At 38.2% G+C, this 60,948-nt stretch overlaps 1 protein-coding gene across 1 annotated transcript; it reads right to left on the bottom strand.

Annotated features, from left to right (window-relative positions):
• Window positions 1–4,799: 4,799 nt before the first annotated feature.
• On the bottom strand, window positions 4,800–50,635 carry LOC136854685 (intraflagellar transport protein 81 homolog). Its single transcript, XM_067131281.1, has 15 exons — window positions 50,508–50,635; window positions 46,993–47,134; window positions 43,683–43,816; window positions 37,870–38,050; window positions 35,416–35,571; window positions 33,342–33,537; window positions 23,425–23,588; window positions 15,819–15,902; window positions 15,515–15,634; window positions 15,166–15,372; window positions 14,808–14,997; window positions 9,661–9,785; window positions 8,928–9,076; window positions 7,532–7,660; window positions 4,800–6,520 (listed from the first exon to the last, which is right to left on the bottom strand). Exons 2-15 carry the CDS (start codon window positions 47,098–47,100, stop codon window positions 6,427–6,429), a joined length of 2,037 nt encoding a protein of 678 aa, XP_066987382.1. The 5' UTR covers window positions 47,101–47,134; window positions 50,508–50,635; the 3' UTR covers window positions 4,800–6,426.
• Between the last annotated feature and the right edge of the window lie 10,313 nt (window positions 50,636–60,948).

Below are 60,948 nucleotides of genomic sequence, written 5' to 3'. Positions count from 1 at the left end.
CCACAAGGAAGGGTTTTCATTGCTCGCTAATTGTCCACGACGCGTTGACAACAGGAACAGACTGGTGAGCAAACACAGGAAGCAGTCACGTCTTGGAAAAGAGATATTTCTTTTCAATATACTTCATCATTATTGCATCTACCCATGACATCCAATCATCCCTGGAGAGGACTTGGTGTTCAGGAGACTGTGCCAGTCTGGAGGTAGGGCTATCTCCTACTTGGCTCACCAGACAGTAAACCTGTGGGCAAACCTGGTGCTGAAGAGGAGGGATGCTGTCCTGAATTGGATCAACAGGTCTGTAGGTCCTGAGTTGACATTGACCCTCAGGAATGGACTATTGCTTGGTTCTGCCTCTCTCTTCCCCAGAGAGCTGGTAGACACTGCAGTGGGCAAGAGATGTGCTGAAGACAACGACCGCCTTGTCCCGGACCTGGTTCATCTAGGCCCAGGTCTCTTGCTGCAGCAGCTTTCTGCAGAAGGGGTCTCCCTCTCGCAGCAAGAGGCAGTGAACCTGGAGGTCACCGCTATGGCAGCTCTCCAGGCAGTCTCCTGGCTGGATCTGTTGTCATTCACAGTATCCAAGGTTGCTGCCTCCTTAAGTCCAATCATCCCTGGAGAGGACTTGGTGCCAGTCTGGAGGTAGGGCTATCTCCTAACTGGCCCACTAAACAGCCAACCTGTGGGCAAACCTGGTGCTGAAGAGGAGGGACGCTGTCTTGAATCTGATCTCCAGGTCTGTAGGTCCTGAGATGACAGTGACCCTGTTGCTTGGTTCTGTCTCTCTCTTCCCCAGAGAGTTGGTAGACGGTGCAGTGGACAAGAGATGTGCAGAAGACAACGACTGCCTTGTCCACCAGGCAGTGGCCAAGACCTCCGGGTCTTCAAGTGGCGCTGTGGACCGACCCTCGGGTCAGGCTAGTACTTCCAAGGCCCCTAAGAAGACCCAGGCTTCGAAGGGCACTCTCAGGAACACCCAGCCTTCTTCTACCTCTGCCAAGAAGGTTATGCAACCACGCCCCTTTCAATCCTCTTTCCAGTTGGGAAAAGGGGGCAAAGGTAAGAATTCCATCTCCTTACCTACGTTTGAAGCTCGCCAAAGGATCTTGCACTCAGGGAAGAGGTGCAAACAATGCTGAAGAAGAGCTGTAGAAGTTGTGTCAGATTGGTCCCCAGGTTTTTACAGCCGCATCTCTCTAGTAGAGAAAGCCTCTGGGGGTTGGAGACTGGTCATAGACCTCTCTCCCTTGAACCACTTTGTTCGCCAGACTCAGTTCACAATGGAAACGGCACACTCAGTGCTTGCTTCCATCAGGGAGAACGACTTCATGCTGATGGCGGACCTGAAGGATGCGTATTTACAAATATCCATCCATCTGTCCTCTCTCAAGTACGTATGCTTTATCCTCGGGGAAGCAGTATTCCAGTTCAGGGTATTCTGCTTCAGACTCTCGACTGCTCCCCAGGTATTCACGCAAGTATTCACCCTTGTGTCAGCTTGGGCCCATTCACACCAGATATGTCTTTTGAGGTATCTCGATGACTGGCTTGTCCTGGCGAACTCCCGCTCGCTGTTGCTCTAAGGACAGATATCAACTTCTCGAGTTTTGCTACAGCCTAGGGATTGTAATAAATCTCGAGAAGTCCAATCACATCCCCAAGCAGAGGATAAAGTACCTGGGCATGCTGATAGACACAGTAGCAGCAAGTCTTTCCCTCGGACTCTTGTATCAGCAGGTTTCGGAAGGCAGTGCAGCTGTTCCTGCCTCGATGGGAGCAGCCAGCTCGGCAGTGTCTCGTCGTCCTCAGTCATTTGTCGTCCTTGGAGAATCTGGTCCCTCATGGGTGCTTTCACCTTTGTTCTCTCCAGTGGAGAATGAATGAGTTCTGGTCCCAGGCTCGAGATCTTCAGTCCTTTCTCATTCCTCTATCAGAAGAAGTAAGACAGGACTTGGATTGGTGGATGGACGACAGGAACCTTGCAATAGGAGTATCCCTGCGTACTCCACTGCCCAACATGCTTCTCTTCTCGGATGCATCGACCGAGGGATGGGCCGCACACCTGGGGGAGTTGCTGACTTCGGGAGTGTGGAACCGAGACAACACACACCTTCACATCAACATCCTGGAACTCAAGACAGCATTCCTGGCCCTCCAAGAGTTTCAGGATCGAGTGATGGGACACTCAGTGGTGTTGATGAGTGACAACACCACAGCAGTGGCATATGTCAATAAGCAGGGAGGGTCTGGTATACCTCCTGCTGCATCAGTTGACAATGCAGGTGCATGAGTGGGCAGTAGCTCACTTGATAGAGCTGTCAGCCAGATACATTCCAGGCAAGAGGAATGTAGTGGCAGACAAGCTCAGCTGCCAGAATCAAGTGATAGGGACAGAATGGTCCCTTCACTCAGACACTACGGAGAGGTTGTTCAAGCTGCGGGGGCTTCCAGCCATCGACTTCGCCAACCGGCACAAAAGAAAACTGCAAGTCTTCAATTCCATCATGCTAGACCCCTGGGCTGCTGCAGAGGACACATACCAACAACCTTGGGACAACCTTGATGTCTGTGCCTTCCCTCTGTTTTGTCTGATTTGCAAGGTGATCACCAGGGTGTTGATCGCCTCCGAATCTCAGGATGATTCCGGTGGCTCCCAAATGGCCACAGGCCGTTTGGTATCCCAACCTGCTAGCTCTGCTATCTGAGACACCAAGAGAGATTACCCCCTGGCACAACCTTCTGTGTCAACCACACGAAGAGCGGTACCATCAGGCGGTGCAGTCCCTGTGTCTTCATGGCTGGAGACTATCCAGCATCTCTTACGAGTGAGAGGCTTTTCTTGCTGCGCAGAAACAGAGATGTCTGGATACCTCAGGCAGTCCTTTGCAGTGGTATACCAAGGGAAATGGGCCATCTTCTGTGGTTGGTGTCATAGATGGGGTCTCTCTATGGTCAGAGCCGCTATTCAGCAGGTCATGGACTTCCTCGTCTTCCTTCGCCAGGAGGAGCTCCTCTCTGTTTCAGCTGCAAAAGGCTATAAGGCTGCACTTGGTCTGGTCTTGCACATGAAAGGAGTACACATCTCCTCCTCTCTGGAGATTTCGCTACTGATGAGAAGCTTCGAAAGGTCTTGCCCTCCCAGGCACCTCAGGCCCCCTGCATGGAATGTGATTCTCGTTTTGAGGAGCCTTACTTGTGCACCGTATGAGCCTTTACAAGAGTTGTCAGACAGGGATCTGACCCTCAAGATCGTCTTCCTGCTTGCCCTGGCATCAGCGAAGAGAGTAGGTGAACTTCATGGACTTTCCTTTAATGCTAAACACTCGAGGGGACGGGGATCAGTTATGCTTGACTTCATCCCAGATTTCGTAGCAAAAACTCAGAACCCATTGGTCTCTGACTTCAGGTTCGAGTCCTTCACAATCCCCTCCTTAGAGAACTTTGTTGATAATGATCCAGACAAGATGCTACTTTGTCCTGTTAGAGTGCTGCAGTGCTATCTTAAGAGGACTTGACATCACCGACCTGAGTGTCAACAACTCTTTGTTAGTACTGGCTTGGCCAAGAAAGAAGTGTCCAAGAACACGATTTCTTTCTGGCTTCGTGAGATGATAAGGAGAGCATACGCTACAGTTGGAGATGACAACACCGGTACATTCTGCCGGAGAGCTCACGAAGTCAGGGGCATTAGTCCATCCCTCGCATTCCGGAAGAGTCTGTCAGTTCCTCAGGTACTGAAGACAGGGGTGTGGTCATGACAGACAAGTCCTTGGACACTTTTTCACTGGGACCCACGTTGGCTGCTCAAATAAGTTGTGTAGTTTATCCAGCTCCTCTAAGAGGACAGGTAGCATCTCGCCTAAGGTGTACGGTTATGGAAGTGAGAGTGATTGCATGAGTGACTGGCCTCTCTTCCTCCTCCTTTCTTGCCATCCTTCGATCTCTTCCTTCGGGCAGAGAGCAGGGTTTACGCCATCACATGCTGGAACTGGCAGCTGATGCAGGTAAGTTTGCAAATCGAGCTTCCGTTCTGTTTTCTACCTTAGATATATAGAAGCAATCACACGCCTTCCTCTAACAAGGGGAGGAAGGAGACCCTGACATAAGTCAAACCCAATGCTTATGCTGCACAGTAATTGCCTTACTGATTCACCCTAGCCCGCTATTGTATGAGATTACGATTCTCTCACTCATTCAAAAAGGCCTAGAAGTCTGACAATTGACCTTGCAGTTGTAACACTTCATGCAATATGTCAGGGGTATGGTACTCTTCCTTGCTCTATCGACCAGGAAGAGAAACCCAGGTGTGGCGAACTACAGTCATTTCAGAGACTCACTCAGATTCCTCCCACCAATAAGTGAGTCTGGCTTATTTAAAGGACCAAGGGTTTGTATATTGTGTAGGAACAAATGACAATTTTTAAAGTAATTTGTATTTTTCCTAACTATACAAAACCTGAGGTCCTTTACAGTTTTATGCCCACCTCATGCCACCCCTAAATCTGATACCTGGGCCGAAAGGCAAATTGGAATGTTTACATCTGGGCAGGAGGGCTCCCGCCTACTGGACGATAGTTAACTGCCTAACCACCTTCTTTGAAAATTTAACGGCTGTTCCAGCTTCGCTGAAAGTAATTCCTTATGTAAAGGACCTCAGGTTTGTATAGTTAGGAAAATTACAAATTACTTTAAAAATTTGTCATTTTAAATTAACTGACCTTAAAGTTTGCCTGGTTTCATGGTTTTTTAATGTACTGTATATTTAGCCCTGCCTATAAGGGTTAATAATAACAACTTCACATTTTAAAGATATAGATTTTTTTTTATAAACAATTTTTTTTAACAATAAGTTTCATATATAACAGCACATTAATTTCCATACTTTGCCTTCTTTAGAGCCTCACTAATTAGCTCAACATTTTACTGTACCATACTTAAAAGACTGTTCGGTGGGTGAAAATATTGGCTTTGTTCAATGGAGCAACTTTTATCTGTGATCTAAATACCATTTCACTTAACAGTGTTTAAAACTGAAATTAAACACTTGGAATCACTTTGTAGTGTGGCAGTGAGGTATCTATAAATAACCAATCTATAAATTACTGATAAAGTGGCCTTAACTGGAATGATTTGCAGTCCAGATAAACCTGTGAAACAAGGCAATGAGATTCTCTCAGTGGCTCAAAGTTATATGCCAAACACTTCAAGAGATACAACTTTCACCATTTCTCAGCAGTGAGCCTTCAAGTTATTGTTAGCCAATATTCTCTATCTCACTTTGTGAGGAAAAGACTGATTGACTGATTATGGGTGCTAAAACTGGCATCACAACATCTTGGTTATTGATGCCGAGAGAGGAAAACAAAAAAGCAAATTTTTACCAAAATGGTTAGCTATTGCTGAGTGTTCTCAAATGGCCTGCAAAAAAAGTACTGATCTTTCTTCATCAATAAAATCAAGATCCAGGAGAACTAAAAATGGGACCTCACTTCAGTATCAAACATATTAATGAGGAGTTCACACAGTCCATTAAAGCGAGGTTCCTGAAGGCAGATTTGATCATTAAGAAAGTATTCTTTACTGGCTTTGCAGCAAGTTGTAAGACACTGTAAACAAGCTGTATGATAGGCAAGCTGTGTGACACAGAGTGCATTCTTCCAACTTCCACTAAGTGTTTACTTACAGCTCTACACTGGAATGTTGAAGTGAGAGCTCTGTCAAATGGGATGGTAGAGATTGCCGTAGTGAGGGAAGACTTCCCTGCCTTCGAACACACCTTTCTGCTGGTTACTGATTGTTATTCAGGAGGCCTTACCTCTATGTAGCAATCAACTATGGACTTATGACTTTAAAGGTTACTATTTTCAAACTTATTCTTACTTTCCCTTGAGACAGCTATTATTTTTTTCAATAACTGTGTGAATTCACAATTTATTATGGGAAAGATGCAGAATGATATTTAGCACTTCAACTTACCAGACACTTAGGGTCTGGCCTTCTGACAAATAACAAAGCCTGATAATTAACAAAGATCCTATAATATACCATACAACTGGTACATTAATTCAAGTCACTAAAATTACATCGTGTCTACAAAATACTTTAACAGCCTACCAGAAAATCATCATAACAATGTAGCCGATAAGTATAGAAGTCTGATAAGTTGAGGTGTTAAAGTTTGATTAAGTCGAGGTGTCACTAGTGCAAAATGAAATTATTAATAGTTTTTAACAATAAGTGGTAAGGAATTTTTGTGTGCAGATTTTCCAAGATCGATACACTTGAAATATGGAAAATTACATAATCATAGTACAATATCTCTGCCACTCAGTTATTTAACATATATTTGATAAATGATGTAAGTAATTGTCATGACTGGCAAAATTTCAGTACAGTAGTTGAAAACCTTCCAGAGCCCTCAAGTTTTTAGCTTAAGACCAGGGCCTCTCCACCATTGTTTCTTGTGATTAGTCCTCCACTCCTTGCAGCTTCCAAACACTTTTTCTTTACCTGAAGAAGTCTGAAATTTGAGAAAAAAAACCAGTTTAAGAAATGTTACTGCTCAGTGTAAGGGTTCTAAAATTTCTACCAGGGAAACATTTAAAAGGCCTAACTCAACTTAAAAATCCAAAATGGCCCAGTAATTTTAAAACATAGCCAAAGGAACCAAAAAATAAAAGAAAAGTTTTTAATCCATCACATGTATGCAATATCATTGTATTTATTTAAAGTGCACACAACAAAGATACAATGAAATTTTTATAGTTTTTATACTCTAAATGAAATTCTCAAGCATGAACCAATCAAACCAAGTAATTTGGAAAGTAAAATTTAGGACTGGTTTCATAGTAAAAATATAACTGTAATGGGCATTTTTAATGTACGTACACCATATACTAAAGCTGTAAAAATTCAGTAACCTGGAAAGAACAAATCACCTAGACACCAAGGTTCTGATAAGGAAAGGGATATTACTATCTTCCACAGAGTTTTCTTTAAGTATAATCTGTTTGACTCTCATCAGCATAACAGCTTCAAGTCACTCACTCACTGGATAGCAGAGAGTAGTTAACTTCTTAAATTTTATACTTAATACACTACACATGCATTCAGTACTACCTTCTGTGAACAACAGTCTCTTGTGATATTTGTAAAAAGTCCAATAAGTAGATGTGTTCAAGGAATAGCCAGTGGAAAAAATTTGAGCTCTTGATTACACTGCTCCTCTTTTTCATGTATCCTCATCACTGGCTTTTTCTGTATCAGTTTCATGTTAAAATGTATTAACAGCTTTAAAAATCCAATTTTGATACATTTTCTACTTGTAAAAAATCAACATTATCTTTCCTAACCACATTATCCTAGACAAATGCATGCACCACATATTATCAATTACACATTTAATCATCACAAGATTTCACACAATAAATCTATGTCCAACCTGCAAAACCAAAACTACACATGAAAACTTTGTTAGTTAAGACTTTTTTCATTGCAATTACTCAGTGTACTCACTGATGTTGATACTCACTTGACAACATCCTGCCACATAGCCAACTGATTGGTAGAAGATTGCACGTGGTCCTTGACAGCTTTCTGCTCATCTCTCAGAGTACGACTTTGCTTCTCTTGCTCGTTGATGTTAGCCATCAAATGTTCTCTGTTAACATATATTCAAGAAGCAGTTCTGCTAGTTTTTGCAGTGATGCAACATTTACAAATCAGAATTTTACATGGTTGTTTCAGATCAAAATAGAAGCCAGCATATTATTTCAAGTTGTTGAGATGATTTTAGTAATTTTACATCAACTATAACTATCTATCATCCTTTTATTATTCTAAAAGGAATAAACAAAAAATAAGCAGTTCTGCTAGTTTTTCCAGAGATGCAGTTAAATTGCAACATTTACAAATCAGAATTTTATATGGTTGCTTCAGATTAAAAGTGAATGTTTGCATATAATTTAAAGTTGCTGAGATAATCTTAATAACTGACATCAACTATACTATCTACCCTCCTTTTATTATCCTAAAAGAAATAAACAAAAAATAGTTTTATCCATTCTCCTCAAGCTCTGGTTTGAAGTGCTAACTCCTTTATACTGTAATGTGCTCACATTAAATATTAAGAAAGGATAACAACATAGCAGAGTACCATACAGTATTACATTTTTCACTGTAATACAACTCCATTCAAAGAAAGCAAAGTTTACACCAAACTTGACTTAAGGCATTGGTTTGTATATGAGTAAAAATAAAAGATTTCATATACGCCTATTGAACGGCTTTCAACAACTGAGTACATATCTAGATGGGAAAACAATGTACAGTATTGAGTATTTACCTGATCAGAGAGAGGTTACCATATCTAAATTAGTCATTTTGTCAACCCTATTGAGGCTGTGAGACTTCTCAAAGAGTTTAGGTCACACAAAAGGCTTTTCTAGCTTGGTCTGCTGAACTATAAACCTGGATGATGACTGGTCATCTAAAAGGATAAATATAAAATGCAGAAACTGTAGACCAGACACCTGTCTTGGAAGAACAAAAAAAAAAAAACAAGAAGAAGAGGTGACAGGTAAGTAAGAACTTAGCCCCCTTTCCTATGAGTGGTTATCAAGGATTGAAAAAAAATGTTTTAACATGCAGTATTATGGAAGACTTCTTTGCAGATGCCGGGGAAAGTAAACTAGTTAATTCAACTTGCTGCATGTTTTTAACTTGTTCATTGGTATAAAGGTTTGCGTCTTGCAGTTTACTTGGATGTTGTGTGTTTGTGTCTCCCCTTCACCAATGAAAATTCCAAATTAAAACCTTTTGCAGTCAATATTAAATTATGGTATTTATATGTATTCCATAATTACTGATAAAATGTCCCCTTAGAATTTCACTGCTGGAATGTTTTCCAATTTCTGTGCTGTACTTACCTTAATGACTTCTTTCTGTCTTGAGGATCATTTGAGAGGTAGAGTTTGATTTCCTCACTAGCCTGATTTTGTTTGAAGGTCAAGATTTCCTTCTCAATGGTACTTACGTGATATTTTGTTTCAGATCTTCTGATTTCATCTTTCAGACCCTGTAAATTCAAATTACCATATTAACTCATTAATAGCTTTATGAGCATATTTCATGTTTGATACCTTCATGAAATTTTCTTGGATGTTCTAAATCATGAAAATTAATATTAATTTAGAACTCCTCCTGATACTTAAACTATTTAAGCACACCAGAACACATCTAAATCCTCGCAGTTCTAAGAATTCTTAAATTTTTCTGACAATTGATGCAACTTCTGACAAAGAAAATTGTAAAGTTGCAAAAAAAAAAAAAAGAATTTTAATAGTTAAAAAACTATCAGCCTGAAAATATTTGAAATTTTGGTATGATCATCATGTTATACTCATATATATGAGATACAAAATGACTGTGAATATCAAATGAAATTTTACAACATGGTGTTCTATCCCTTTACAAATAGGAAATAGGAATATTTAAAGATAATGAACATTTAAATTACACCTCAACTTAAATAGAGGAGGAGAAATTCTGAGTTACTTGGTAAATAAGTTGCCAGTAAGAAATTTTTCATGTTTCCCCTAACCAAATTTCCTGTAAAGTATGAACAACCAACTTTCATTATACATACAAATAAAAACTTACCTTCACTTCCTGTTCTAATTTACCCAAGTTAGTTTCAAGACCAGCAGCAACAGAATCATATGTATGTTTCTTGTCATTGTAATCGACAGTCAGGTCCTGAACTTTCTGCCGCAAAGGTCGTAACTCTGAAATTAAAATAATTATGCTACTATTTAAAAAAAAACAAGTTGCTTGTTAGGATACTAATTTCTACCCTGTTACAGTCAAGCACTGTGTTATCTCCAAGACTGGACCAATCCAGATTTTGGGAAGAAAAATACATTTATGATTTTAGGCAGGTACATATTGATGCTCATGTTCAGTTACTACTTACTCATCTGCTTCACCTAATTTGCTTTTCTCTCAATAGATTATGCCATAAATGTACAGCATATCAGAGGAGACAGGAGTAGGGTATCAATGTATGGCAATGGTTTGTACAGTATTGCATGAAATTTAAAGTTCAACTTAAGAAGGTGACCTACTTGTCATGTATCTAGAATCTGATATAATTTGTCATGTAAGCTACCAATCTAAGGTACTGTACTGATTTAAATTCCACCTGCAGAGATATTGGTCAGTTCCCAAAGACAATAGATTAGTAATGTGAAGATATGAGAACCACATGGAATGCTAAGTTGCTTCTCTGAAATGAGTTATAGGACCAATAATGAAGTACTCATGAGCAACAACATTGACAGGGGCAGGCAAAATTACAATGACAACAACATTCCAAGCACTTAGCTGAACTGACCAGTTTGTTGTATTAAAAAAATGCTGATATGGCAAGTTTTTGCAATAAATTTCAGTACTGTTAACTTCTGTTGTTCAAATGCCAGTCTAAAGAATTTAATTGAAATAAGTTCTCAAAAAACAACAACCATGTGAATATGCAAGAAATAATGTTTATATGGGCAATTTTCAAAGTCGTGCTCTCTTACGTTCTTGATAGTGGATATTAAAAGCCTCAGATTTTCTCTATTGTTGATTAAAAACCACATACTGTACTGTAAACCAATTACAAAGAGAGTGGCTGTGGTGAAAGATTCCTTGGGAACACCACCAGCCAAAACATCCAGCCCACTTTGCCTTAGTTCAACACGCATAATGGACTTTGGAAAGGTGAGGTGACTAAAGGCTTTCAATAAAAATAAAGTACTGAGGTTGGACTAGACAACTTCCCAATGTGCAGATGCTGGGCAGTATATGTTGATTTCAGGTATAAGAAAATCCTTAGCCATAACAGAAACTTTGAGAATTCTTGTTTATGTGACCATAATAGAAATTAAAACTGAAGTGGATACCCCTAAACACCCATCTGTAGCAACACATATTGCGCATGAATAAGGAATTCATCAGCAGATGACAAGAGGCCTGCATTCCACCTCAGAGCAATGAGGGTTAATCTTAAGTTCTCAAATGTTATCACCTTGTCCATTATAGGATTCACAGATTGTATGAAGAGTGAAAATTTTGGACCACTGCAGAGGTGCATCATGGCATTTACTCTATAGGTTACTGGGTCTTGATATGGGCGGAATTGCTGAGAAATTTCTTGATAGGTGTTGCAAACTGGTCTGGTCTGTACATGTGATGAGTGCTACAGGTACAGAAAACCCTGTAAATCTCAACAAAGAGTATTGTGACACTATGGGTTAAAACATGCTACAGTATGAGTGGAATGGATCCAAACTTCTCCATCTTTCATGTTACCCGATATGATGGACACCCAGTGAACTATGACTTGATCTTAAAAGACTTTCAGTCCAAAGAAGAGAGCCTGTAACTCTAGCTGATCAAAGTGCGGAACCTACTTGCCTACTGTTCATGAGGCTTAGGGGAAGAGATGACTCCTAATATGTTTACCAGGTATTAGAGTACAGAATGAAGCTGAGGATTAAAGTATGGAAAGGAGCCCACTTCAATGGAGATTATTGTGATACTCAGGGAATTTGTCTCGTCTTCATGGTTTACTGAAATTGTCAACTTGCATTTCAGAATGATATGAAGAGACCATAAGCAGTATTAATCATGGGAACCTAGTTTCTTAAATATCATCATTATCTTTTTAGTTTTATTTTTACCTTAAAAGATTAAGTGTGAAATGTGTTCTCTCTTTTTTTTTCCATCTTATCAACTTCCAGCCTTAATTTCTTTCTGGTCTTTGTCTTTCTGGATCGTCCTATGGAACTTAATACCTTTTCAGTACATGCTGCACATACCAGTAAGTACCAAGGCATCAGAAATGTTTTACTGTACTTCTTTCCAGGACTGCCGTTCTATCACAAAAAGGTACTCTTGAAGCATCAAAGACAAGAGGCTCAAGATGAAGATGAAGATGAAAGGAAAGGGGAGAAAGGACAACTGAAAATAACTTGGAGGACTGCATCTCAGACATATGAGATTGTGCTCCAGTTTGTTGAGAGATGTTCTTACTTCAACAGCTTGGACATCATGCAAGACCATGTCATGTACAGACCTTAAAAGATAAGAAAATTGCATCCTTTCAAAAAACTAAGATTAATGGGTATGTAGGAGAGCATCTACAAGAACCTCTACCTCCTCATCTGTCATTCCTTCCCCACTGCCTGCAACAGCCCTTATTCCTATTTCATGGACTATACAGGCTGGTACCAATTCTGACCCTGAGCAAGAGACTGAGGTTGATAACACTAAGCTCTTAAGAGACTGATAACCCATGCTGTTATACGCTGAGGACCTTTGAAGGTTGTTGCTTCAGAAGACTTGGAGGCTGCTGATCCAGAGCCCAAAGAACCTTAAGTGAGACCCTTAACTGCTCCAGATCTCTCACTGCAGTAGTCTTAGTCTCCCAGCAACTTTGTGTATATGTATAATGCAGTCAAAGCTACTGATAGGTTCAAATGTGTTTTCTTTCATTTTGGAAAGTTATAGGAGCGTATAACATTATATTGTAATAATACTGATACACAGTGTAGTTGAATTTGTTCGAGCTCATGGCAATAATGTTTTAGGAATACTGTCTCTGATGACCACCCTGTACATTCAGAGACTCCTTCGGAAGAAACATTTCTGAAGAAAGTCAATGTACTTACCTTCTGGATGTCATGCAACTTAGGAAAGGAGGGAAGGTCTACCTTTTTAATACGGGACACGAAAATAATTCTCATCCCATGTAGAAAGAGTGGTTTGTTTGTGCTAGGGCATACGAAAATCGGACCATCTGGGATGTTTGCCACGACTTCTAGGTAAACCTTGAGTGCTTGAACCAGGCAGCATAATGTTTTGCCTTAAAAACTGAGTTCCCTTATCAATTACTTTGCCAAAGCCTGTTATTATGTAAATAAATTTAATAATCACGTGAGAAAGGCAACTGTTACAAGAGTTTCCTTAAAGTGACGCCACTATCAGCAGAGGAACATCTGATAAAAGTAGATCCGCAAAAGAAAAATCATATAACTTGATGAAAGCTCCCTGATATTAAGGATAAATGGGGAACATTATCACAAAAAACCACTTATTTCGATAATTAGGTGCTATGGGGAATATTATCACAAAAACCACTTATCTCAATAATGAAGTACTGTACTACAAATAACAAAATGGCTTTACTAAATGCCAAGTTTGGAAACTGGGCATGGTTGGGAATAGATAACACGGCTACCTCTCGTAAATGAGAAGTTAGACTACTGCCAATCAAAAGTTGTAAGTAGCCTCACATATCTACTAAGTTAAAGGTCATTTACCAATGATTTTCCAGAACAAAATTGTCTAATATTATTACTTCAATATAATTAAATATCGCTTGTCAGCCGGGAAAAAAGAGAAAATGGCACAGTACCATAGACTAGCAAACTAAACCCAACTTCTCACCTTGTGGGAAACGCACTGGCTCCAAACTTTTAACAAAATAAAGCTACCAGCTAAAAATCTTGAAATCTAAAACCCTTCACTTGCTTCTAAGTTTAGTTCTTCCATTGTGACGGAAAGAGATTCAGGAACAAAATGAAGCCAGCAAAATGTGTAGCGTGTTCAGCCTAGAGAGACCAAAAAAGTAATGAGGAAAATGGCAGGCGTAGAAAGTGCTGTTGCCACATCAGTGTGTAAAGGATAAGAAATGAACCTAGGTAGTTGGTGTAGACAAAAAGACAGAGCCCTCTTGTCTTGAGTCCTTACAATCTATCATTGTGCCAACATGCACTATTCTGGCCAAGTCCAACTAGAAGAGAATTCTTTGAAACTGGTTGGTCTGTCTTATGGAGCCCTGGGGGACCATGAGAGTACAGTAACTCCTTTGAGGACTCACAGCGGCTATGCTACCAAAAAGATGTACTACTGTATATAGCAAGAGGCTGGAAGGTTAGAGATGATGTATTTTGCTGCCTAAGACAAATACAAGTCATAAGGGGAATATTAGCATGCTAACAGGAAGATCATCTCCACACAAAATTAGAATCAGGAAGTCTTTTGAAAAGGACATTAGAGTTTGCTAAACTCAATAATAATGATCAGTCTTCTTTTTTCCATAGAGGAAATGATGTAAGTAACATCTTTTAGTCGACAGGGGTGATGTGTGTTGGAGGTTGATGGGGTAAGAAAATCATCTTCATGAGAGACAGTACTGTTCTGATTCTCATATTGAGTAGGAGAGGTTTTACCCTGTCCTTACACCATTGAATGTCATTCCACTTTACTGAAATGCTCTTTGGATACATTGCGCCATCAAACCAACTGGTAGTAACACTGGGTGCAGCTTTCAGTTATGTAATCACCTCTGTGACTTCCTCCATGTGTGTTAGGTTTTCTGTGAGATGAATGAAATCATGGATCCCTGAGAGGCTTATATCCCAACTAAATGACACTTTATCCATTGTGAGGTTCAGTCTTTACAAACCAGGAATATCAAAACCTTCCTTCTTTACATCCTGGGTGTTCTAGCATATGAAGTCTAGTAGGGGAAGGCTTTGCAATTTTGTGTAAACAAGCTCCTTTTCAAGATTAATGCAAATACAGTACCTTAAAAAATACTGTACTGTATTGCAATGAGCATGCTTACTTTAAATGTAAGATAATAGTTCTTCCATACACATTAAAAAGTCTGAGAAGCAAAAAGGAAACATAAAAAGCAAAAGGGAAACATAAAAAGAAAATACAGTCAAGAATACACAACAAAGCCCAAATGTCCTGACCTTTGATTATAGGTGCAAGGCGTGCTTTTCTTTCAGCAATTTTGTGATTTAGCTCCATGACCATTCCTGACATTTCCTCTAAAGTCTGACCCTTTCGCTCATCAACTTCAGCTTTCATCGATGATACTTTTTCCATATTTTCCTTAGTTTCTCTATAACCAGACACTCCCATTTCTGATTCCAATGCATTCTGGAAATAAATTACTGTTAATCTTCAATTTCAGTAAAATTTATCTAATAAATAATCACAGTTTTTGCTGCATTACTCCATTTCAATAAATCTGATAAAACTTTTAACTGATGGTGTTCACATATAACATATTTTAGCTGGTTTTACAAAATTCATTATTCAACTAACTAGCTGCTCTAACATATGAGCATCCTTTGACTTTAGTATTTCTTCTGTTCGACTTAATATTCCAAACTCGGCACGAAGTTCACTCAATTCTGCTCGTTTCATTTTGTAGACTGAACTTTTCCCTCGGAGTTTATTAACATAACGTTTAAACTCTTCGCCACGAAGTATTTGCTCACCAGTAAATTGCTTCAGCTGCTCTTGTTTATCCTATAATATCAAATGTGTCCAATTAGTCAATCTTTAATACAACATGAAAAAGAATAAAAGAGATTATTTTACCACTTATGGCATAATTCATAATAACATGAATCAAACAATTCTTTACAAAAAGCTATTGGAAATTATTTACTTTTATGTCCTCTTGTAAATTTGATAACTCATTTCGCAACTCATTGAGACGCTCAGCAGTCTGTTCTTTCTTTCGGCTGATGATGGCTGCATTTTGTCGGAAAAAAGAGAGTTTTCCAACCTGAAAAACATTGGACATCATTACTGGAATTTTATTTCATTATCAGTTTGCTCAGTGCTTGTGTACTGCACTACAGTTGAGTAAACAAATTATACTGTATACTCGGTATATGACATGAATTCTTAATTATTAGCAGTTTCAGAGCTGAGTTCCTGACACACTGGTTTTTCTATGCAATGCTTACCTTGCTTTCAGGACTATCGTCTTCCTCAACTTCTTTCATACGTGCCTCATTCAAGTTATTGATTTCACTTGTCAGTGAACGTATCTGTTGAGGGAAACAAACTACTGGAATAAATCACTGTATGGGTACGAAATGATTAGCTGACTTGCAGAAATGATATAAGCCATAGTTCTATACATAAAATAGTACTGTACTATAACATATGACATTTTTGCCAAGTGCATACAAATAAGAATAATCATATTGCCTACAACTCATTTTCTACATGAATTAGTGTTTTACCAAAACAAAAGAATCCTCATTTTTAATTTAATAATACTGTTGTTCAAACACTATTAAATATTGAACATATTCAAGAAATGTAAACTAAAATTATTTTCTTCATATAAACCAATTACTTTACTTAACCTAGCCATACACTGCGTACAATTTCCAGACATCATCTACCTGGAGAAGGAGCTCAGGTAGCTTAGGTAGGTCTGTACATGCACAAAGGTTCCCAATATTATTTGTGAGCTAACTGAATCATTCTTTGTGTACTCTCATCCAGCTGCAACAGATCAGTGTGGTCAGATGGCAGGCACTCTTTATAAAAGTAATTGCTTTTCACTGAAAATATAAATTTAGTTTTTCACAAAACTACTTCTCTTTCACAAGGGATCCATTACCTTTACATAACATGAATAGCAGCTTAGGTTGGAGGTGTATCGAACTGCTAATACTGTAACAAGAAGAGAATAGGACATAAAGAGAAAAGGGAGCTCCTAGCAAAGATACGTACAAACAAGGCTACAATATAAAACGGGGTCAAGATCCGGACTGGAACTATCTTAGAACTGGAGTCAAGGATAAGAGAGCTTCCAATAGCATGTGCAATAATCACTTTTTAAGAGTCACAATTGAAGTTCGAGACCGATTATGTCACAGATAGATAAGTTTGATGTCAAGAGAGAAGAATACAAACAGAACTTCCCAATGAGTAAAAGATGCTTCAAAGAGCAGAAAAAATTAACTTTGAGGCTTCTCTAAACATAAGAATTATGCTTAAGGTGTTGATTTGAGCTCAGATTAAACCACGTGATTCAGAATGTGATGGATATTATATGAGATGACCTGAGCTGAAGAAAAAATTCTGTTCAATTTAGCATGGTAATCAAGCAAAGAAACTAATTACAAGAGCACCAATGATCAAACTCCTGAAAGAGGAAAAGTGAGGGCCATAGGATCTAGGCAAATACTAACTGCTTAAGTCATTTGCAATCCATGCAGGATTCATCACAACCTCTTTAAGATCTGACAAAAAACTCACAAGCCAAAAGGTGCAAATCCACATAGAATGTATCAGTCCTAAATGGCAAAGACATCATCTGTGCTGAAGAGCCAATATCTGGCCCTTTCCCTCAGCTTTGGCCTCTGAAAATCAAAGACTTTGATGAAGGTGGCTAAAAATTTTCTTCCTAATTCTAGAGTCTGCCACCAACAAAATAACATGAACATGTGAATGCCACAAAGAGGACCATTGTTTCTCCCCATGAAAGTTGCACTCTTCTCCTGTCAAGGACTAGACTCTGCAATGAAAAACATAAGTTTCATGAATAATGAGTGATCTGAACTAAAAGAACAAGTGACACCATTCTTCAGCTTCAAGGGGAAATCAAGCACATAAAATCAAAACATACCTCATGCAGGAAAGTTAGCCACTTGTTGCTGCTTGTCACTACTTGTGGAAGGATTAAGAAAACTCTTTTCCCCTAAGCAGGGAAACCTTAACTGACTGAAATTAAAATAATTGGGGGAAGCCAAAAACTAGAGATGCCTGAGATTAAAATTCTTTTTTTATTTATAGTAAATCACTACAGTACTTAGGTGGAAGATGGTACAGTATATCAACTTGTCCACCTTCTTAATTACATCTATTTTAATATCAAGGTCTCTGCACTGTGTTGACAATGTTTGCCATAAAAGCAGTAAACGATAGACCAAATAAGTGAGAGAACCTGAATCTCCATTAATCACAATGAACAAAATCTTGCTCTACCCAGTCTGTTTACGAAGGTCAGTCAGTGCCTAAGATCTTGCCATCTCAGATGATGGATGCTATTTAACCAGATACTGTAGTTCCAAGAACATAACATTAGCCTCCAGACATTCTGAAAACTTTCTAAATGTATATAAGATCTTTGCAAAGAGCATAAACAACCAAGGCATGAATTAGGTACCTATGTCTAGGAATGATCATCTCCATTAAGTTCTTGTAGGTAATTTTCACCATGTCCTCTTCCAGGGGTGAACAAAAGTGAATTATCCATATTAACAAATGCCAGTAATCTTTATCCTTGTCTTGACTGTTAAGACAATAATGCTGTTAATGTGAGTTTCAACTGTTCATTCCTTGATGAATAAGTCTAGTTATTTTGTCCTGATAGCCCAAACACTGCCAATTTTTGTTCTTCATGCTGTCCTGAGGCTGGTTCCCACTATCACTACCATTGCTATAGCCAACATCCTTCAACAAAGTCTAAGGTCCTAAATACAGCATCATTCAGGTAACCCATCTTACCATTCTCGTTCCCTTCATCTAAGTCAAAAGTTGAAATTTTAACCCCACAGTTTGATGGCTCTGACTATTTATTGTCATAACACACCACTTGATCAAGGCATGGCTGTATACACTAGATCTGCATGATGTGTTAATCATCAGAAAAACTTGGAGGACATGTGTACACACTTGCTGATTACTGCAATCCAAATATTGACCATTCTACATATGAATGCCTTTTGGAGATGATTAGTATTGCTCAAAGCACAATGACTGGCTAATTCAAATTCCACAGATTAACATGGTCGGTCTTCTCTTCAGTTCTGAGTATCCTCCAATTTTGTCCAGCTAACTGAGGAACCCATGCATGTTTCAGCTAATAGATTAGACCTCATGTTCACTAACATTCCAGCTATCATCAAGTCCAAGGACTGTGAGTATATAGGCACCTCCAACCACTGTGTCACTAAGATGGACATATCTGTTGATCAATATATACCTAATGCCACCAATGGTAAAATGGTCTGGCTGAAATCTAGAGCTAATTGGGATTGCATTATTGAAGTTTGTCAGGTGCTTAATATTTCAGATACTATACCAGGTTCAGATCCTCAGAAGCTAAATGAAATGCTGATGACTATTCTAGTAAGGTATGTCCCCCAAATGGTCATCAAATTCAGGACAAATAACCATCCATGAAAATTACACCAATTTTGCTGAGTCCTGCTGTGCTGCAAATAGAACTTACTATATAGCTGGGAGAAATTACAATAATTCCTCAGAGGATACTTGAAGGAATTACTCAGCCTCATCTGAGGTGGTCCAAATTAGCATCTATCTCTAGGTCAGGCTTGTCTTCCATTCCACCACTATTAACAGGTGATGGTGGATTGGTTGCTGGCCCTAAGGAAAAGGCTCAACTGCTTCATCAAGGTTTTGAAGCTAAGCAATCTGCTGAGGATGTCCCTCTCCCTGGTGCTTGTCATCCTGAACCTATTTGCTTTTAGCTCTAGGGATGTTAAGATAACAGGTTTTGACATAGGAAAAACTTATTTTTGGTAGTCGCTGTAAGTCCTCAAGGAGCTGCACTATCATGGTCCCCTTAGGACTTCATAAGACAGACCAGTCAATCTCAAAGAATTCTCTTATAGTTGGTCTCTTCCAGGCTAGTGCTTGGGGTAGAATATAAATGACTCAGGATAAGAGGGCTCTATCGCCTGTCCATAATGGCTGTCTCGGCTTTCCTTCATTCTACTCACACACGTGACAACAGGGTGTATGTCGGCTATCTTTCTCATTACATGCCAGGTCTGTGCATGATAAATGTTCACCCCAGTCCCATGCCTTTCGTCAGGGAAAGTGAGTGTGCCTGAGGACTCACAGCAGCTACCAAAAATAGGTTTTTCCTATATCAAAACCTGTTTCTTGACAGCGTAGCCACTGTTCATCTTCAAAGAAACTTACTAAAGAAATTGACCAGTGAAGAAATGGCTTAGCTCCTAATCAATAAATCCCAACAGCCCAGATAAGTTTTTGGCCTTAGGGTATAGTCACAAGTTATTAACTCTTTTACTTATTCTGGATACCCATTATAGTTTGGCAATAAAAAATGGGACAACACATGGACTTTTATACATATATAGGTAAAGTCACAGGCTATCAACCATTTTGTTTATATCCATTAGGGTTGGCAATGAAGAACAGGAAACACACGAACCTATATAGGCTATGTGTTATCCTTTGCAATTCTAAGGTGACTTACTTAATTATGTTGGGTCTGGCTGCGGAATTATTGTGCCTTCCCTGGCAATAACTCAGTATGACCACCACTCTCATGGAAACAGTGTTTAAGGAATTTTTGATCCAAGATAAAGCCAGATGTTATCAATCATTTTCTTTATTCCAGATACAGTACCCATTAGGGTCAATAAAGAACAGGTTCTATGGTGACTTGCCTAATTATGTCAGGCCTGGCTGTGGGATTATAGCATCTTTCCCTGTCCAGGAATACTGCCTTTAATAACCACCCAGTACACTTAGAGACTTCTTCGAAGGAAACACTTCTGAAGAAAGTTAACACTGTACTCACCTTCTGGATGTGGAAAAAAGTGAGGGTCTGCCTGTTTATGCTAGGGTATAGGAAAAATAGGACCATCTGGAATATTTACTGTGACATCTAAGTAAACCTTGAGCGCTTGAACTGGGCATAATATTTTGTTTGAAATACTGAGTTCCCTTATCAGAAAAGGGGATTTCCCTTTAAAAGGTCCTCATTCTTGACCATGAGACAACAGTTAATGACAACTAGGTGTATGAGTGATGAAGCGTTGTTCCTGTCTAAGAAAGTTAGTATGATGATAATTGATCATGATGCCAAAGCAGTCAAAAAACTGCCTTTTGGAGCATATCAGTTGTACTTCTATTGGGCCCATTGAATTGAGGGGATGACAGGAGTCTAAGAACCTTATTCAGGGACCAGGTGATGGGAAGCCTTGCAGAAGAAGACTGGAGAAGGGAATTAACAATTTCTATATTAGAATTAATTCCAAAACCATAAAGCAAGGGTTCTGACAATGCTGCCTTGTATGCCATGATGGTTGTAATAGCAAGGTACTTGACCTCACAAGACATATAATAAAATATAAAACTCTCTCAACAGATTTCAACTTGGCTCTTAGTGAGGAGGTAATCTAACCATATTTTCCATACGGACTGGTATGTTACATAGATGAAGTTCACAGTTTTTGCACTAGGTACCTAGCAATGTTTAGGTAACCTTCATGGTAGACTAGATTTAAAAAATCCACACAGGAAGGTCACGGTTCAGAAAGGAGGATGTGTACATGACCTCCCCTCCTCCTGTCTGGAATTGAACAGCAGATGGTAATGGAATCTATTCTCTTGCCCGCTGATAAAGAAAAAGGAAACCAACAACTGTTTGGCTAATTTTGGGCCACTAGGTAAGTGTTCTGTTGAAAGCTAGTTGATTGGTCAAAGCTTTCGAAATCTGGGAAAATGGAGGAAAAAGGTACGGGCATCCCCAGTTTCGGCAGCACCAACTTATGGCACTTTTTCAAATATATTCATCAAGAATAGATATTTAGTTACGGCACCATTAAAGCACTGTTAATGGCACTTAAAACAAGAATAGGTATCTAGTGTTGTTAACGCCCCCTATTTATTAATAAGTACAGACTTACTGGAATGGAACCCCCGCTGTAAGTCGGCAGTCCTATATCATCCTCCATATATTCCAGTCTTGTAGGAATGCACCTCTTGTTATTGACTTGAGAGGGGATGAGCATTAGTCCAAACTCTTGATATAAGACACTGCAGTCATACTATCTAGGACCAACAAATGAAGGTCCCTTTCTGGAGGTTTCAATTTTCTGAGATGGAAAGACAGCCAACAGCTCCAGGAAGCTGATATGACACTCCCTCAGAACATATGACCATCTTCCTCCTACCTGACTATCTTCCCAATGGCCTCCCCAGTCTGTCAAGGAGGCATCTTTATGTATTATCGCTCGCATGGACAGTGCAAGAAACACCAGCTAGCTTGCAGTAATAAGTGGTACAAACACCAACCTGAGGGAGTGATTGAAAAAGATCACGCAAAGATCCTCTGGGACTATGGTATCAGAACAGATAGGGTGATACCTGCCAATAGACCAGACTTGACACGGATTGACAAAATCAAGAAGAAAGTATCCCTCACTGATGTTGCAGTACCATGGGACACCAGAGTAGATGAGAAAGAAAGAAAAAAAATTTATAAGTATCAAGACCTGAAAATAAAAATAAGAGGGATATGGGTTTATGCCAGTGGAAATTGTACCCACAATAATAGGAACACTAGGCACAATCCCAAGATCCCTGACAAGGAATCTGGAAAAACTAGATGCTGAAGTAGCTCCAGGACTCCTGCAGAAGAACATGCTGTTAGAAACAGCACACATAGTGAGAAAAGTAATGGAATCCTAAGGAGGCAGGATGCAACCCGGAACCCCACACTATAAATACCACCCAGTCGAATAGGGTGACTGAAGCAGACCAAAAAATAATAATGATAACTGATGGATGGTTTGGTTACGATTCTTCATGTAGCCATTCTTGGTCATCTCTCCTGTAATTAAAGAATGTTGCCAATGCAACAATTACATTTATGACATGCTAGCTATGTTCACTCATTATCTGATCATCTCTGGCCATCAAAACTTCACCATTTTTGTTCCTCATCTGATCAAGAAATTAATCCTAACATTGATGACTCATGTTCAAAAATCATCACTTATTGGTAATCTTTTCTACAGATTTATGACTTCCTTATTCTTATTAGTCAATGGCATGTCTTGTTCTTCATCTATCTTAAGTCTATCTCAACAACCATGAGAATCCTAGAGGAACCTTCAGCAGGATCAGATTGCTCACAAGGGAACTTGAGGAAAAATAAACTGCAGTATAAGAGAAGCAAGATTTCACTGACCACCAAAATTGCCATCTGCAACCTAATATTTAACAGTATAAAGCAAAAAATAAAATGGGGAAGATTAGTTAAAAGATGGCATTATTAAAAATAAGCAACTTTTATTTTCTGGTTACTGTAACCTATAAAATATGCAAAGTAAAAAGTAAAAGACAGAAAAGTTCCTGAGTATACCCTATATTATAGTAAGAGAATTTGTACGCATGACAGGGGAAGAATATGTTACAGATGCAAACTCATTATTATTTACTTGCTGGTGTAGCATGCCTCATATGTACAGAAGCTAATAACATCTCCCACTGTGTTCAGTCATTCTCAACCACGCATGCTATCTCTGGGCAGAAACACCTTCATTTACTTACCTACTCAGCTTCACCTCTGTTAGTAACTTCTTTTCAGATTTGCATAGGCAAATTTTATATATAAAACCATGGTTATTCATGAATACAGTAAAAAGTGGACTTACATTTTGAGCCACTTCAAAAATTGCAAGAACCAAAGTTCCTAATGATAACACCCAAAAAGAAGTTGATCTTTATGATTTTCTAATGAGCAGGTTCAGTGACACATTAGTTCCTTACCTGTTTGTTAACAGAATCCAGTTCATTTTGGCCCATAGCTGGCTGGGCAACTACACGCTGCAGTATCTCTACTCGTCTTTGTTTAGTCTTAAGTTCCTTAGGAAGTTTCTCTTTAACTATGTAAGTATTGACATTCACATCTTCTTCCAGCCTTTGCAGCAATCCTGTTAAAATAAAATAAAATTATGTATAATAAGTTTAATACTTTCAAGGTAGGCAGTTATAAGCATTTTTGGAGGAGGGGTAGCAAGTATTTACAGATTTTAACTATTTGCAGGGGGGGGGAGGTGTCTGGAACACATCCCCTGCGAATACAGGGGGTTTACTGTATGTATGTATGTATGTATGTATGTATGTATATATATATATATATATATATATATATATATATATATATATATATATATATATATATATATATATATATATATATATATATATATATATATATATATATATATATATATATCTTGAGGGCAGTGGAAACAGACTGGTACACTCTTACAGTTTTCTTTAGATTTCATCAATTTTAATTTTTTTCTTGCAGAAAACACATAATCTCAGTAAATTTACTCTAGAATATGAAAATACAATGCAAATTATATCATATATGTTAAATCTGCAAAACAAAAAACTTAAAAACACCATGCATGTCCAAGTAATCAGAATTTCTCAGATGACTTTGTTCATAGAGATCTAAAAGATAGTGTGTGGATATCTCGTGTAGTATTGTTTATCAGAACGGCAATATTTACTCGTTTTCCGTTATGAACAGGCTTATTATTGCATCATCATACGAGGTAATGATAATTTCTTTAATTTTTACACATTCATATTTGTATTTCACGGTGTTAAAGGTCAGCTGGAATTAATGGCAGTAAATGTTGTGACAGCTATTTGCAGGTTGACCTAATCTATTTAAATCCAAGAGCGTTCTCTATGATGTGCGGAGTACCGCGATAACTTCCGCGGGGAAAACACAAGTAACTGGATGTTTCTTTACGTTGCCATAGTCTCTCTCTCTCTCTCTCTCTCTCTCTCTCTCTCTCTCTCTCTCTCTCTCTCTCTCCATTGCTAAAACATACTGTACAAATATAGTATCGCTCAATCTCTAAAAGAAAAAAAAATAATGAAATGAGTAGCTCTACATGTATGGGCTCTCTCTCTCTCTCTCTCTCTCTCTCTCTCTCTCTCTCTCTCTCTCTCTCTCTCCATTGCTAAAACATACTATACAAATATAGTATCGCTCAATCTCTAAAAGAAAAAAATAATGAAATGAGTAACTCTACATGTAGGCCTAGGCTTACACAACAGCAACTCTCTCTCTCTCTCTCTCTCTCTCTCTCTCTCTCTCTCTCTCTCTCTCTCTCTCTCTCTCTCTCTCTCTCTCTCACTGCTAAAACATACTATACAAATATAGTATCGCTCAATCTCTAAAAGGAAAAAAATAATGAAATGGGTAGCTCTACATATAGGCCTAGGCTAGCAACTCTCTCTCTCTCTCTCTCTCTCTCTCTCTCTCTCTCTCTCTCTCTCTCTCTCTCTCTCTCTCTCTCACCATAACATTGCATTCGTTCCTTTATTGTTCCCCAAGTTTTCGTTGGACATAGCTCAAATTTAACTCTTGATTTCATTATGGAAGATCGCGTTTCCGATTATGCAAGCATTCCCTTCATTGTGGTGTCATAAATTCTTATGTGCAAGGTTACTTCGTAGGTTATGTGGGAAAATGTTTATTTTGCTCAGAGCTGTCACTGCAAATTACAACTTGAACGAATACTGTAAAGCTTACTACTGCATTTAAGTATCAATGATTTCAGAACCGTAGAATATGATAGAAAGTTATAGGAGGTCAAGCAAAAAACAAGCACAATAAGACTGAAGCTCCTCCCCTTTCTAAAGTTGCATGTCTCATTATTTAGTAATATATGTCCAAGATTTAAGAAAACTGTATCCTCACTTTTCTTGCCGAGTGTACATAAAAGCATCTTTATTTGTGCCGACATTTCAAGACAACTAGTCTCATTTTCAAGGCTGCAATAAGAGAATAAATATTGAGAATACATATAAAATATACAAAAATCTCTTTAAAAACATTTGTATATAACCATAGTTTATGCGTTGCTGGGGGGTACCAACCTATATAGAAGGGAGAAGGAGGGCTACTGGAATACGGGTAAGTGAAAAGCAAGGAAGACGGTTACGACAGGTAGAGAGGGGTGGAGGAGTTTTGGGCATTCAACAGTGGTACTGTCTGTTTGATAATTAACGATTCCAGACTAGAGAGTGCTAGCTCGGAAGAGGCTCTTGAAATTATTTTAAATTGATCGTATTCAATGTTATTACCACATTTTTTGGCATGCTCCCTGATACTTGAAAATTCGGGATTACTTAGTTTATTGCCCGTTCGATAGCTCACACCTTTGTGAGAATCGGCAAAACCTTAAGAAGTCTTTGGGTGCAACCCACGTAAGTTCCTCGAGAACACAATCATATTTATACACCACCCCAGACGTCATAAGGTCACTTAAATGTTCTTTAATATTGAATTAAGAACCAATTTTCAAAGGATTCTTTGGAATTAAATTAATTTTTACGGCTCCATAGTGGCTAAAAATAATTTGAGAAAGCTTTTGGCTAAAAGTTTTATCATGTACAAATGGAACACTGGCATAGACTTGAAGTTTGGGAACAGTTGGAATTTTGTACTTTGGTATGAAGTTGTCATCTAATATTTTCCGCACATATTGAAAAAATAAGTTTGATGGAAAATAACTGTTGGTGAAAAAACTGTAAAAATTGTATTTCCTTATTAAAAACATGCCAGTTCGAAGATAAATGGAAGGCTCTATATAAAAGAGTACACAAAGCATTTAGTTTAAAATTAAAAAAACAGCTGCTATAAAAGTTGGATCCTAAACCAGTAAAAGTGGGTTTCCTCCAAATACTCGTGTTAAAACAGTCTGATTCACGCGAAACTGAGACATCTAAAAAGGATAACTTAGTATCCTGTTCAACTTCAATACTAAATTTTATATTTGAATGTCTACTGTTAGAGAAATCAAGGAATTCTTCAGCATCAGACCAAGATCTAAACAAGGTAAAAGTATCATCTACATACCTTTTGTAGAATAAAGGGTAAATACTGAGAGGGCAGCTGTCCAACAACTGCTCCTCGAAGTGACACATAAAAATATTTGCGAACGTTGGGCCCAGAGGGGAACCCATCGCCATCCCATCAATTTGTTTAAAAGCAGTGTTATTAAAAATAAAGGCAGTGTCCAGCACAGCAAGTTTAAGGAATCTTCTAAAATCATCGGAGTTAAAATTATGGAATAAGGTATTAGGATCTGGAAATAATTTACGCATAATAATGTCAATGGTCTCTTCAACAGGAACATTTGTGAATAAAGACTCGACATCAAGGCTAGCCATAACTAAGTCTGAGTCTTGAGGGAGAATGGCGTTCTGACTGATTTGCTGTCCTGCCTGTATCCTAAATATATATATATATATAGATATATATATATATATATATTGTAACGACCCGAGTGGGCCGCTATGCAGGTTCCTTATACTCAGGACGGGGCTGTCTTGACTGACGGCAGATGCAACAAACAAAGGAGGGAAAACAACAAAAACAATAAAATGAGCTTAATATTAATTTATTTACAATATTTATAAGTGAGTCAGGTCTGGTAAAAAGATAAAAACCATAAATACAAAAAGAAGCCAAAAGGCATAAACAAAAGCAAGTTAAACAAAAAGTAGCATTAAACAAAAAAAGGCAAAAATAAACAACAGCAGGCAGAAAAAAACAAACATTCCTCCATCAGGGCACCAAGACAGCCCTCAGCTGTACAACAGGGACAAAAACCCACAAACCAGAAAAAACCCTGATGGAGACGTCAGGACAGCCTCACGCTGTCATCAAAGATGAGCAGCTCGTGGTCACACGATACTCATGGTCACACTCCACCTCTACGACGTGCTCCGCCTGGTGCTCCAATTTGCTGCTCAAAAACTCGACCAACGCCGACTCCAAAACTGCCTGCTGCTGCTGCCACTGCCGCTACCTTTGCTGCCCTACCAGACCCGGGACTGAAGAAAGAAAAAACGGCAGCTCACCGACGAGAACATCAAAACAAAAAAACTTGAAGGTAAGGAGGCAGCAATCCACAAAGGGAACGAGCGGGAACCAGCAGTTCCCGCAAAACCATCACTTAACGTGACACCTCCCCACCTAAAAGAAAAAAAAAAATTTTTTTTTTTTTAATAAGCTCCTCCAATGCCGTAACAACCCCGCTAGCCAAAACAGAGCCGCCCTGTCACGGTCGCCATTGTAACGACCCGAGTGGGCCGTTATGCAGGTTCCTTATACTCAGGACGGGGCTGTCTTGACTGACGGCAGATGCAACAAACAAAGGAGGGGAAAACAACAAAAACAATAAAATGAGCTTAATATTAATTTATTTACAATATTTATAAGTGAGTCAGGTCTGGTAAAAAGATAAAAAACCATAAATACAAAAAGAAGCCAAAAGGCAGCACTAAACAAAAGCAAGTTAAACAAAAAGTAGCATTAAACAAAAAAAAGGCAAAAATAAACAACAGCAGGCAGAAAAAACAAACATACGTTCCATCGGGGCACCAAGACAGCCCTCAGCTGTACAACAGGGACAAAAACCCACAAACCAGAAAACCCCGATGGAAAACAGCCTCACGCTGTCATAAAGATGAGCAGCTCGTGGGTCACACGACTACTCATGGTCACACTCCACCTCTACGACGTGCTCCACTTCGCCGTGCTCAATTTGCTGCTCAAAACTCGACCAACGTCGACTCAAAACTGCCTGCTGCTGCTGCCATGCCGCTACCTTTGCTGCCCTACCAGACCCGACTGAAGAAAGAAAAACGGCAGCTCACCGACGAGAACATCAAAACAAAAAAAACTTGAAGGTAAGGAGGCAGCAATCCACAAAGGGAACGAGCCAGCAGTTCCAATAAAACCATCACTTAACGTGACATATATATATATATATATATATATATATATATATATATATATATATATATATATATATATATATATATATATATATATATATATACAGTGAACCCTCGCTACTTATGCGGTTCAACTATCGCGGATTCACGACTTCAGGATTTTTCCATTACGTATGTATATTATAAGAGAAAATATATAGCTTTTCCGGAAATTTCAAAAAATAGTCGCGATATATGAAGACCCAAATATTTCATTAATTCCATTAATAATTATTAATATCTGCTAGTACTGTTGGTTCATTGCATTATGACATATAATTCAGTACAAAAATGAAATTAAACAAAAGATGCTTCACTGCATCGCGGATTTTTCAAAATATTCATCGAAAAATTAAAATTAAAAAGTACCACCAATATTGCGGAAAACAGCGATGTTTCATCATGTTACGTGAGAAGAACGGCTTCTGCGACCGACGCGCAAAGGACTAGAAGGGCATTCGGACAAGGCACGTGAGTGGTACATAAGAGAATATCTTATCACTGTTGATGTTTCATCTTAAATCACTGTAAAAATAATTAAAATCCGAATTTCATACGTAAGCAACTCAAGGATACTGTATACTCTCTCATTACCAGCTTGTCAAGACTTAGTCAAGACTTAGTCTCGTCCCAAGCTACTGTGCTGTACAGTACACACCATTTCTCTCTCTCTCTATGAAATATGAATTACTGTATCATAAACTTTTATGTACAGAATTATAAATAATTTCATTGATAAATTTGTTTCTTTTAGCAACTAAAAATTATTTTCCTAACTCTTTCATTAGTAGTGAGCAGCTTCAGTCAGATTCTCAGAACGTAAACATTACAAATATGGGACGATCTTTTTTTTTTATGCATATTACTGTGATAGGAGATCAAAATAGTAATACAGTGTTTAAGTGCATAGGAAGTGTTTATAACAGTGTGGGAAAGGCTATAAAGCCTTTAAATATATACCATGTATATACAGTACAGTATATGCCTCCCTAGGGAGGGGCCAATGCTACTTCGTGGAATTTCACTTATCGCGGGGGGTTCTGGTCCCCATTATCCGCGATAGACGAGGGATCACTGTATATATATATATATATATATATATATATATATATATATATATATATATATATATATATATATATATATATATATATCGTAGTCCTCTCTTACCGGCGGCACCAGTTAACGGCGTTTCGGTGTTACAGCACTTGGCTAGAGACGTTGTTAACCAGATTTTCGGCGCCAATCTCCAATTAACGGAGCTGTTAAGCAAGGTTTTTGGAGCTATTATCGCTGATTTTCAGTTAGCAGCACCCCGCTGGGGACGGAAACCCCGCCGTTAACCAGGGACTGCCTGTATGTATGTATATATATATATATATATATTTTTCTGACTCACGTCAGGATCGAACCCAGGTCTCTCAGGTGGAAAGCAAGGGCGTTACCCACTGGGCCATACAAGTCTAAAAGAAGTCGGAACCTGAGAGCAACTGCACCCAGGAATTACCTGGGCAAGCTAACTGCTTGCATACCAGCGAGTTTTCCCCAACTTCCCGACTCAGCAATGACCCAATGGACAACATTTCATTCGACTTATCCCTTCTGAGTGAATAAGATAGAAATCATCAACACACAATCACGTGTGGAACAGAAATAAATTTCTGACTCACGTCGGGGATCGAACCCAGGTCTCTCAGGTGGAAAGCAAGGGCGTTACCCACTGGGCCATACAAGTCTAAAAGTCGGAACCTGAGAGCAACTGCACTCCAAGGAATTACCTGGGCAAGCTAACTGCTTGCATACCAGCCAGTTTTCCCCAACTTCCCGACTCAGCAATGACCAATGGACAACATTTCATTCGAATTATCCCTTCTGAGTGAATAAGATAAATCATCAACACACAATCACGTGTGGAACAGAAATAAATTTCTGACTCACGTCGGGATCGAACCCAGGTCTCTCAGGTGGAAAGCAAGGGCGTTACCCACTGGGCCATACAAGTCTAAAAGAAGTCGGAACCTGAGAGCAACTGCACCCAGGAATTACCTGGGCAAGCTAACTGCTTGCATACCAGCAGTTTTCCCCAACTTCCCGACTCAGCAATGACCCAATGGACAACATTTCATTCGAATTATCCCTTCTGAGTGAATAAGATAGAAATCATCAACACACAATCACGTGTGGAACAGAAATAAATTTCTGACTCACGTCAGGATCGAACCCAGGTCTCTCAGGTGGAAAGCAAGGCGTTACCCACTGGGCCATACAAGTCTAAAAGAAGTCGGAACCTGAGAGCAACTGCACCCAAGGAATTACCTGGGCAAGCTAACTGTTTGCATACCAGCGAAGTTTCCCCTAACTTCCGACTCAGCAATGACCCAATGGACAACATTTCATTCGAATTATCCCTTCTGAGTGAATAAGATAGAAATCATCAACACACAATCACGTGTGGAACAGAAATAAATTTCTGACTCACGTCGGGATCGAACCCAGGTCTCAGGTGGAAAGCAAGGGCGTTACCCACTGGGCCATACAAGTCTAAAAGAAGTCGGAACCTGAGAGCAACTGCACCAAGGGTCATTGCTGAGTCGGAAGTTGGGGAAAATCATTGGTATGCAAGCAGTTAGCTTGCCCAGGTAATTCCTGGGTTGCAGTTGCTGCAGGTTCGACTTCTTTAGACTGTATGGCCCAGTGGGTAACGCCTGCTTTCCACCTGAGAGACCTGGGTTCGATCCTCTGGCGTGAGTCAGAAATTTATTTCTGTTCCACACGGGATTGTGTGTTGATGATTTATATCTTATTCACTCAGAAGGATAATTGAATGAAATGTTGTCCATTGGGTCATTGCTGAGTCGGGAAGTTGGGGAAAAATCATTGGTATGCAATAGTTAGCTTGCCCAGGTAATTCCTTAGGTGCAGTTGCTCAGGTTCCAACTTCTTTTAGACTTGTATGGCCCAGTGGGTAACGCCTTGCTTTCCACCTGAGAGACCTGGGTTCGATCCCGACGTGAGTCAGAAATTTATTTCTGTTCCACACGTGATTGTGTGTTGATGATTTATATCTTATTCACTCAGAAGGGATAATTCGAATGAAATGTTGTCCATTGGGTCATTGCTGAGTCGGGAAGTTGGGGAAAACTCGATGGTATGCAAGCAGTTAGCTTGCCCAGGTAATTCCTTGGGTGCAGTTGCTGGATGGTTCCACTTCTTTTAGACTTGTATGGCCCAGTGGGTAACGCCCTTGCTTTCCACCTGAGAGAACTGGGTTCGATCCCGACGAAGTCAGAAATTTATTTCTGTTCCACACGTGATTGTGTGTTGATGATTTCTATCTTATTCACTCAGAAGGGGATAATTCGAATGAAATGTTGTCCATTGGGTCATTGCTGAGTCGGGAAGTTGGGGAAAACTGCTGGTATGCAAGCAGTTAGCTTGCCCAGGTAATTCCCCGATGGGTGCAGTTGCTCAGGTTCCACTTCTTTTAGACTTGTATGGCCCCAGTGGGTAACGCCTTGCTTTCCACCTGAGAGACCTGGGTTCGATCCCAACGTGAGTCAGAAATTTATTTCTGTTCCACACGATTGTGTGTTGATGATTTCTATCTTATTCACTCAGAAGGATAATTGAATGAAATGTTGTCCATTGGGTCATTGCTGAGTCGGGAAGTTGGGGAAAACTCGCTGGTATGCAAGCAGTTAGCTTGCCCAGGTAATTCCTTGGGTGCAGTTGCTCTCAGGTTCCGACTTCTTTTAGACTTGTATGGCCCAGTGGGTAACGCCTTGCTTTCCACCTGAGAGACCGGGTTCGATCCGACATGAGTCAGAAATTTATTTCTGTTCCACACGTGATTGTGTGTTGATGATTTCTATCTTATTCACTCCAGAAGGATAATTCGAATGAAATGTTGTCCATTGGGTCATTGCTGAGTCGGGAAGTTGGGGAAAACTCGCTGGTATGCAAGCAGTTAGCTTGCCCAGGTAATTCCTTGGGTGCAGTTGCTCTCAGGTTCCGACTTCTTTTAGACTTGTATGGCCCAGTGGGTAACGCCCTTGCTTTCCACCTGAGAGACCTGGGTTCAATCTCGACGTGAGTCAAAAATTTATTTCTGTTCCACACGTGATTGTGTGTTGATGATTTATATCTTATTCACTCAGAAGGGATAATTCGAATGAAATGTTGTCCATTGGGTCATTGCTGAGTCGGGAAGTTGGGGAAAACTCGCTGGTATGCAAGCAGTTAGCTTGCCCAGGTAATTCCTTGGGTGCAGTTGCTCTCAGATTCCGACTTCTTTAGACTTGTATGGCCCAGTGGGTAACACCCTTGCTTTCCACCTGAGAGACCTGGGTTCGATCCCAACGTGAGTCAGAAATTTATTTCTGTTCCACACGTGATTGTGTGTTGATGATTTCTATCTTATTCACTCAGAAGGGATAATTCAGAATGAAATGTTGTCCATTGGGTCATTGCTGAGTCGGGAAGTTGGGAAAAAATTCGCTGGTATGCAAGCAGTTAGCTTGCCCAGGTAATTCCTTGGGTGCAGTTGCTCTCAGGTTCCGACTTCTTTTAGACTTGTATGGCCCAGTGGGTAACGCCCTTGCTTTCCACCTGAGAGACCTGGGTTCGATCCCCGACGTGAGTCAGAAATTTATTTCTGTTCCACACGTGATTGTGTGTTGATGATTTCTATATATATATATATATATATATATATATATATATATATATATATATATATATATATATATATATATATATATATATATATATATATATATATATATATATATATATTTATATATCTAGGAATAAGTTAACTAAAACATTTCAAAACAGTGAATACAATTACAGTGTGTAAATTTAATAAATACCTTCTGGCGTGGTGCCCATCCCAGCTTTCCTAATATCCTTCAGCTGAGTTTGGAGTCTCATGCACCTTTGTTCTGATAAGTGGATAGCATCCTTAAGGTCAGATTCATGTTGCTTCATTTCTTTCTGACGCTCTCTTTCAAGTCTTAAAGCTCTGGCAGATGCCAGCATAGATTCACTGTTAGGAGTTCCCTCAACCTGTTCAACAGATATCAACAGTAAATTTTTCAATAATGAAAAAAGGAAGATAGAGTACAGTACTAACAAAATAAACTGGCCATGACATACACATGATGATTATAATTATGCAATATGCCATCAAACCCCAATTCATAATAAAAAATATTTTGTCTTGCTGCTGGCCCTGTTGATGTTTACTTCAGGTTTTATACTTTCACTTTATATCTGCCCATTTATGTATATTCTTCTGACTTTGCATACATGGGCTAACACAGTGGATGGACAAATAAAAGTTTAATTGTGCTTAATTCTGAGACCCTAGAGCAATTTTGTTGATGGTAGACCTTTAAAATCATTTCAAATTCTGAAGTATGTCCTGGACAGATGTGCATGAAATTTACGTAGTGTTGACTGAATATGAACCATTTGAGATTTTTCTCATAATTCCTCTTGCTACTACTCTGCATACTTCACATACATAAAACTGGAAGACTAAAAAGAGAATAGCGCTTATCAAATCTTTTAATTTCTCATAGTAGCTTTCAAGATGCTCTTGTCTGTATTGTGTAATTGGGAATTTTAACTATCACTGACAGGAAAAGCACTGAAATTTGTGTTTTTCATGCTGATTCTCTTAGCAGAGATTCAGCAAAGATTAGTGCTTGGTACAAATTATGGGGAATGTGTTAACAATGTTTCCTTAACAGTAGGCCATCTTTTCTTCAGTAAAACAAAAAACTGTTATAGTGAGTCTTTCAGAATTTTTGAGACTTGTCTTCCAGAGGATGTTTATATTCTTTTAATTTGCACTGTTTTGAATGCTGTTTCCCTGTTTAGCAGATGAGTCTCATTTAAAGTGGTTGAAAAAACTTAAGTACAATTAAATTTATTTACTTTGTTATTTGAGTAACCAGTTGTGCAGGTTTATGATATTTTTCATAATTCTGATCATCTTTTGCATTCATATCTTCTATGACTACCATCCAACACATAATATGGGACATGTAGTTAATTCTATTAGTATTGCCTTTTCACTGTTGACAATCAATTACACAGCAAAGCTTTGCTCCAGCTATGACAAAATTATATTACTGTATTGGATCTATGTGTACTAAATTGTGCCAACATGAATTTTGGAGTAAAAAACTTTTGTGTAAAGAAGATGATGGCAAATCAAGTCAACAGATATTAACCATTTGATTAATGCTTTCAAATTCACACACACAATAATGTACAAAATTACAAATGTTAGAAAGTCAGTGATGTCATTAACCATAAGTTTCCAAAAATATTCATACATGCACAAAATTTATGGAACCTCCCTGTACAAGTGTCCAAATGAGCTATACATCACATCAATTATTGCAAAGTATAATTTCCTTACACTTTCTATCTCCCAATACCAGTCATTCACAATATAAGGAAGTCCCTGGGTTACAGCAGTCTCAGTTTACAGCATTCCAACTTTATGGCACTTGGCTCACGGCACAGTTAACTTGATTTTATGGCACTGTAAGCGGTTTTAAGGACCTGTAACCTGGTTTTATGGCACTGTAAGCACGATTTATTCCCATTATTATTATTATTATGATGTTCCGGTGTATGGCGTTTTTCGGGTTATGGAACTCTGTTGGGAACGCAACCCCCACCCTAAAGCGGGGACTGTCTGTATTTCTCTTACATCTAACCATGTATCTCAGTGACATAATCTATCATTATCAGCAAATAAAAATCCATCATTAAACATTAACATACAAGAAATGAAATGCAACTCACATCATAAAACACAGACAGTACATTAAATTTATGTAAAACAAACAGTCATGAGAGCAAATAAACAATGCTTTAACCTCATCTTTGCATGTTAATATGAAAAACCTTTCGAAGTAAAATTACCTTTTGTTTCATGCGTTCTATTCTTCGATGAACCAAGTCCCGTTCTTCTTCCATAGCAGATATGTCCCTTCGTAGCTCAGCTGTGGAGAAGCCACTATTCTTAAGAGCTTCATATTCTCTATGGATGGTCTTGAACTGTTCAATCAGCTCTTCATACTGCAATAGCAATGGTAACAATTAAATACTTACTACTCTGATAGTCAAAGAGTTTTTCATGACTAGAATGAAGGTGGCTAACAGAAGAGTTACAGTTTAGATAAGTTTAGAAAATTCTAAATACTGAATGTCCAAATGAAAAATAAATATTTTCCATTTGCTTAAATGGTAAATTGGAGGGAGACACATTAAAGATTGTACTTTAGCAAAAGGAGTTAAAGATCATGAATAACCAACTGCCATAACATAATGTGTCTGGTGCCAGGTGACTAAACTGCTTTTAGAAAGTGTAAATTTTGGCTATGACTGGCTACGAAATAGTAACAGCTGGCTTGTGTCCTCAAAAGGCATTCATTAAAAGTGACAAATGGAAAGAAATGGCACTAGCTATGCAAAGGTTGAAGACTTTGATGCAAGAGATCTAATAAAAAGGAATAAATAGATGAATAAGGCACCAAGAACAGGATTCCAAGAAACTGAGAAGCAAGAGGCAAGGCGCTGGGAGGTTGCTATCAACAGTATACAGTAATTTGTTTTCCTACACCCAAAAGTCTCCTACTGAAAGCAAAATGGCAATAGCAGAGGAAACCAGCTGCAAGTAAAGGGGAATGAAGCATCAAGAACCCATTATTCCAAGGGAGTCTCGTGCTGTTACATGACCCTATAAGTAAATAAATATAAATGTGAGAGAACTTATGAAAGGGAAGTGCGTTACCATATACAAAAGAGATAGTAGTGAGGTAACGTGGAAGATCTACATTTAAAGGACACCCAGGAAATAATTAATGTGATGAGGAGGAATCCCTCAATTCCAGAGATTACAGGAAGCGAGAAAGCTTGGCCAGTCATGACCACTGGATCCAATGAGAACAAATATAGAAACTTATAGGTATTATTTATATAAAGCTTGAATACGTTATTTGATAACTCCAGGTGCCTGGCCTAAAAACAGCATCAATATCCAAACTTCTTTAACAAGAAGAGAAGTAACCAAAGCCCTAATTTGATGTACCTGCATCTTGACCTGAACAGCCTTCTCCCCTGAAGCTTCATAACATGTTCTGGAGATGGGAAGTCTGAGCCAGCAAGAGATGGTATTCTTATATACCTAATTTTTCATTGTCCCTGTAGGTAAAAACAACCTTGACTTACTCTCCCAAGCCCCTAGTCCCTGGCTATTAATATTTATTATTACATGATAAAGGAAATCATCTTCATTACTAGCATGTATGCTTCAACAAGGAACAGCAATAGAAGCTGCAAGGTGATTCCATTTACAGGATAACTGAATCTTGGCAAGAAAATCTGGGATACAGGAGAGCTAATATAATCCCAGTTTTCCAAGTGCATGACCTTGCTAGAGATGGCATGGAGCTTATTAACTCTCTAACTTTCCTTACACAGGCAAGTGCTACTAGGAAAATAATGTTGATAGCAAGAAAAATTAAATCAGCTCTAAAGTTTCATAGGGATGTCTTGTCATGCTCTTCAACACCAGTGAAAAATCCCAACTAAGATCTCCCCTGGATATGGTGACACAATCTCTTCAACTGAGTTGAAGAATTGAGATCAATTCCTTGTCGTTCTAAATTTTGTGGCAACGCACATCTATAGCCTTTGGTGGCTGACTGACATTTTTCTTTGCTGTCTCAGAAAAGTTGGCAATGGCTGGAACAGAGTCCTTGAGAGGATTAACCTTCTTCCCATTACACCAACCTCATACCACCCCGATTACTGAAGCATGCAATCGTTGTCTGACATGACACCATCATCATGCAAGTGATGTGTGCAAAGAACTCTTGAAGTGCCATTTTTCTCCACCTCCCATTAGTTGATGTGTTGGTTCTTGTCCTGATCATCCCAGTACTCCAAAGCCTGATAATCTAGGGTAGTTAAAACAAAGGGAGCCATCAAGCTCTGGCAGAGGATGGCCAGAAAGAAGGTACAATACAGAGGTAGAAAGGATAAAGAACAAAAATAGATTATTACTCTAAATTAAAAACTAAAAATTAATAAAAAAAAAAATAGTCTAAAGTTTCAATTGTAAGTGTATCATATAAAGACTTGTAAAATAAAAAGTTGTAGTGAGGGCACCTATTGCATCCCTGCCTCTTAGAGGTAACCAAAATTTGCATCCAGGAGGCAGTTTATGCAGATTTGAAGTAGGGAAGCTTCCTCTGCCTGTGAAATATCATGTGTGTAAAGATATTAGGATTTATATTAAAAAATAAACATAGGAAAATTACACACAAAAGAGAATAAAAATGCTGCATATCTCTAGTAAATACTAGTGTTTACCTTTAAATGTACATCAGCAACATCTGCATCTCCAAGGATCTCAGCTGGGACATCAAGTTTCACCAGGTACTTGGCTAAGTAGGCTCGTTTCTTGAGCTCCTCCATTCTCTGTAAAAGCCATGCCAGTATTGGATACAAGACATGTTTGTCTCCAGAAACCAACCCCTGACGAAAGGCACTCCTGAAATAACAAAGTACTGCGTAGGAACACAAACAGTTTATAATATTACAGTACCTAGTATTTACAACTGTCAAAAGAGTTTCAACTAAACTTCTTTTAAAATTAGTCATGTGTGCGATATAAAATTTCTAAAATAATCTACACGACTAGGAAAAGGGACATACAGTATTTCATACTACTAAATATGTACAAAAAAGTCTTGAAATTAGAGGGCAAAGGTACAATTAATAAATTAGAGAGAGAGAGAGAGAGAGAGAGAGAGAGAGAGAGAGAGAGAGAGAGAGAGAGAGAGAGAGAGAGAGAGAGAGAGAGAGAGAGATTTACAACTGATTATCATTCTTATTATTACCACTAAGCTAAAATTCTCAACTCCATGCCCTTATATGTCAGAAGTCCGATGCTAAAACCCCTGTAACACCCAGTGATAAAACCCCTGAAGTGGAAAAAGTGCAGGGGGAGAGTGATTCTGTCACACATGTTGGGGTAGCAGCTTGTGAGTCAAGGGCTAGGGTTATTAAGAAGTACTGTACTGTGTATTACAAATGGCTGGCCAGAAAAGAATTTGATTATACAGTAGCATCATATACTGTACATAACTATGTCATGTTTAATACATTACAGTTCCTCATGAACTCAATACAGTACAGTAATTCTATAAAAAAAGCAACTTTCTTTTAATGAAAAATGGCAATTCCCTATACTGTATCAGTAAACCTGAAGTCTTTTATACAGTATAGATATATCTTGTAAAGTAAGCTGGTTTGGTCACTGATGCATGGCAACTAGCATGTAGGTGGGGGGGAGAGGCATAACATCCATTCACCTGACTGATAATTCTAACATTTCCCTTTGCCAATATGGACACAAGCAAGGATGTTAGACGTGGAATTATTCTAACATTTCAGGTTCGTATTTCTAGGAAAAATGGAATTTAAGAAACAGTGATCTGTTCTCCAGAGAATACAAACCACTGTCTTCATTATGGAGATTCACTTCTTAGATAGGATGTTTTGTTGAGACTGTTATTCCTAACAACTAACCTACTTAATAATTTAGTGTTCACTAATAGTCATGCTCTAGAACCATTACATCATAAATAACAATTAACTTTGTTAAATGTATGTTTTTGTCCAATGAGAATGCTCCTGGTCTTGTGTTTACATTGTATTAAATGTACATTGTATCCTCCAACAGAATGCTCCCAGTTCTGTGTTTACATTGTATCAATTTGAATTATTCTTAAAATCTACCCTTTTTAAGGAACACATATTGAATAATTGTTAAATATTTTCTTATATGACAATCTGTAGAGAGTGTAATCCTTGAAAATTGTGCTGTAAAAGAAATGTTGAGTTTCCCCTTTTATTTGGTGATGCATACTTCTCCCCCATCCCCATGCCTTTAGTCCCACCCCCATGCCTTGTTGTGTTTATACCTTTTATTTTTGTAGTTTATTGCCATTTTTGATGTTGAAAAAACTGTGATTTGAGGTTTCAATTTAATTGTGTGTCTTGTCTGTACCATTTTTGTGAATTTTTGAATGAATTGAGATACGTAAAAAGAGAACTGTGGGACCTGCATGCTCCCCAAGTCGTTTTTGAATCTTTGTAGTTGAGACCGAGAAAGGAATAAAGGAATGGAGGTAAGAGTCACGAGTTTCCTTTCTCCAGAATTACTGAGTTTTTTTTATAGCGTAGTCGCTGTCTTGTCCTCGAGGAGTCATCCCCCATGGTGTGCCAGCGTACAGGTTCAAAGTCATGCCCTTTGGACTAAACATTGCCCCAAGAATTTTTACAAAACTAGCAACAGTAGTCGTCCAGGAACTCAGGAAGGAAGGAATACAACTAATAGCTTACCTAGACGACTGGTTAATCTGGGGGGCCACAAGAAAATAAGGCTTGAAAAACTTAAGAGCAGTGATCAACAGACTCCAGTCAAAAGGTTTTATAATAAATTGGGAAAAATCCCACCTCACACCCAGCAGACGTTTTCAGTGGTTGGGACTGTGTTGGGATACTCTTCAGGGCCTGTTGTCTCTCCCCATCAAAACTCAGAACAGAATAAGGGAAAACCTCAAAAGGTTCCTAGACCAGCCCAGAGTTTCAAGACGGCAATTAGAATGCATGATGGGTCTATTGCAATTTGCATCAATAATAGATCCAATACTCAGATTGCAATTGAAAAACGTGAACAAATTTTGGCTGTTACATGCAAGACAAAAGCTGCGAGACAGATCTCACCAAAAGAATCAAAAAGTCGGGGAGATACTTCGGCCTTGGACCCGAAAGGAATCTCTGGCGAAACAGGTCGCCCTGACTCCTCCATCTGTAAGAGTGACAATACACACAGATGCCTCACTGACAGGTTGGGGAGGACATTGGGAGGATCGTCAGGTGGCAGGGAGGTGGTCAGTTACTCTAAGGAAGTGTCATATCAATTTCCTGGAACTGATGGCTGTCTTTTTGTCTCTCAAAAAACTCAAACCTCCAGAAGAGACATACATTCTGTTGGTTCTAGACAACACGACTGCAGTGTCCTGCATCGAGAGATCGGGATCATGTTCACCTCCTCTCAACATGGTAATGCTAGCCATCCTTCGGATGGCACAAGTAAAGAAGTGGCACCTGTCTGCAATTCACCTCACAGGGTCTCTCAATGTAATAGCAGACTCTATCGAGGAAAACGACAGCCTCAACAGAGTGGATGTTGGACAACCACTCTTTCCAAACAATAGCCAACATGCTTTCACAACCAGAAGTGGACCTGTTTGCCACATACGAGAACCACAAACTTCCAGTATATGTATCTCCGAACTTGGACAATTAAGCAATAGCAAGAGATGCCTTCCTACAAGACTGGAACAATTGGAGGACGATATATCTTTTTCCGCCATTGTCCCGGATTTCCGAAGGTTTTGAGCAAACTCCTAACCTTCAAAGGAACAGCTTACTTAATAGCCCTAAATTGGCCAAACAGACATTGGTTCCTATCACTTCAACAGTGGGCAAAAAGATCAATTCCACTGTCGTCCACGTACTATCCCAGAAAGTAGGAGGAAAATTATTTACAATCCTCCTTCTGAACCGAGACCTTCACATATGGATTTTTAAACATTATCTACCGTAGAAAACTACTCACCCAACATTGCTAGGTACCTAGTGCAAAAATTACGGACGTCATCTATCCGACAATACCAGTCTGTATGGAAGATATGGTTAGATTATATCCATACTGAGAGCCCAGTTGAAATTTCTATAGAAACACTTTTAAATTTTATGATATATCTTTTTGAAGACAAACGCCTTGTGGTTACAACAATCATGTCATACAAGACAGCATTATCAGAACCATTGCTTTATGGATTCGGGATTGACTCCAGCATAGAAGTTGTTACTTCCCTTCTACGGTCTTTTGCTCTACAAAGACCCGCTCCCGAAAGACTCCCAATTACTTGGTCCCTGAACAAGGTACTTGGACTTCTATCTACTCCTCAGTTCAGTGGACCCAATACAACCGCAACTCACAAGCTACAAAAGGCGATCTTCCTGATTGCATTAGCATCAGGGGCCCGTATTAGTGAACTAGGCTCTCTTAGACGGGGACGATATATCACACAAACTGTTGATAATCATTTATTATTGTCCCCAGGCCCATCATTCCTGGCCAAGAACGAGGATCCTTTAAGAAGGAAATCTCCTATTCTTATAAGGAAACTTAATTTAGCAGACAAAACATTATGCCCAGTTCAAGCACTTAAGGTTTACCTAGAGGTCACGGCAAACATCCCAGAAGGTACGATTTTCCTACACCCTAGCACGAATAAACCACTCTCTCTACAAGGGTTAGGAATAATTTTAGTGTCCCTAATCAAAAAAGCAAACCCACACTCCTTTCCCAGGTCACATGACATAAGGAAAGTAAGTACATCATTGGCCTTCTTCAGAAATGTCTCCTTTGAAGAAGTCTCTGAAAGTACAGGGTGGGCATCAGAGACAGTGTTCTTAAAACATACTGCCATGAGCTCGAACAAATTCGTCTGCACTGCATGTCAGTAGGTGGTATGGTTAGTCCCGAACCCCATAGGCTCTACAGCAGAAAACCAGGGTCTTCCTAACGGGTGAGTATGCTGACTATTGCTGGGAAAGATACGACAGTACTGCAACCACCCAGCATACTTAGGTAAGTCACTACAGAACTTCACCCTAAAAATGCAAGTCCTTGTTTAGTTTCTCATTTCTTGTTTCAAACCCAAAAGGTTTTTTAGAATAAGGAATGGGGCTTGGAAACTTGTGGCTTGACCTCAGACCGGAAATGTTTTTCTTTGGGTTGTTTGGAATTTTAAAATTTTAAGAGCTTAAGCCTTCTGTCACCTGTCAATTTCTTTTGTAAAGCTCCTTGAGGACAAGACAGTGACTACGCTATCAAAAAACAGGTTTTGACATAGGAAAAACCTATTTTTGGTAGTCGCTGTTGAGTTCCTCAAAACCCTCCCAATTCCCTGACAAAAGGCATGGGATTTGGGCAAGGGATAATCCTACATTGACCAGCAGAGAGTAATGGAGCTGGTCTTTTTGCCTGCCCGGTTGTAAACAAGATGGCAGACGCGCATGCGCAATAGTCACTTCTTGCAGTTTTGACGTAGGAAAAACTGGGTTCAGCTTCACTGAAGATAAGGGAAAATGCCCTCTTATCTCTGAGTCCATTATACTCTATCACGTGTCATAGTGTTTTCATTACGGCACAATACCCGGCTACAAGACCAGGCTAGAAAAATATTTCTTTGATACTAGTCTAGTCACCATGGAGCGCTGCCACACCATGGGGGGTGACTCCTTGAGGACTCAACAGCGACTACCAAAAATAGGTTTTTCCTACATCAAAACCTGATTTTTTAACGGAGATGATGTCTCAAACGGGCTCATGGCCCAACCATTACAAACTTAAACTGACTACAAAAATCAACCAATGTACTTCTAAATAGGAACTGTTATCCTACATATGGTAATCTTTTTCAATATAAGAGACACCCCTTACTATGTGAAAAAAAAGGGGGGGAGGGCCTCTGTACCTAACATAGAGTAGGCATGTCTGAAATTTTAAGAATGAGATATAGAACACAATGTATTGTACTGCATTTCAAGCCAAAATGAAATTAAAATAAGGTCGGCAAAGAGGGTGCAATATATCTGGCCTATGGCAAGAAAAAGGGAAATTAATGAAATTCCATAGGGTGCATCAATTCAAATTTATACCATTCAAGATTCTAAAACAATGAATTATATACATTATAGTGCCACTAGGTTAAGGCAGTCGTGCATAATATTTTAAACTGGCATTCCAGTTTCTGTAAAAACTGTAAGCACTAATATCCAAAACATTTCTGGGTTATGTATGAAGACTCCAGAAGATGAAAAAATGCTATGGAATGTACGAGAATAAGTCATTTTACTGTGTATAAAAAAAATATCCTATTCATATACAGCTATACAATATAGCAATACTCAGCAAGGAGATAAACACAAATGAACATTAACAACTTATCTGAAGATGATCCTGGGACTTCTGCATCTCAGGATACACTACTGCATCATAAACTATAAAAAAATTCTGTTACTAAACCATTTAGACTCACATATTATCACCAGGAGGTTTGTACTTGAGAATACGTAGCATTCCCAGCATTCGAACTGCCATCTGATCAGGCTCTTCCTCCCGTATATCGAGGCGATTCTTAGAATCAATCTCGGCGAAGACATCATTGAGAACCTGAAGAAAAATTCAGAAGCAGCATATTTTACACATACTTGGAACAAAAATCATCCTTACACATGTTTTTCTGTAGTATTAAAGCATTACTGCTCTAAATTCTAAAATTTTCAAAACATCATTAAAACTTCCTGGAAAAGTTTTTGCTAGACTGATAAAAACTTACTATTTACCAGCTCAAGAGGAAGGATCAAGCTCTAACTTCCATTTAGAAATATGCACTTGAATGTCTCACATAATATGTTATAAGAGACCTTTAAGAGCTCATTACCTAAAAACTGCTCCATGTGAATGATCTCATAATGTTAATTAGTGGGACTGGAACAGGGCTATCTATTAAAAAAATAATAAGCTTGTATCTATGAAGAGTAAATTATATGAAAAGTTTATGCTCCACAAACACAAGCCTACTATTTTACTAATTCTAATGACTAAGAGGCACAGCTGGCTAGGTGTTTAATTCCTTTACCTGAAGGAATTCAATAATTCTTGTTGTTTTCCCAGTTGGGTATCCACCCTGTAATGCATTCAGTACTTCAACAAGCTGAATCAGCTTGTGTAATAAGCTGTTGGGGTGGGGGAGGGGGGATCTAGGTGGAGTGTTATCACATCAGCTGTGGAACAAAATGCTGAACATATTTTGCATTGGTCTAAAGAACAAAACTCTTCTTTTACGAATGCTTGCTTTCTACTTATGTTTTTAGCTCCTCAGAGTAATTTCCATTGATAAATGCTGGAAAGTGACATATTTACTGATTTATGGCACTGCCAGAGGCCACAAAGCTACTTGTCAATATTGCAAGGAAGCTGTTAAACAAACAGCATGTAGGGTATATGAATGAAAATTTATTTCTTTATCTGTATGCATAATGAACTAAATGGTACACTTACCAATAGCAGACTTAGTCTGTAATTGAGAGTTCAGTGGCAATGAAGAATAGATAAGAGGGAAGGGCAGACTACAGGTCCTATTGAAAGTGTCAACAAACCCATTACTGACATCCTTAGTAGTGTCTCCAACAGCTAGCTTAAACAACTAAAACCCAAAATAATTCTTATTTTTAACTGAGATGACAGATAATACTCTTATTTCATAAATGCTGACTTTTACCAAGGAATTTTACTTATCAGATATCAAATTATAAGGCTCTGGAGAACACTCCTCTAAACCTGATAGCAACAGTGTTCTTACAGATCCTCTTATTTTGTTTTCATGGACAGTCTCTGGAAACCTGACAAGGAAAACTCCATTTTCCTTTGATTCTTCTTCAGGGATAGAGCTGAAATGGTGAAAGGTGCTGTGATTATTAGCTTTTACTTTGGATATGGTCTTTGTCCATGGATGCTTGTGTAAAGGAAAGAAGGTGCAGATTTCTTAACACACTCCAACTAAAATATGATTCCAGTATTTTTTTTTAACATGATAAAGGCTGACTTGCAGAACCCTGAGATCTAGCAATTCTAATCAGCATAGGAAAGCAAAATGATTCAAAGCATGAAGATTAACATGGAACCTCTTGAATCATGGCTAGCATACCGTATAATAATGAGCCAAAGCAGTACCTCTCTGGATACACCTTCAATACTATCAATTTCAATACAAGTCCTCGGAATAAGATCTTGTTAAGAAGAGGCTACATAAGGGAGACTGATGGTGATATGTTGGCCTCCATGTTGACCCAGCTGTGAATTGATACATGGTTTAGCAATGGGAACTAAGCTGGCAGGTTTCTGTTGCATGAATCGCAGAAGTCAACTAATGGTATACAGTATTCTGCATTCTTCCAAGCAATCTACACACCTCACCTCAAGATATAATGACTCTTCCAGCAAAATCACATGATTCTTCTTGCTGATAACATCCACTATGATGTTCTTCTTTGGGGCCAACCTGAACATCTCTCCTCTAACCAGTAAGGGGTTAAGGATCTGTTTTCTGTGTTACACATGTCCCTATCCTTCTAATAATGCTAAATAAGGGATGGGGGCCTCTAGATTTCTGCATGAAATGATCAGAAAAGTGTACAAAACTGTTCTGGGTTTCATTAGCATGATTTCCTATCACCTGGGTAGCCCAGGGGCAGAGACAATATGGTTTTAAATATGGTTGGGTAATTGGCTTATTCAACAGGACCACCCTTCTGCATCAGCTACATTGAATTTTTTCTTTGCTTTACAACAAAGGAACTAATATCAACTACAAGATACAAAGCATCATTCTGTCTATGCAGTCCCACATCTTTGGAATGAATGTCAATATTATGATTTCCTTGATCTGCTCTACCTAAAGAAAATACACAAACTCAAATCCGTCTTAGCATTTTCTTGAATAAGTAATATCCAACTATTTTCACTCAAGAAATAAATCTCTAAAAAATTCAGAGTAATACAGCATACTGTCAACCCAGAAAACCTCAAGGAAGACCAGTATGTTTTTTCCATTGGGTCTGCAGGAAGGAACTTTTGTGACTAAAGAACTGGAATCTTTTCCTATATACCCCGTTTTTACCTAGCATCTATCATCCCTCTAGAGCAAAAAACAGTACACTGGACCTAACAAAGATGCAGGTTACAGATCACACAGCAACCAGATGTCAAACAATGCAAAGACATCAGCATATCTAGGAATTTATGTGGAACTCCATCCCTAGCTCTTTATAGCTTAGCTTCACATTTTCCTCTGGATAAAGTCTAAGGATAATTATCCCTTCCCACTCTATTCCTTGTGGACTCTAAGTCTGTAAGAAACACTGACATAACTTGCTTTGCAAGTAGATTTTCTACAATTTGGATTTCTACTATATGGACTTCTTTGCAGCATCATTTATCATGTAACTATTGTACAGTACTCAGCTACTGATTCCTTTTTACCAAGACTACAACTATGAAACTGCTATCTCACCCTTTCTATGGCTTGGAAGATTATGAATACTATCTACACCATATACTGTAATAAAGTAAAATATAAACACTTAATTTAAGATTTATTTTTTAAATACTTACCTCTCCATTATATAGCTTTTACTACTGCTGGCATGGAAGTAAAAGCTGTATAATGGAGAGGTAAGTTTAATTTTAAAAATATATTTATCTTATATCATATTGAATTCTGATGGAAGATTCATACAAATAAAATTGTAATCAGTCTCAAACGACTACAAAGGAACAGGACTAACCTGCAATAACTGTTCGGGTAGGAGAGCATCAAAGGTTATGAGGTTGTAATTCCGATTATATGGCGGCTTGTTCAGCTCACCAACAATAAACTTCAGTTCCTCACTCATTCTTACAAATGTAGTAAAAACACTTCTAGAAAATCTGGAAAAAAAGAACAGCACTGATATTTTCTCCACTACCTAGCAATATTATTACAGTACGGTACATACTGAATCAAATTAGTATAAACTGTTGTCAAGTTACCCATAATTTTAAATAAAGCTGCACTGGTTAGTGATATTAAATACATTATCAGTAACAGAGGTGGCTGTGTGTGTGTGTGTGTGTGTGTGTGTGTGTGTGTGTGTGTGTGTGTGTGTGTGTGTGTAGGTAATAGTAAGGGCAACCCAGGCAGTGCTTTGTACTCATAATGAGGATATTGATACCAACTGGTCTTACAGGTATGTGAGGGAATACTGACCAAGTATGCTCATTATGATTCATGTGATTCACAGTGATGAAAGCTCATGTTCCAAGAAATGGAACTTTTCCAAAGGTATGGATCAAAGAATCTTGTCTTCTGTGAAAGCAGTTCAGAAAAGTAAAACCACTATATCTTCTTGTGCTACTAGATGTGTAGATGTGAGAAGACTGCCTAAGTCTGCCATCAGAAGATTTCGGCACTCTATGAGAGGAATCTTTTGATTTGTGCTGTATGGCACGAGGTCAATGAGAGGCAGTCCTGGGAGAACTGGATTTGCTGGATATGGATGAGTAAGGAGCACTCTAGGATCTAACTGAATGATGGTGCTCCCATACTGATGAAGAGCTATTATCTTGGCAACATTTCTGCTCAGAATGAGAGTGAACAGAAGGTAAACCCACCCTGCCTTTAGCAACTGTGGAGTTGGTAGGGTGAGTGCTAGGCAAGAGCAATTAGTCAGGATATCAGACAACCATAGAAGAGTTAGGTATGGTATACCACTTCCTACTAAAGGTGTATCACTTTTCCTACCAATATTTGGTGCTAAAGAAGCAATCTCCAAAATAATACTCTCTTAAAGGGAACAATAGGTTCCAGTGAGGCTCTTACATCTAATACAGAAGGATGGACAGAAGAGCAAAGTTCATTTATCTTTTGGAAGCCAGAGACAAATCACTGGGCAGATTCTCCAAAGTTTCTGCAAGCTCAATTCCTTTTCTATGCAGAATAGCAGTTTAACCTCCTCATTCTGGGGATGTAAGAGGTCGAAAGAAGTGAAATGGTGGGCCTTGGATAAGCAGGTTAAAGGTGTTAAAAAAAATACTAGAGCTCTTGGGGAATGTATGACATTTCCTACTAATACTGTAGTTTCCACTGGGACTGGGAACATTCCTTACATACATATCAAGGATCTGGGGCGCAGACATGAACTCTACAAGCACTATATAAATGAGGGTCTTCCTCCAAGCTAGTAATGAAATTACAGTGCCACCTACAAGAGGTACCAGTGTATTGACACCAAACCATTATGAAAATTAAATGAAAAATTGGTTATTTAACAAATTTCTATCTAAGCAATTTAAGAGGGATTAAATCAACAACTAGACTTCAAAACCAAATACAGTACAGGCAGTCCCCGGTTAACGGCAGGCTCGGTTAATGGCAATCTGGTTTTACGGCGCTTGTCTAGCAACGAAAATTGGCAATTTTTGGCGCCAAAAATCGCCGACGTCCGCTTATCGGCACCGATAATTGGGTATGGGCACTGATACATACCTAACAGAGGTGCTGATAACCAAAAATCGGCACTTTTTGGTGCCGATAAGCCCTGAAAATCGCTGGAAATCACTGATTTTCGGTTATCATCACACCCCCAGAACGGAACCCCGCGATAACCAAGGACTGCCTGTACTTTACCTTGGGTAATAATTAGGGTAAATACTTTAGAACATAGACCCTATGTAAAATACATTACTTACTCCAAACAAGGAACATTGTAAACACTATATGAATATGCAAAATACATCACTTTGTGATTAAATGACACAAGCATTAACAGGAAACAAAAGAAAAACCATAAGCGGAACAAAGGTCCATAAACTTCCCTAAGCAAAACAGCAATGAGCTGCCATGCTATACATGATCATTTTCATTTAAATATCAAACTGAAATTAGTAAAAAAAAAAAAAGTTTAACTCCTAACTAATGAATAACTGGAGAAGGGATTGACTATTCAAAAAAAAAAGCAATTTTTACAGTTACCAGAGGCAGCAGTAACAGCAAGAACTAACTGGGAAGTTCAAATGTGTGGAACTAAATACAATATTTAAACCCAAGGCACTCAACTTATAATAACTATGGCAAAATTATCACTACGATATGAATATAGCAACAAAGAGCAAAACACAATTAGGAAAAGGCAAGAGCTGGTCATGTTCTGTAGAGCAAAGTCAACATCTGTTAAACTGGTAAATATACTTGATGTGACCATTTTATGCTGACAAAAGGACTTAACAGACTAGATGTGGAAGAGACAAGCTGGATCCTTCTTTTTTGAACATGTCTTGAAAGAGTGCTGACACTCCTGAAGGTAGTAGTAGAATAGTGGATTGTTAGTGCCAAGAAAATGAATCTATCAACCCTCTAATGCACAGTTAGGCTGCCATAAAAAGAAGAGCTAACATCTTTGTATCCAGTTCCTCTAAAATAACTTTTTTTCACCAGCTGATCTGTATTCTCATGTTCTGCTAACTTAAGCCTATGGCTATCTGCAGGCCATGCCCATAAGAGGAAAAATTCCCTAGAGGCCATCCAAAACAGGCAGTCTGTTGAATGGTAAGAAAACTATGATATCTTTATTAGGTCTATTTGCAATAATGTTGATTAGGTCATGCACAAAAACATACCTTAACCTAACCTAGGTGAGGTTAAGGTATGTTGTTCTTTGTGCATGATGAGAGTATATATATATATATATATATATATATATATATACATATATATATATATTATATGTATATATATATATATATATATATATATATATATATATATATATATATATATATATATATTATATATACTGTATTTATATATAAATTTATACATTAAATATTTTCAGTTAAAACAGGAATTCCATAATGAAAGGAGCCCATAAAACCACCAAAAGGTAGAAATTTAATGCTATATATTTCAGAAGACAACTGTTGAGGGAGACAGTTGTTCCACAAAATAAATAGCATTAACTTTCCACCTTTTGGCATTATTTTGGGCTCCTTTTATTATATAAATATATAAACCTGCTCTAAATCCTCCTCCACTTCGTCATGCCATCTAATCTTTAAATACATAACTCTTAACATCCTTTAAACCCTACGAGGCGGCAAATGGAAGTTAAAGTAGCCTAATATCAGGCATACCTACACCACAACAAATCCCTTTGCTCATCAAAGCTAAACTACAATTATTATTATACAGAATTATATTTAAACTTGTCTACATTAACATTACACTAATGACATTTATTCCCACAAAAATTCAAATTCTCAGTACCTTCAAGAACGGCACGAAGTAAATGGATACTACTGTAGTTGAGTTCAGCAGTTCGCAATTTAGAGCCGGGAATGTTTATTGTTGTGGTATGTTACTATGGTTACAGGGCCGTCTTCGTCTTCTTCTTCTTAAATATTTCTCCTAAGTTATGTAAACTTAATTTCAACTGTATCATTAGAACTGTACATATAAAGAACAAATTATAGACATATTTAATTTTAGGCAGAGTATAATCGTTTTAACATTGCAAAATTTCATTTTATATAGGTTTAATCTCGTCGCCTATATAACCATAAACAACCTGTGGACCACTAGACGCTACAGTCTGTTAGAATCATAACTGTAAGTATGCTGCTTACGGCATCTAAGCTAAAATGTTTATATACAAAAGCTTTATGGTTATTCGTGGGATATGCCACGCTAGAATATGTCTGGATTTCTATATAAGGTTAAAGTTATCTTGGCTGTAAGTCTCCAACAAGGCGTCACACGGACAGAATTATTTACTGTACCAGATATCAGAAAAATAGCTAGATGTAATTCCTACAACAGAGGTTCCACTTATACTGATGATGTTTGAATATTATCATTTTTATTTTGACAAACACTAGGTGGTAGGCTGGATAAGGTACCAGCCGTCCATTGAGATACTACCAAAAGAAGGATTAATGTTGTAAGGACTGGGGTATGAGCGACATACTGGCTGGGTGTTAACTGGTTTATTGGTTGTTCCTTACTGAGATAAATGTACATGTTGTTGTTGTTTTAGATTTAGCTGGCCTTGTGCCAGCACGGGCTCTTGCTTCTAGAGCAGCCCGTAACTCTAAATGTACAGAATCTTGGAAGATGTTATTGACGCGTGCGAGCGGTAATGTAGCGTCTACACACAGACAGGTAAAACGGACATAAAAGGTTCAGACATCTGTGTTTGTCGGCAGACAAACAGATGGCGATATCAAGAGACATGATTAACATACGGTGATGAAACATACATCAGTGGAAGGGGGAAATTCTACATAGGCCAAAATGAGATCAGATTAATGGATACAATGCAATAGCATAATAAATGTGAAATGGAGAGACCTTTTGGCGTCTTCACAAACAGAAACATACACACAGTTTGATACAGAAGATTCGTTGGAAACATTATGAGTACATGATTAGAATGCTTGCATGGCAATGCAAGTAGTGGTGATTGTACATACATTAAGACAACAATGCTTAGGAGACACAGACGGAAATATTGTATGGTTGAAATCGCGTTCCTGAAGAGAAAGAAAACGAGACGCTCCTGTTTTGTCCTGTCGACTCCGATGATGACGATCGACGAACACACGAACACACACGTGTTTGGAAGAGACAGCGTCGGGGTTCTTACAATGTTACCTCTAAAGGCCGCTATTAACGTTCAGGTATATCTGCACAGGCCTGCCTGCACAGGCAGACCTACGCATGTATACCTTCGCCACCAACGATACAGTCTTTTTTTTTTTTTTTACTTAGTTCCCTATAGTAGCCATGGTGTCAACAGACGATGATCTGGCAATAAGTGGCTCCCTGATAGCAACAAAAAACAATGAACGTCTAAAAAAGACGTCCTGTGTATGAGTGGCTGTTATTCATTGTTAACAAATGATGTTATTAATGGATAAACATATATCGTCTACTTTTGTTTTATTTTGTTCCATCATTATGTTGATTATTTTGTTCTCATTTTAAGACTGAATTCCATGGACGACGCATAATCATGAATAGACACAATAGGTCTATTTTTAAAAAAATTTCTTCACTATATTGAATATTTATTCTCATTTAAAATCTGACTTGCATTTATGGTTTATAGTCATGAATAAACATACATGGGCTACAAGGACACTGTCTTTGCCAGTAGGCAGTAGCAATCAATCCCCTTTAGTTTTCATACTAATTTAAAATATACATATTTTTAAAATCTATTATGATGGTCTTTGTATATTCTACCTGTCCAAGACAGGGTTCATTCTCATAGATTTCAATGAAATCTTCAGAACATTCAGGAATGATGCTGCTGCTTCAGCCTTCATTATACACAATTATTTTTCCCGTGGAACAATTTAAAAATGATAAGTAAAACTAATATGACATCTGCATCAATTATTGAAAAAATAAACTAATCTGATACATCTTTAATTTAGGGATAAACATTTTTAGATTCAATAAAGCTCGGCACTTTTTGACGGAAACAGACAGTATTCTTCACGACAAGACGGGAAGAGAACTGAGCAAAGAAAGTGGCCTCCCCACACTAACGTTCAGGAACGCCTGCGCAGGTCGTTTCGACGCATGCGTATTGATTGTGATGAACTATTTGCTCAGGTCGCCTGTGCTGACAGAAAAGAGTCTACTCTAGACCACTGTTTAGTCACTTATACATTTTTAGTTTAGCAAAACAATCAGCATAGAAAACGTATCTAGTTAGACTATAAGTGATAGAAAATGGTATCAAATGATGAACCATAGGAACGAAATACATTCACATCGGACTTCGAAGAGGATCTTATGAAGAAATGTTTTATTAAATAACCTTATCGAAAAGCTAGAATATTTTAGTGCTCCACCCACTAAAATATTCTGGTCTGGTACCGCCGTGCATCTAACTACTCAATTATTGTACAGTAGTTATTACCAAATTAAATGTTTTCATGTCTTCATTATTAATCTTTAACAGCATCATATTCATCATTAAAATTGTTATTCATCATCATGACAAGAACAAGTAACTAAAAGTTTTTCTTATGCTGAAAAAAGTGTTTGCGTTTTGCTAAGTATTTTATTATTATTATTATTATTATTATTATTATTATTATTATTATTATTATTATTATTATTATTATTATTATCGCATTTTAAATGGTAAACATCTTAATTTTTTACAATCAAAGTTTACCACAAGTAAGATGATGATGATGATGATGATGATGATGATGATGATTATTATTATTATTATTATTATTATTATTATTATTATTATTATTATTATTATTATTTCCCTTAGGAAACCTGGCCACTTGATTCTCTTGTCTATGACTTCGACTTAGGCTTCAAGGTAATGGACCTATCCTTTTATAGGAAAGTTAAGCTTTCAGTAGCACATGTATATATTTTTTCTTTTTGTTTTGTGGCTGACGGAAAATGTAGTTCAATGTTGAGACTACATTCTCGGTGCTCTGACAGTAACAAATTTTGAAAACCTCTTGATATGAAGTAACTCATTTTTATAACGTCAAAACCGATTGCTATGAAGTGCAGGAATGATGGCACGTACAGAACTTTCGGAAAGGGGTCGACCTAATCTCTTGTGACGGGTCAAGGTTTGAACGGAGTGAGTTTTGATATATTGTTACTCTTTTTGAATTCAATAATTTAAAATTTAAATGCCGTGTACTATAATGGGTAGAGAGATCTATAGAATTATGTATAGAATGCGGAAAAAACAGAATGAGTAATTATCATAGTGCATGAGGAAGAGGTTATAGGAAATGGTATTATTCAAGAGAAATGTTATTCGTATTGTTTTTGTATGATTAAAAATCCAGAATTTCATATATTTAACAATGATGCAGTTCGAAGGCAAAATTTGCATTCGGTGATGAGTTCAATTAAGTTGATATATACGGCGTATAAATTAACTTGAATTGCATGACCAGAATTTTAATTATTAAAATTAAAATTAATTTTGACACAGAAGAACTCAGGAGGACGAAATGATCGAGGTAATCCATTGTAAAAAAGTAAGTTGTGAATAATGAATGTGAAAAAATTGGGGATGGGAGCTGAATATAGACCATATTCCGAAAGTTGGCGAGATAGTAAAACCTGTATTTAGATTAGATTAATATGGCCTAGCACGGGATCTTGGCTCATATGAACTGCCTGTTACTTTTTTGTCTAAACTACAAGTGGGGAAATTGGTCTTCTAGATTGAATGAAAATGAGATGGACAAGATAACAAACACCTATAAACCTTTTGGAGTCCAACAGTTGAAGAGATAGCGTGATAAGAGTGAAACCTGGTTTAGCAGCAGATGCGCCCACGAAGTCAAATGAGGGTTTCGAAAGATAATGGACCAGGCTCAAGAGAATAACTTAAGCTTAAGATTAAAGACGAGACTAATGATGCTAGATACATTCTATGTAAGAGAATCAACTTTCAAATTTCCAAGATATACAACAGAACATCAGTAACTATAATTTCATTTAGAGCAGAAAAAAAGAGTAAGTTATCTCACTTGATATTTTTGAAATTATCTTTCTACATATCGCCAACAAGGAAGCAAAAAAAAAAAAAAAAACTGCTCTTTCACATCGTTAACTTTTCATGCAAAAAAAAAAAAAGTCACACTTAAAATTGCTACCAAATTGACAAGAAACTGTTTCCACTAAAAGTTTTGAGGTATGTTTCTCCTGTTGTAAATTTCGCAAGTGTATTCGCAGTTACATAAGACTCGAACGCATCTGTTTACCCGCCCTGAATCAATATTTCTCCATAGCTGCACCACTGTTTCTGGGGCGCATTCATGTCTGTGTCCCTTTGTTGTAAAGAGGTGCATAACAGGGGCTTGCAAAAGCAATGAAACCGTTGGAAAAGGAATTAGAAGGTTCCCTTGTAGTTTTGAGAATTCTGGGAGGATTTCCATACAGCAGTACAAATATTAATGCAAACAGTTTGCTGCAATTCACTCGATTTGAAGGGGAGGTGCATAATATTTACAGCCTGGCAATAACAGACAGAGGAAATTATGCCAAGTCGAATGACAAGTGGAGTAAGTTATTCGAAATCGCATCTAGGGTGCTGTTGTGCCTTTCCTATGTCGTTTTCACCTCACTCACATTCTGGTCCTTATTTTTCCGAGACAAAACAACCCTGACAAAGGGAAACACTTATTTCATCGCAGATTCAATAGAGGACGTCGTTAACCTGGCAGGTGTACTTTTACTCGGAATGTACTTGATGATAGAAAAACATTCTGCCAAAGAAGTTGTCCGCAGCTTTCGCTGCCTGGCAGTCAGTCTTGCGTCAAGATTAACCAGGAAATCCCACGGACCCTTCAGAATCAAACTGTTTTACATATTTCTCACCATCACCAGCCTTGCACCTCTAACCGACCAGATCCGTGCAGTGACACTCATGGGCAATCACTCGAAATCCAACGAAATTTTCGAAATATTCTTCAATTTTCTCTTTATCTCCTTCACGCTGAGTTTTTACTACACCTCGATATCTCTGATAAGAGCTACGTACGATGCAGTCTACGAATTCATCGAAACCGGGGCCAATCTGAATGTGATGGTGGTTCGCGAAAAAGCAGCCCCGTGTCTTAATCATGACAGGAAGAACGAAAGAGGAGAAATGCCCAGGGGTGAGGATGCCTGCAGGAAATTTCACCAAAGTCTTGACGGGGCGAAGGATTTATTGTTGGAAGCTCATCGATTCCAAAAGTTGTTACACGCCTACATAGGATTCCCGATTGTTGTCATCCTTGCCTATTCAGTAGCGGCCAACATCTTCACCATGTATTTCTTCTTTGCCACAGGGGTCAAGTCAGAGTTCGAAAATGCCCTGAATTGCGGCTACGTCGTTTTAGCCTTACTGCCCATGCTGGTCCTGCCAAACATACCTGTAATGATACAGAAAAAGGTAAGTTTGTACTTGAAAAATAAATTCACTTAAAATAAATAAATAAATATATATATATATATATATATATATATATATATATATATATATATATATATTAGTAAACAGCTTCACGCAGGACTAACGAGTTTTGTATTTTAATACTGTTCATTTTATTACAATTAAATACACAAATCCAGCTTCTAGGAATTTATAAAACTCTTCTCTACGGTAAGAGAAAATAACTAGTTCTCGTATTCTGTTAACGTGTGCACTCTTGAACCATGACAGGAGCATACTTTCTTAATGAAAAGGTTTCACGATGTTTATTCTCCTCTGTTTGAGGGACTGGTATTCAATATTCCATAATTTACCTTTGGTATCAACCTATACCCACACACACACATACACGAATATATATCTACATATATAAAAATAGATGTATGTATGTATGTGTGTGTGTGTATGTGCCAGCATAACTCTGGAACGCATTGAGCAATTTCAACCAAACTTGGTATACACATGACTTACTACCTAGAAATCAGCAAGGGGGGTGGAGGTAAGACATCACTAGCACCAAAGGGTACCAAAGGGCGGGGTGGGTGGGAAGGACTTCCCTGAAATGGGACTGGCTATGCCCGTACACTTAGTAACTTTACGAATTTATCATACCTAATTTCGGTATATGTGTGGGAAAGAATACTGTGGGGGTAAGACGTCAATGGCACCAAAGTGGGTGGGGGTTGGGAAGGGGGTGACAGAGAGAGAGGAGAAGTGAGAGAGAGAGAGATTAGAGGGGTGTTAGGGAGAAGAAAGAGGAAAAGAGACAGGGAGGTTTGGGGGAGAGAGTGAGAGAAAGAAAGAGAGTGAGAGGGAGAGGAAGTGAGAAAGTGTGTGAGAGAGAGGGTGAGAGAGAGAAAGAGAGAGAGAGAGGGTGAGGGAGAGAGAGAGAGAGAGAGAGAGAGAGAGAGGGTGTTAGAGAAGAGAGAGAGAGAGAGGGTGTTATGGAGAGAAAGAGAGAGAGAGAGAAAGTTTATCGGTTGTCATTCAGAGTGTTCCTGGGCAGGGCAGCTGGTTGGTCAGCTATATATATAGTATATATATTATAATATATATATATATATATATATATATATATATATATATATATATATATATATATATATATTATGTATACTATATATAATACACACACACACACGTATGTATATATATTTTTCTCCCATTATGTATACATACTGCTACCTTTTTGCATCCCTTCCTATGTGACTCGTTTCTCCTTCCACCGTGTCATCATCCAAAGTATTAGCTCCTTTTATGAAATCTACTGTTTCTATTCTCTCGTCGTTCACAGTTACATTCAGTGCTCTATCATCCTAGTTCCATTTACTCTCACCTTACTCTCACCATTCTTACATTCAAACTCTTTCATTAATCTATTTAGTTTTTCTTCTTTATCTCCGATCAGTATAATATCATCTGCAAACACATCTGTTCTACATCTGATTTACTACAACTGTTCTTATCTCCTTACTTGACACCTACACCTGCTGTCCTTTCTTTGATTTCTTACATCACTTCACCCATAGAGAAATTAAACAGCCATGAAGACACAACACACACTTGTCTAGTCCTTTCTTTGCACTAAACCAGTCAGTTCCTCACATACACACTCTAACATGTTCATTTCAACCATAAAACTTGTTATCACTGTGCAGTTTAACCTCTGTACTGGACATCCTCAACACCCTTCACATTAAATCTCTGGTATTTCTATCAAAAGCTTTCTCCAGGTACATGTATACCTCATACTGTATTTCTCTTTACTGCCAGTATTCTTACATAACTGCTATATAACAACACTTGATTCATGCATTCTCTTCCTTGTCTAAATCCATATTGTTCTTCCCCCACCAGACCTACTGCCTTCTGCCTTGCCTTCTCAGTCAAAAGCCTACCATACACCCTCCCTGGTACCTTTAGCCAAAGTTATGCTTATAATCCTTAAAGGATCTTTATCACTTTCACTCATATGTAAAGGAAAAATTGTTCCCCTAACCCATTCCTCCTGAACCTTTCCATCAGCCAGACATACCTAACGTACAGCAGCATTTCACTTGTAACCCTATCAAATCCTGGCATCTTTTTTTCAACCTCGTAATTGTACTCTGTATATCCTCAACAGTCACTTCCGGGAGTACTTTCAGTCATAGGTTAACCCTTCCACTTCAGCATTATTTCGCTCTGTTTTTCTTCTATCACCCACAATCAATAAATCCTCAAATGCTCATATTATCGACAAAGAACTGCGTTGTCTTCAGAAAGCATCCCTCCATTTGCATTTTTTTTTTATTAATATTGCTTTGTTCTTAACTTCCTTCTCTGCATTTGCCTTCTTGTATAGCGCTTCTTATTCTCCCTGAAGTTCGTGCTTACCTTTACCTCCAACCCTCCAATTTTTTTTTATTACATACCTTTTATTTTCTCTCTCATGTCGATCTCGATAACCCTATCCATTCTCTTGTACTTCTTACATTCTTCCTTTCTATACCGCAACTGCACCTAAAACAATCTCCATATTCCTTAACTAAACTTCTCATTTCATCACTCACTTTCTATTCTCTCTTTCTATTTTCCTGAGAACAGAAGCACTGCTCACTGACTCCATAATCCTATCTTGGAATTTTGCGTGCTCTCCAGATGCTTCTTCTTCAACTTCTGTGTTTTTAACCCTATAAAACACTACATCCATTTTCTCCTTATATGGCTCTCCTTGCTTCCACCTTATCAAACTCACCTCTGTTAATTACCCTTATAACCACATTGTCACCTGTTACTCTCTAACTTCCACTTCCATCTCACTTAATGTTTGCCTCAGCTAAGTAATGATCATATACACTCTCAGCCGCTCATCTTCTTACCTTGGTTTTCCATGTGCTTGGAGTTAATACATAACCTCAAATATCCTTTCCCCTCATCTTTTTCGCTTTCTAGCTTGCTTGTCTCTCTTTTATCTCAGAGAACCTTGTTTTTCTAACAATTAATCTCATTTCCCAGCACATTCCAAGAAGATACCGCTTCACTCTCATTTATTCCCGGAAAGTCTTATCTTACTATAGCCTTCTTTCTTTTTCACCTACCTATGCATTCAAGTCACTTAGTGCAACCACTCTTGTGTTCTCCAAACCTAGTAAGGGACAGATTAACACACACACGTCCATACACACACACTTGTATATGCAGAGGCCATTTGCGTCAAGTGACGTTGTAAGTGGTGATATAAAAGCCTATAAATGGAAACCAGAAAAGGAAAATTAAACGATGAAGAGACAAGCAGCTGTATTTTAGGGTCATCACAACAGATAAAAATTGTCGCAAAATTACCAAGGTCCTCAGAGACTGAGAAAGAGAGGGAGGAAATAAATATTAAAAACACGTGTGCCTTTAATTCAAGTCATTTACAAAGTAAAATAGCAAAATGAACATTATTAGATATTTCAGGGTTGAGGAAAGGTTCCGAGCTTGTACAATCAGCATAGATGGGAAGATGTGACCTAAAAATAGGTGGTATGGGGGGTGAGAAGGAGCTAATCGTTAAGTGTGTCTTTAGGTAACTTGAATATATCTCTGACGATAGAATATATGCTAACATGCAGAGAAGGCATATTTTGACGTCATGTATATTACAGTTTTAAGCAGAATGCTAATTATTTACCGCAATGCTGTCTGAGATTGGCTGATTACAAGTTGTATGCGTTATAAAAGGAGGGAGAATCTATAACGCAGGATTTTAAAAATTTCCTTGTATTTTAAGTAATCCAGCTTAACTCGTCGATGTTTTGGAAATAATTTTAAAGTTGAACAGAGTAGCTTTGCTTCCTTTGAGATGTGTTTCTGTAGGCGTTATCTCTCTCTCTCTCTCTCTCTCTCTCTCTCTCTCTCTCTCTGGTTTTTCTTAGTATGAAGGGACAGAAAGAAGACGTTCTGTTGGAAGACCATTTATAACTTTGTATATTACCTTAATTAGTTACCCTTTCCTTTTTTTCTTTCTTTTTTCTTCATTTCTTTCTTTTTTTTATTTGTTCCAAACTTTTATATTTAAGCCCTATAGTCTTAAGAAAAGTCGTTTCAGACAAGACTTTCGCTAGCTGGTACGCTGGAATTTGGGAAATAAGATCTGTTTCACGCATCCACTGCTTCATGTTGGGACTATACTACATCAGTTACATGAAATATAACATTTGCATAATGCAACCAATAATTCATAACGATTAGTTCTCAATTCTTTTCATTATCTTGCTCGAGGCAAGTTTATTTGTTCATCAGACTTCAAGGAAAATTTAGATATAGATGAGAAGTATTTTATACTTTTTATAAAAATTTGCTGTCCATCAATCATTTTGCTATGAATGAGTGATTAATTTCTTTGAGAGTGCGAAACACAGCGATCACTGACTCAAAGTTAAATTTCTTAGTTTAATTTTACAAGTCAGTGAGCCAACTGTGCAGCTAATGCGTTTTGCTTTTACATCGAATACTTGCAGAAATAAAATTTAGTAGCTCCATTAACTGGGGTGCCATTTGTCCATCTGGGAATTTGAATTAATTCAGTTAAAAATTCTATTTCTGAAGGCTCGCTGATATGGTTTCGTTAATAATAATGACATTAGTTAGGCAACACACAGCTGGCATAAAATATACATAAAAGTATCACTCTACATAAAAATAGTAGCAATATCGAAATAATTAGTGAATGAGAACTTGAAAAATATTAAAGAGTGATAT

This window comes from Macrobrachium rosenbergii, chromosome 29 (genome assembly GCF_040412425.1).
Source record: "Macrobrachium rosenbergii isolate ZJJX-2024 chromosome 29, ASM4041242v1, whole genome shotgun sequence".
Classification (NCBI taxonomy): domain Eukaryota; kingdom Metazoa; phylum Arthropoda; class Malacostraca; order Decapoda; family Palaemonidae; genus Macrobrachium; species Macrobrachium rosenbergii.
Note: the sequence above shows the minus strand (reverse complement) of the source record. Positions and strands in the feature narration are given on the sequence as shown.

Bases quoted from the DNA above. Each gene is read 5' to 3' on its own strand.
- LOC136854685 (XM_067131281.1), bottom strand. From the start codon at position 47,100: ATGAGTGAGGAACTGAAGTTTATTGTTGGTGAGCTGAACAAGCCGCCA. The intron at 15,635-15,818 runs GTAAGCATTGCA...AATGTTTTTCAG, and splicing joins ACGATAGTCCTGAAAGCAAG to GTTGGAAAACTCTCTTTTTT. The intron at 14,998-15,165 runs GTTAGTTGAATA...ATTTATTTCCAG, and splicing joins CTCATATGTTAGAGCAGCTA to AATGCATTGGAATCAGAAAT.